This window comes from Pseudophryne corroboree, chromosome 1 (genome assembly GCF_028390025.1).
Source record: "Pseudophryne corroboree isolate aPseCor3 chromosome 1, aPseCor3.hap2, whole genome shotgun sequence".
In the NCBI taxonomy this organism is placed as follows: Eukaryota; Metazoa; Chordata; class Amphibia; order Anura; family Myobatrachidae; genus Pseudophryne; species Pseudophryne corroboree.
In genome coordinates, this window is record NC_086444.1 from 901,253,416 (window position 1) to 901,325,504 (window position 72,089).

Consider the following 72,089-nt stretch of genomic DNA (forward strand, 5'->3'; position numbering starts at 1 on the left):
GTACTATGACATTGGGCATCGGCCTTGGCAGACGACGTTGCTGGCATTTCATCATCTCGGCCATGACTAGTGGCAGCAGCTTCAGCACGAGGTGGAAGTGGATCTTGATCTTTCCCTAATTTTGGAACCTCAACATTTTTGTTCTCCATATTTTAATAGGCACAACTAAAAGGCACCTCAGGTAAACAATGGAGATGGATGGATACTAGTATACAATTATGGACGGACTGCCGAGTGCCGACACAGAGGTAGCCACAGCCGTGAACTACCGTACTGTACTGTGTCTGCTGCTAATATAGACTGGTTGATAAAGAGATGTCGTAGTATGTATGTATGAAGAAGAAAGAAAAAAAAACCACGGTTAGGTGGTATACAATTATGGACGGACTGCCGAGTGCCGACACAGAGGTAGCCACAGCCGTGAACTACCGTACTGTACTGTGTCTGCTGCTAACATAGACTGGTTGATAAAGAGATGTCGTAGTATGTATGTATGAAGAAGAAAGAAAAAAAAACCACGGGTAGGTGGTATACAATTATGGACGGACTGCCGAGTGCCGACACAGAGGTAGCCACAGCCGTGAACTACCGTACTGTACTGTGTCTGCTGCTAATATAGACTGGTTGATAAAGAGATGTCGTAGTATGTATGTATAAAGAAGAAAGAAAAAAAAACCACGGTTAGGTGGTATACAATTATGGACGGACTGCCGAGTGCCGACACAGAGGTAGCCACAGCCGTGAACTACCGTACTGTACTGTGTCTGCTGCTAATATAGACTGGTTGATAAAGAGATGTCGTAGTATGTATGTATAAAGAAGAAAGAAAAAAAAACCACGGTTAGGTGGTATACAATTATGGACGGACTGCCGAGTGCCGACACAGAGGTAGCCACAGCCGTGAACTACCGTACTGTACTGTGTCTGCTGCTAATATAGACTGGTTGATAAAGAGATGTCGTAGTATGTATGTATAAAGAAAAAAGAAAAAAAAACCACGGTTAGGTGGTATACAATTATGGACGGACTGCCGAGTGCCGACACAGAGGTAGCCACAGCCGTGAACTACCGTACTGTACTGTGTCTGCTGCTAATATAGACTGGTTGATAAAGAGATGTCGTAGTATGTATGTATAAAGAAGAAAGAAAAAAAAACCACGGTTAGGTGGTATACAATTATGGACGGACTGCCGAGTGCCGACACAGAGGTAGCCACAGCCGTGAACTACCGTACTGTACTGTGTCTGCTGCTAATATAGACTGGTTGATAAAGAGATGTAGTAGTATGTATGTATAAAGAAGAAAGAAAAAAAAAAACACGGGTAGGTGGTATACAATTATGGACGGACTGCCGAGTGCCGACACAGAGGTAGCCACAGCCGTGAACTACCGTACTGTACTGTGTCTGCTGCTAATATAGACTGGTTGATAAAGAGATGTCGTAGTATGTATGTATAAAGAAGAAAGAAAAAAAAACCACGGTTAGGTGGTATACAATTATGGACGGACTGCCGAGTGCCGACACAGAGGTAGCCACAGCCGTGAACTACCGTACTGTACTGTGTCTGCTGCTAATATAGACTGGTTGATAAAGAGATGTCGTAGTATGTATGTATGAAGAAGAAAGAAAAAAAAACCACGGTTAGGTGGTATACAATTATGGACGGACTGCCGAGTGCCGACACAGAGGTAGCCACAGCCGTGAACTACCGTACTGTACTGTGTCTGCTGCTAATATAGACTGGTTGATAAAGAGATGTCGTAGTATGTATGTATAAAGAAGAAAGAAAAAAAAACCACGGTTAGGTGGTATACAATTATGGACGGACTGCCGAGTGCCGACACAGAGGTAGCCACAGCCGTGAACTACCGTACTGTACTGTGTCTGCTGCTAATATAGACTGGTTGATAAAGAGATGTAGTAGTATGTATGTATAAAGAAGAAAGAAAAAAAAAACACGGGTAGGTGGTATACAATTATGGATGGACTGCCGAGTGCCGACACAGAGGTAGCTACAGCCGTGAACTACCGTACTGTGTCTGCTGCGACTGGATGATAAATAATGATATAAAAAATATATATATATCACTACTGCAGCCGGACAGGTATATATATTATATAATGACGGACCTGCTGGACACTGTCTGTCAGCAGAATGAGTTTTTTATAGAATAAAAAAAAAAACACTACACAAGTGAAGTCACACGACGAGTGTTTAACTTTTTCAGGCAATCACAATATAGTATACTACTAACTATACTGGTGGTCAGTGTGGTCAGGTCACTGGTCAGTCACACTGGCAGTGGCACTCCTGCAGCAAAAGTGTGCACTGTTTAATTTTAATATAATATGTACTCCTGGCTCCTGCTATAACCTATAACTGGCACTGCAGTGCTCCCCAGTCTCCCCCACAATTATAAGCTGTGTGAGCTGAGCACAGTCAGATATATAATATATACATAGATGATGCAGCACACTGGGCTGAGCAGTGCACACAGATATGGTATGTGACTGTCTTGTACTCCTGGCTCCTGCTATAACCTATAACTGGCACTGCAGTGCTCCCCAGTCTCCCCCACAATTATAAGCTGTGTGAGCTGAGCACAGTCAGATATATAATATATACATAGATGATGCAGGCATGCAGCACACTGGGCTGAGCAGTGCACACAGATATGGTATGTGACTGAGTCACTGTGTGTACCGTTTTTTTCAGGCAGAGAACGGATATATTAAATAAAACAACTGCACTGCTGGTGGTCACTGTGGTCAGTCACTAAACTCTGCACTCTCTTCTACAGTATCAGCCTCAGGTCAATCTCTCTCTCTCTCTCCTAATCTAAATGGAGAGGACGCCAGCCACGTCCTCTCCCTATCAATCTCAATGCACGTGTGAAAATGGCGGCGACGCGCGGCTCCTTATATAGAATCCGAGTCTCGCGAGAATCCGACAGCGTCATGATGACGTTCGGGCGCGCTCGGGTTAACCGAGCAAGGCGGGAAGATCCGAGTCGCTCGGACCCGTGAAAAAAAACATGAAGTTCGTGCGGGTTCGGATTCAGAGAAACCGAACCCGCTCATCTCTAGTGTTTTGGTATTCAGCTGCAATCTCTTTTACAGCACTGTAGTCAGAGTGGCCATGTTTTAACAAAGCTCCAAGGGAGACTGTGCAATGCAGGGGCTGCTCGAGGATTCGATGTTGTGACCGATGGTGTGTCGATAGTGGAATAATCAGAACCCTCAGCATAATTGAGCATTGCTTTCATATGCAAAGAGGGCGTTGCAGAGTTTACGAAGTCCGTCACATGGTTGCACACAAGAGGAATGCTTAATCTACCATTTGCATATTTTTGCACTTGAGAATAAGTGTGAAATTGCATTGTTTTAGGTAAGTGTGTGTGGAGAGGTGGAGGTGCACCAAATTCATGGCCTCATTCAGAGGTGCATAAAGATCATACCTCTGAATCAGGCCATGAATTTGGTGCACCTCCACCTCCCCACACACACTTACCTAAAACATTTATTCTTAAAGGGTAATAGAAAGGGTATACATCCCCATATGCCATCAGTCCTCACCACATGCCTCAAAGACTTTCCCACACCTTCCCAGATTTCCATTTAATTTCTCCAAATATCAAAATGTTCACAAAAATCATCAGCACAACTCTTACCACACTCTGTACAGATAACCTTTATTTTCATGTTTGCTCATGTTTCCTAATCCAGTGTGTAGGGAACTGCAGAACTGGGTACAAAAATAATTTGTAAATGACCATCATCCCCCACCCTACATATGCCACATTTCATGCCTCTCACATCTATCCACATGCCTTCAGTCTCCCCAGATGCCAGTCAGACCTCCTCACATGAAATTAGACATCTCCACATTCCCTGTACATGCCATCAGACATATCCATATGCCATATACATGCCCCTTACATATCTTTCAGACCCCCCACATGCATTAAACCTTCTCCACATACCATTAGTTCCCCTCACATAACATGACACCCCTCACCTACCATCAGAGCCCCTCTATGTACCATTTATTTACAATCTACAGCAGACCACCTCAAATGAGTTCACTCCCATTAGGCTGATAATCTGTAGGAGTCAGAGAAGCATGTGATGATGTCTTTAGAGTTCCACACAAGCTGCTCTGTCCCGTGCTCTCATAGGATTGACTCAGCAGTGTGTGAGAACTGTAGGGAGCTCCCAGGGTGTGTATCTATGATGCCTGCTAAAGCAAATTGGGTGCTGATGCAATGCAATGTTGCCAACATCCCCCCCACCCCACCCCACCCCCCACTTGCTGATGAAGCCAATATACCCTCCATTGCACTTATTTAGCAAATCAGCCTAGTAACTCACTAATCTACCCGGCAACAATGCTGGAGCTTTACCTCCTGTGTGGCACCTTGGACACATGCAAGACGTGTGTCCTCCCCCAACTCCTAGTATTGATGGAATGGCATTTATAGGAATATAATATCAGAGCAGTACAGTACTCTTGTTTATACAAAAGAATGTGGACAACTGTTCTAGCAGGGTTTATACTTTTTACTGTCAGTGCCATTAAACTAACAGAGTACTACAATGGATATTACAGGTGTGTGATGCATTCCTCCTGTTAACTATTCAAAAACAGTCCCATTAGTTATCTATGGTATGCATAAAATACCATTTATCAAGATCCAACATTCTACACAGTAAAGATGTGGTTGTGACTCTCTACACAGTAAAGATGTGGTTTGGGTCTCCCAGTGACTCTGGATCCTAATGCCCAGAGTGTTTACATAGGAGACACTGCCAGAGCTCATGTTAAACACTGCATCTACATTAGTTCTGCCGTGGCCCAACCTGGACCGAGAGTGATAGTGTGAGTGACCACTTTCTAGACCTTTAGACAGGACATTCTTTTTCTTGCAGAGTCCATGTCCTGTCTTCTTGGGTATGATACATTCTCTATATGTAATTTCTCTATTTGTGGGAGTGAAAAATTGTTATGAATAAGGTTTAGCATGATACATATGGTCTATGTACAGTGAACAATTAAGATTGCTGATTAATTTAATCAGCTGATGAAATATTTCTGACATACTGTACTATTTGTGACCTACAGTATATGTATTTATATTTTCCATAAAAAAAATTGCCATTAAGTGTCAAACTAAAAAGTATCATGTATCCTTTATGCAATAAAGCAGCTGAGCTTTTCTTGTTCTTTCACTTTGAAGATTTTTGCTTGATCATGAAAAAATACCACACTGTGTGATGTCTTTTATGTTTCAGATATGGTTAGTGTTCATCAATGTAACTATTAACGTATATTTTGTTATACAATTTTGCAGCATGGTGTTCTCAATTGAACTTTGTGTTCTGGAATTGCCCCAACCAATTGCTTTTAACTAAGAAAGTGTCAACATTGATAATACACACCCAACATTTTGCCTTCCAGAGACAAAATACCTTATTAACATATCTTTCCTGTCTTATGTTCTGTCTTATATCAAAAATCAAAGAACTTGTTTGGTTCAGCCTTCACGTTCGTTATGTTTCCATTGATTATAAAGTGCACCTTGACATAGAAACACGTGTCCTTTGTTCTCTTCCCCCGTCCTCCTGTGAAACGAAGACAGGTTGTATGGATTGGAAATGGTGGGACAGCTATGTTAAATCACATCAGTTTAACATTGGGGGTCATTCAGACGATCAGGTCAGAACTGCGCATGCATATGCACTACAATGCGCAGGCGCGTCATACGGGTGCAAAGCGGATTGTTGCTGAGCGATGGATTTATCGAAGAATCCATTCGCACAGCTGATCGCAAGGAGATTGACAGGAAGAGGGTGTTTATGGGTGTCAACTGACCATTTTCTGGGAGTGTTTGGAAAAACGCAGGCATGTCCAAGTGTTTGCGGGGCGGGTGTCTGACGTCAAATCTGGGCCACCACAGGCTGAAGTGATCGCAACGACTGAGTAAGTTCTGGCAAACTCAGGAACTGCACAAAACCTTTTTGTAGTGCTCGGCTGCACATGCGATCGCACACTTGCAAAGCAAAAATACACTCCCCTATTGGCGGCACCTATCTGAGCGCAGCGCTGCAAAAAATAGCTAGCGAGCAATCAGGTCTGAATTAGGCCCATAGTTTGGCATTTTGTGCTTGAACTTGAGCTGATTATAAAACATAATATATAATTTTGATATGTCTGTGGCTCATAAATTCAGACTGACTATTTAATGGGAACTGTACTAATCTAAAATCATTAACTCTTATGCTTTAATGAGTCAAGGCTAGTAGTTTTTACCCTTGCACATGAAGAACTACAATGATAATTTTGAAATCCAACATTGAACAAATTGTATTTTACTAGTGGCAAAATGTTATATGGGTGGTATATACATTCATTTAATTACCAACAATATATATATATATATATATATATATATATATATATATATAAAAAATAATATATATATATATATATATATATATATATATAGCATAACATATTACGTAGCACTTTACAGAGAATTAGGGGTCTATTAATGAAGTAGTGAAAAGAGTGGAGAAGTGAGCCTGTGGAGGAGTTGCCTATGGCAACCAATCAGCATTGAAGTAACATTTATAATTTGCATACTATACAATTGTACGGAGCAGCTGATTCTCCACAGGCTCACTTCTCCACTCTTTTCACTACTTCATGAATAGACCCCTTAATCCCTTCCCCAGTGGAGCTTGCAATCTGTATTCCCTAACCAGGGTTTATTACATGAGGAGGGGGCCCACGTAAAGTTTCTGTCTAGGCTCCCTAATCTCTAGCCGGTGGCACCAGTAAGTAGACTCTGACACTGTGCCCGAGTCTATTGCGCATGCACCAGTCTCCAAGAAAATAGTAGCTATTTTCCAGGTGATTTTTCTACTGTGCATGTTCAAACTGTTGGGAAAATGGACACCGTGCTATTTTCCTGGTGATTTCTGCAGCGCTGCCACTGATAATGTGGGACTGTGGAGAGGTACATATTAAAGCATGGGTGCAGGGTATGCACTGTGGGCCTCCATGGACCTAGGGGCCCATATGTGCCCTTTGAGGAGGAGCTCAAACAAATTATCCCTCCCAAGTTCTTCCATTGATCCATAAAGTGTACATGGACCATCCAGCATCCCAGAGTCATCCTGGGAGGCAGTGTCAAGGAGAGAGAGAGCAACAGTGTCAGGGAGAGAGAAGAGAGACAGTTTCAGGGAGGGGAAGAGAGACAGTGTCAGTGAGAGAGTAAGAGGGAGACAGAGACAGTGTCAGGGTGAGAGAGACAGTGTCAGGAAGCGAGCAAGACAGTGTCAGGGAGAGAAGCAGTGTGATGGAGAGAGAGGGAGAAAGAGACAGTGTAAGGGAGAGAGAGAGGTAGACAGTGTCAGGAAGAAAGAGTGTCAGGGAGAGAGAGTGAGAGAAACAGTGTCAAGGAAAGAGGTAGAGGGAGAGAGACAGCACCCATGCCATTTTCACAGCAACTGCCGCCCACCTCAACACACGCCGTGCCAAGTGTGGATTAGCTGGTGATGCCCTCAATGCTTTGTCTTGTCCACTACCCTTTCTGTGAATTCATTTTTCATCAAGATTCCCACTTCCCTCCAATTTCAGTGCCTGCCCTTGTGTTCTATTACGTCTCTTCCTTTGAAGAATGTCTCCCTCTTATATCTTGTTAAAACCCTTGATATATTTGAAAGCTTCTATCATGTCCCCCCTTTCCCTTCTCTGCTCCAAACTATATATGTTAAGATATTTTATTATTTCCAAGTATGTTTTTGGGATGTAGGCCTTGCACCATTTTAGTTGTCCTTCTTTGTACAGTTTCTAATGTATTAATATTCTTCTGAAGTCTCTAATGTATTAATATCCTCCTGAACTGAACACAATGGGGCAGCTGTATTAACCTGGAGAAGACATAAGGAAGTGATAAACCAGTGATAAGTGCAAGGTGATTAACGTACCAGCCAATCAGCACATAACTGTTAATTTACATATTGAAGCTGATTGGCTGGTGTGTTTATCACCTTACACTTATCACTGGTTTATCACTTCCTTATGCCTTCTTCAGGTTAATACATCTGCCCCAATATTCTAAATGTGGCCATAGCAATGATTTATGCAGTGGCATTATTACTTTATTTCTACTCTATGCAACCTAGCATCTTACTTGCTTTGTTAAATTTCTTACTTCCCATTAAGTCTCCCGAAATAGTGACTCCTAGATCCCTTTCCTTGTCAATAGTTTCTAATATAATGCCATTAATATTATATGTAGCTTTTGGATTTTTTAGACCCAAGGGCATGATTTTGCATTTTTTGGCTTTCAACATTAATTGCCACTCTTTTGACCATTCTTCTAGTCTACCTAGATCATCAATTTTACATTTACATTTTACCACTCCTGGTATGTCTACCCTGTTGCATACCTTTGAATCATCTGCAAAAAGGCATAATTTCCCTTCAATACCATATACAATGTCACCAAAAAGATATTAACAAACCCTGGTCCAAGTACAGATGAGGTACTCCACTGGTAACATTTCCCCCCTGTGAATGCATTTCATTTACTACAACTCTCTGTTTTCTATCCAGCAACCAAGATCTTATCCATTCAACAATCTTAGTATCCAATCCCATACTTTCAAATTTATCTAATGGGATTAAAGTCTAGATAAGCTATATGAACGCCGCCCCCCCCCCCCCCTATCTATTCCCTTAGTCACCCAGTCAAAAAAGTCAATAAGATTTGTTTGACATAATCTCCCTCCAGTAAATCCATTCTGTTTGGTATACTGAAAGTTGCTGCATTTGAGATAATCTAGAACTTTTTCTTTTAAGAGAGTTTCCATCAATTTCCCTACTACTGATATAAGGCTCACTAATCAGTACTTGCTTGCCTCTTCCTTGCTTCCACTTTTGTGCAGTGGGACTATGTTCACTCTTTTCCAGGTCACTGGAATTACTCCTGTAGCTAGTGACAGGTGTAGTTCCAGAGGACAGGAAAGGAACAGTACCACTGCACAAAAGTGGGACTTTTTCTAATATGAATTAGTCAGATAAAAGCTAATTACTTACTTCTGTTACAGTATTTGGTGAAAATGTGTACCTTAGAACATTGATATTAAATAACCTAAACTGCCCTTAATATGGATGAGGGGTTTAGCTGTCTCTAATGTTGTAGGAGAGCTGCAGTAGAACATCACAGGTACTTTGAGAAACATATTTTCCCTTTTATCTGAGATTTTTAAAATTTGAGTCTTTTCACCTGTACATTTGCATTTATTTTTTTTCTTCATGTGCAATATAACATATATATTTTATGTACAAATGTGTCTATTGGGGGGAATTCAATTAGGCATGATAATATTACAGTTATGAAGAAACTGGGTTTTTTTTCCGTGATTTTTTTTAACTCAATTTTTAAAATTAGAGCCTGTTTTTGCAGCCAGACAATTATCTATTTTAGGGCAAAAACACACAGAATTCATGAAAAGTTCATGGACCTATATGTTTTCACTGCCACAGTCCCGAAAAAAAATGCCTGATAATAGCTGCTGACAGCCACACTTTGGGGCTAATTGAATAGCCCTGGGGGATCAATTATCGTGGTTATCTGAATCCCCCTAAGTGTATAGCCAAGTATGTACAATGGGTGTATGTTGTATACACACAGACACTACTCTATTTTGTTTGAGTATGTCAAAATCCAAACATACTGTACAATATGTGAAAAAATGAGATAATTGAAAACTTGTATTTCTGTTTTAAATTGTTCCATTAGGTGTGATTAGTTTTCATCAGCTTTATGTGACAGGTACATGATGTTCTGGCACAATGCGTCAACACATAATAGTACTAGAGGAAAAAGCTATCAAATATACATTATCCATATATTTTCATGATTTCCATGTGAGTTTGAAGTCATTCACAACATAAAAAATAAATCAACTTTGTTGATTCTTTTGGACAATAAAACTGATGTCCATAAGTATTTTATTTAGTCACGGATACAATAGCTTTAAAAATATAGCATGACAGGAACAGAGTGATCAGATAAAGTACTTCTTAGTGGAAGGGAAGAATGGAAATATATGGATCTCTTCCAGATTTTCTTTTAGCCCCTGGCTTATACAAGACATTTGTTGGCATCTTAAACAAAAGCTAGACTTCACATGACATTTACATTACCAAATGACCCACTAGTAGAGGCCCAAAGGTCTGGAAGACTTCTGTAACCTTTACAACCTGATACAAGAAATACAATTAGACTTTTCTGTATGTTTCACTTTTGTAAAATATCTATATAAACCAGAGGTTCTCAAACGCGGTCCTCAAAGCACCCCAACAGTCCAGGATTTGGTATATCCATGGCTCAGCACAGATGGTTAAATCAAATTGACTTAGGTGCTAATTAAGTCACCTGTGGCCAAGCATGGATACATTTAAAACCTGGACCATTGGGGTGCCTTGATGACCAAGTTTGGGAACCTCTGATATAAACATATTTATCTTATAAACAACTGTGTCTTCATGTTGTTACCAACACAATTAATTTTATGGCTTACTGACATTAAAAGGGTCACTTTTGACAATAGTTATGCCTTCATTATACAACGCTGTATATTTGGAGGTGATAGAGATAGCCATCTGTGATATGAGATCCGTTAATGATCTCAGGTCAGTGTCAGTTTAGCCCATCGAGGTATCAGGTAAATACCTGGTGGGCCACACTGACTGAGAGTCCATACCCTATGCTAGGTGTACAAGGCCAAAACTGTTCATTGCTCCTTTCCCATAACCTGCAGACTGACCATAACAGTGGCACATGCCTGCAATGCTGTCAGCAGAGAGGAGCTGAGGTAGAGAGATGCTGTCAAGTAAGCAATAAGAGGCAGCAACTCTATAGATACTTGTTGTTTTGTGTGTGAGGGAGGTCTTGTCCTCTGGACTTGAACCTTACTGTTAGGGACCCACCAGATGAGGACACCTGGTCGCAGTTGGTGGGCTCATATATTTGGCCAACATTATGGTAAGTACCTCCGCGCACATCACTAGAATGCTTCAACACAGCACATGTTCCTATATAACGTTTCCTTCTCCCAAATGTTGTGTGATTTTTATCTATGATTATCATTTTTATTTTATTTTATTGTTTTTAAACCGATCCGAAATCAAAACACTTGAGGGTGGTTGTGCCAAAACCAAAACACGATGATGAATTAGAACCAAAGTCAGAACACTTAGCGGGGGAGCAGGAGCCTCCGTGCACACCACTAGAATACATCAACACAGCACATGTTCAGGTATAGTATCACCCATCCTTCTCCTGAATTTTGAAAAGGCTGGGGAGATTCCCTGGGCCCCAGTAATGGCATAACATGACACTACTAAAAGTACTATTGCTGTGGCAAAGAACTCCCATAGGAAATAATTAAAATGAATTTAATCAAGTTTTATTATGTGAGCTTGAGCTGTCATGTCACGTGTCAATGTGAGATTTTATTGCTTGGAACCACACCAGAGAAAATGGGGGACTTAAGTGAGATGTTGTGCAGTCAAACTGAAATAACGTTTTAGTCAAAAAGAACAAATAGTGTTTTATTCTGTGATACAGAGACAATTTATATGTTTTTAATGAAAAAATACAAACAGATATGCGATAGATTAGATATTGGTGTATTGGATTTTTTTTTTTCCAAAAAGTATAATATCTACAGATGTGTGTGGGAGAAATAGAATTGTCACTCTAGTGCAAACTGATTGGGTGCAGAATTCTAAAATCAGCAACAATCAAACCTTTTAGCCTAAGTTCTAACTCCTGCCATCTGTACCATGAAAACATGAAATATATTTTAAGAAGCATGTTTACAAACAGTCCCACTTTGATGTTCTCCTTAGCCTGTTTATTGTCTTTCCTTATGCCCTCCTGTTTATGATAGCAGCATCTGAATGCAATCATGATAACTTGCATCCCATGTAGGCTCCTTTGCCCACAAGCACATCTGCAAAGAATAGCAGTGATATAACTTAAAATGCCCCCAGGTTTCAGTTACTCTTCCTTGTCACATAGGAAGTAAAGATCGTTTTCATTTTGCTACAGGGAGTGAAAGTTTGTTCAACATAAATGTGTAGCTTCTTAAAATTAATTATAAATATATTTTCCAGATCTGCTCTAACACTACAATAGGCTGCAACGCATTCCATGTCATTTACGACATTAAGCCATTACATCCAGATTCCATGTAATATATTACCTCTGAAACCAATTAAAACAGTGTCCTCAGTTTTTCCATAGGCCTCATTATTCATCTTATAAATTATTGTGTTATTATAAAAAACAAAAAAAGAAACAAAAACAAAAAAAGAAACAGAATCCTGCTGAACTTTTCAACTAGGCAAAAAATAAATAATAAAATACACTAACGCAATATCATCCAGTAGCTATACAAAGTGCAAAGGTCGCTGCCTAATGCTGCTGACCTACACATCTGGATGCGCAGTGGTTGGAAATAAGCATGTTTCCATCAATATGGACCCAATAGTAGGTGTTGGGCAGATTCTGTTTCAGCATGTTTTGATTTGAAGGTTAGGTTAATTGCTAAGGTCATGCTGGCCAGATACTGACAGAGTAGCTGAAAGTTACAATAAGCCGGCTAAAGTCGGGCAGCTTTTCAATAAAAAAAAAAACCTAAACCTTTCTGGGACAGTTATTTTTCTTTGCATACTAAAATGATTAATGATAGATTATTTGTTTTTGAAATGGTTTACATTTTTAAAAGTCAGTAAGAAATAATGCATGTGTTTTCTTAGATGGCTTACATTTTGAATTGATTCTTTTACTTTGCGATTGGGATAACTAATAAAATAACACAAATAATTCAATCTACTGCATGGGCAATTGCTGTTGTAATTTACGGCAGCCTAATAAACTGGCATTATTTTCCTGCATTTAGGGTGTCATTCTGACCCGTTCGCTCGCTGCTTTTTATCGCAGCCGAGTGAACGGGTACCCACTGCGCATGCCAGATGGCCGAAGGCCGTAGTGAGGCTGCGATCGCCTCTGCCTGATTGAAAGGCAGCGGCGGTCGCTGGGCGGGAGAAGTCGGAATGGCGGCATCTGTCTGCCGTTTCGTGGGCATAGTCCGGCCAACGCAGGCATGGCCGTACTATGCGGGGAGTGGCCCGCAGCGGCTGCGTGACGTCATACGCAGCCGCTGCGGTCCGGGGAGCGACGAGTAGCTCCCAGCCAGCACGCTAAAGCTGCGCTGGTCGGGAGCTACTCTGGAAGTGCAAAGACATGGCAGCTGGGCGATGCCTATGCACTTCTGCGGTGGGGGGCGGTACTGATATGCGGGGCGGACTAGCCCTGTGCTGGGCGTCCCCCCCGCATGTTAGTGTGAATGATCGTAGCTGTGCTCAATTTAGCACAGCTACGATCATCTTGGAATGAGGGCCTTAGTGCGTTCTTTAAAAGATTACATTGATACCAATTGGTGCCTTCAGCAGACAGCTTCAAACATAGGCAAGCCGCCAACGCCAATGACAGGTAATGCAGTCAATTCTGATGCTTGTACTATTCAAGACAGTTTGAAATTTTATTAAGTCAGGTTTAGAAATATAAACGTTTGGCTAAACCAGTCATAGAAACATTAACATTTTTCTTTGATTTGACTGCTTTGTTGCATATTATATCACTGCTAAACTGATAACTCCACTTCAAAGTTTGCGTTTGCAGCGTGCAAATTAAAAATAGTAAAATAATCTCTAGAATGTATTTAGTGGGTTTCGACTATGTCTAGCTTATTCCAATTTAGAGTAAAAGGTATAATTTGATAGTAGTTTTTAAGTTTTTACTTTTTTACATTTAGTGTAAATTGTTGGGTCCATACTGTATTGGCAGTTTGAATTGTTTGAAGTTGCATTCCACATACAGTAAGAACACATTAAAAATACTACACTGTTAAGCTTGAACATGAGTGAGCTGGCTTAGTTTGAACTCTGCTGTACATTTTTAGTGTATCTGAAGTCTGGGAATTTCTGAGACATTTTGGAACCTTTGAAGGGTGTTAAATAGAGATGAGCGGGTTCGGTTCCTCGGAATCCGAACCCGCCCGAACTTCATGTTTTTTTTCACGGGTCCGAGCGACTCGGATCTTCCCGCCTTGCTCGGTTAACCCGAGCGCGCCCGAACGTCATCATGACGCTGTCGGATTCTCGCGAGGCTCGGATTCTATCGCGAGACTCGGATTCTATATAAGGAGCCGCGCGTCGCCGCCATTTTCACTCGTGCATTGAGATTGATAGGGAGAGGACGTGTCTGGCGTCCTCTCCATTAGAATAGAGATAGATTAGATAGAGAGAGAGAGATTGTGCAGAGTCGCAGACAGAGTTAGTTTACCACAGTCAGTGACCAGTGCAGTTGCTAGTTAACTTTTATTTAATATAATATATCCGTTCACTTCTCTCTGCTATATCCGTTCTCTGCCTGAAAAAAAAAACGATACACAGCACAGTCAGTCACACAGTGTGACTCAGTCTGTGTGCACTCAGCTCAGCCCAGTGTGCTGCACAGTCATCAATGTATAAATTAAAAGCTTATAATTAATTGTGGGGGAGACTGGGGAGCACTGCAGGTTGTTAGCAGGAGCCAGGAGTACAATTATATTAATTAACAGTGCACACTTTTGCTGCAGGAGTGGTGACCAGTGCCTGACCACCAGTATAGTATTGTTGTATACTACTAATATCTCTTTAAATATCAACCAGTCTATATTAGCAGCAGACACAGTACAGTGCGGTAGTTCACGGCTGTGGCTACCTCTGTGTCGGCACACGGCAGGCAGTCCGTCCGACCAGAATTGTATTATTTATTATTATATACCTACCACCTAACCGTGGTTTTTTTTTCATTCTTTATACCGTCATAGTGTCATCCTAATTGTTACGAGTATACTACTATCTCTTTATCAACCAGTGTACAGTGCGGTAGTTCACGGCTGTGGCTACCTCTGTGTCGGCACACGGCAGGCAGTCCGTCCGACCAGAATTGTATTATTTATTATTATATACCTACCACCTAACCGTGGTTTTTTTTTCATTCTTTATACCGTCATAGTGTCATCCTAATTGTTACGAGTATACTACTATCTCTTTATCAACCAGTGTACAGTGCGGTAGTTCACGGCTGTGGCTACCTCTGTGTCGGCACACGGCAGGCAGTCCGTCCGACCAGAATTGTATTATTTATTATTATATACCTACCACCTAACCGTGGTTTTTTTTTTCATTCTTTATACCGTCATAGTGTCATCCTAATTGTTACGAGTATACTACTATCTCTTTATCAACCAGTGTACAGTGCGGTAGTTCACGGCTGTGGCTACCTCTGTGTCGGCACACGGCAGGCAGTCCGTCCGACCAGAATTGTATTATTTATTATTATATACCTACCACCTAACCGTGGTTTTTTTTTTCATTCTTTATACCGTCATAGTGTCATCCTAATTGTTACGAGTATACTACTATCTCTTTATCAACCAGTGTACAGTGCGGTAGTTCACGGCTGTGGCTACCTCTGTGTCGGCACACGGCAGGCAGTCCGTCCGACCAGAATTGTATTATTTATTATTATATACCTACCACCTAACCGTGGTTTTTTTTTTCATTCTTTATACCGTCATAGTGTCATCCTAATTGTTACGAGTATACTACTATCTCTTTATCAACCAGTGTACAGTGCGGTAGTTCACGGCTGTGGCTACCTCTGTGTCGGCACACGGCAGGCAGTCCGTCCGACCAGAATTGTATTATTTATTATTATATACCTACCACCTAACCGTGGTTTTTTTTTCATTCTTTATACCGTCATAGTGTCATCCTAATTGTTACGAGTATACTACTATCTCTTTATCAACCAGTGTACAGTGCGGTAGTTCACGGCTGTGGCTACCTCTGTGTCGGCACACGGCAGGCAGTCCGTCCGACCAGAATTGTATTATTTATTATTATATACCTACCACCTAACCGTGGTTTTTTTTTCATTCTTTATACCGTCATAGTGTCATCCTAATTGTTACGAGTATACTACTATCTCTTTATCAACCAGTGTACAGTGCGGTAGTTCACGGCTGTGGCTACCTCTGTGTCGGCACACGGCAGGCAGTCCGTCCGACCAGAATTGTATTATTTATTATTATATACCTACCACCTAACCGTGGTTTTTTTTTTCATTCTTTATACCGTCATAGTGTCATCCTAATTGTTACGAGTATACTACTATCTCTTTATCAACCAGTGTACAGTGCGGTAGTTCACGGCTGTGGCTACCTCTGTGTCGGCACACGGCAGGCAGTCCGTCCGACCAGAATTGTATTATTTATTATTATATACCTACCACCTAACCGTGGTTTTTTTTTCATTCTTTATACCGTCATAGTGTCATCCTAATTGTTACGAGTATACTACTATCTCTTTATCAACCAGTGTACAGTGCGGTAGTTCACGGCTGTGGCTACCTCTGTGTCGGCAGTCGGCAGGCAGTCCGTCCATCCATAATTGTATTATTATTATAATATATACCACCTAACCGTGGTTTTTTTATACCACCTAACCGTGGCAGTCCGTCCATAATTGTATACTAGTATCCAATCCATCCATCTCCATTGTTTACCTGAGGTGCCTTTTAGTTCTGCCTATAAAATATGGAGAACAAAAAAGTTGAGGTTCCAAAATTAGGGAAAGATCAAGATCCACTTCCACCTCGTGCTGAAGCTGCTGCCACTAGTCATGGCCGAGACGATGAAATGCCAGCAACGTCGTCTGCCAAGGCCGATGCCCAATGTCATAGTACAGAGCATGTCAAATCCAAAACACCAAATATCAGAAAAAAAAGGACTCCAAAACCTAAAATAAAATTGTCGGAGGAGAAGCGTAAACTTGCCAATATGCCATTTACCACACGGAGTGGCAAGGAACGGCTGAGGCCCTGGCCTATGTTCATGGCTAGTGGTTCAGCTTCACATGAGGATGGAAGCACTCAGCCTCTCGCTAGAAAACTGAAAAGACTCAAGCTGGCAAAAGCACCGCAAAGAACTGTGCGTTCTTTGAAATCCCAAATCCACAAGGAGAGTCCAATTGTGTCGTTTGCGATGCCTGACCTTCCCAACACTGGACGTGAAGAGCATGCGCCTTCCACTATTTGCATGCCCCCTGCAAGTGCTGGAAGGAGCACCCGCAGTCCAGTTCCTGATAGTCAGATTGAAGATGTCAGTGTTGAAGTACACCAGGATGAGGAGGATATGGGTGTTGCTGGCGCTGGGGAGGAAATTGACCAGGAGGATTCTGATGGTGAGGTGGTTTGTTTAAGTCAGGCACCCGGGGAGACACCTGTTGTCCGTGGGAGGAATATGGCCGTTGACATGCCAGGTGAAAATACCAAAAAAATCAGCTCTTCGGTGTGGAGGTATTTCACCACAAATGCGGACAACAGGTGTCAAGCCGTGTGTTCCCTTTGTCAAGCTGTAATAAGTAGGGGTAAGGACGTTAACCACCTCGGAACATCCTCCCTTATACGTCACCTGCAGCGCATTCATAATAAGTCAGTGACAAGTTCAAAAACTTTGGGTGACAGCGGAAGCAGTCCACTGACCAGTAAATCCCTTCCTCTTGTAACCAAGCTCACGCAAACCACCCCACCAACTCCCTCAGTGTCAATTTCCTCCTTCCCCAGGAATGCCAATAGTCCTGCAGGCCATGTCACTGGCAAGTCTGACGAGTCCTCTCCTGCCTGGGATTCCTCCGATGCATCCTTGCGTGTAACGCCTACTGCTGCTGGCGCTGCTGTTGTTGCCGCTGGGAGTCGATGGTCATCCCAGAGGGGAAGTCGTAAGCCCACTTGTACTACTTCCAGTAAGCAATTGACTGTTCAACAGTCCTTTGCGAGGAAGATGAAATATCACAGCAGTCATCCTACTGCAAAGCGGATAACTGAGGCCTTGGCATCCTGGGTGGTGAGAAACGTGGTTCCGGTATCCATCATTACTGCAGAGCCAACTAGAGACTTGTTGGAGGTACTGTGTCCCCGGTACCAAATACCATCTAGGTTCCATTTCTCTAGGCAGGCGATACCGAAAATGTACACAGACCTCAGAAAAAGAGTCACCAGTGTCCTAAAAAATGCAGCTGTACCCAATGTCCACTTAACCACGGACATGTGGACAAGTGGAGCAGGGCAGGGTCAGGACTATATGACTGTGACAGCCCACTGGGTAGATGTATGGACTCCCGCCGCAAGAACAGCAGCGGCGGCACCAGTAGCAGCATCTCGCAAACGCCAACTCTTTCCTAGGCAGGCTACGCTTTGTATCACCGCTTTCCAGAATACGCACACAGCTGAAAACCTCTTACGGCAACTGAGGAAGATCATCGCGGAATGGCTTACCCCAATTGGACTCTCCTGTGGATTTGTGGCATCGGACAACGCCAGCAATATTGTGTGTGCATTAAATCTGGGCCAATTCCAGCACGTCCCATGTTTTGCACATACCTTGAATTTGGTGGTGCAGAATTTTTTAAAAAACGACAGGGCCGTGCAAGAGATGCTGTCGGTGGCCAGAAGAATTGCGGGACACTTTCGGCGTACAGGCACCACGTACAGAAAACTGGAGCACCACCAAAAACTACTGAACCTGCCCTGCCATCATCTGAAGCAAGAAGTGGTAACGAGGTGGAATTCAACCCTCTATATGCTTCAGAGGTTGGAGGAGCAGCAAAAGGCCATTCAAGCCTATACAATTGAGCACGATATAGTAGGTGGAATGCACCTGTCTCAAGTGCAGTGGAGAATGATTTCAACGTTGTGCAAGGTTCTGATGCCCTTTGAACTTGCCACACGTGAAGTCAGTTCAGACACTGCCAGCCTGAGTCAGGTCATTCCCCTCATCAGGCTTTTGCAGAAGAAGCTGGAGGCATTGAAGGAGGAGCTAACACGGAGCGATTCCGCTAGGCATGTGGGACTTGTGGATGCAGCCCTTAATTCGCTTAACAAGGATTCACGGGTGGTCAATCTGTTGAAATCAGAGCACTACATTTTGGCCACCGTGCTCGATCCTAGATTTAAAGCCTACCTTGGATCTCTCTTTCCGGCAGACACAGGTCTGCTGGGGTTGAAAGACCTGCTGGTGACAAAATTGTCAAGTCAAGCGGAACGCGACCTGTCAACATCTCCTCCTTCACATTCTCCCGCAACTGGGGGTGCGAGGAAAAGGCTCAGAATTCCGAGCCCACCCGCTGGCGGTGATGCAGGGCAGTCTGGAGCGACTGCTGATGCTGACATCTGGTCCGGACTGAAGGACCTGACAACGATTACGGACATGTCGTCTACTGTCACTGCATATGATTCTCTCAACATTGATAGAATGGTGGAGGATTATATGAGTGACCGCATCCAAGTAGGCACGTCACACAGTCCGTACTTATACTGGCAGGAAAAAGAGGCAATTTGGAGGCCCTTGCACAAACTGGCTTTATTCTACCTAAGTTGCCCTCCCACAAGTGTGTACTCCGAAAGAGTGTTTAGTGCCGCCGCTCACCTTGTCAGCAATCGGCGTACGAGGTTACATCCAGAAAATGTGGAGAAGATGATGTTCATTAAAATGAATTATAATCAATTCCTCCGCGGAGACATTGACCAGCAGCAATTGCCTCCACAAAGTACACAGGGAGCTGAGATGGTGGATTCCAGTGGGGACGAATTGATAATCTGTGAGGAGGGGGATGTACACGGTGATATATCGGAGGGTGAAGATGAGGTGGACATCTTGCCTCTGTAGAGCCAGTTTGTGCAAGGAGAGATTAATTGCTTCTTTTTTGGGGGGGGTCCAAACCAACCCGTCATATCAGTCACAGTCGTGTGGCAGACCCTGTCACTGAAATGATGGGTTGGTTAAAGTGTGCATGTCCTGTTTTGTTTATACAACATAAGGGTGGGTGGGAGGGCCCAAGGATAATTCCATCTTGCACCTCTTTTTTCTTTTCTTTTTCTTTGCATCATGTGCTGATTGGGGTGGGTTTTTTGGAAGGGACACCCTGCGTGACACTGCAGTGCCACTCCTAGATGGGCCCGGTGTTTGTGTCGGCCACTAGGGTCGCTAATCTTACTCACACAGCTACCTCATTGCGCCTCTTTTTTTCTTTGCGTCATGTGCTGTTTGGGGAGGGTTTTTTGGAAGGGACATCCTGCGTGACACTGCAGTGCCACTCCTAGATGTGCCCGGTGTTTGTGTCGGCCACTAGGGTCGCTAATCTTACTCACACAGTCAGCTACCTCATTGCGCCTCTTTTTTTCTTTGCGTCATGTGCTGTTTGGGGAGGGTTTTTTGGAAGGGCCATCCTGCGTGACACTGCAGTGCCACTCCTAGATGGGCCCGGTGTTTGTGTCGGCCACTAGGGTCGCTAATCTTACTCACACAGCTACCTCATTGCGCCTCTTTTTTTCTTTGCGTCATGTGCTGTTTGGGGAGGGTTTTTTGGAAGGGACATCCTGCGTGACACTGCAGTGCCACTCCTAGATGGGCCCGGTGTTTGTGTCGGCCACTAGGGTCGCTTATCTTACTCACACAGCGACCTCGGTGCAAATTTTAGGACTAAAAATAATATTGTGAGGTGTGAGGTATTCAGAATAGACTGAAAATGAGTGTAAATTATGGTTTTTGAGGTTAATAATACTTTGGGATCAAAATGACCCCCAAATTCTATGATTTAAGCTGTTTTTTAGTGTTTTTTGAAAAAAACACCCGAATCCAAAACACACCCGAATCCGACAAAAAAAATTCGGTGAGGTTTTGCCAAAACGCGTTCGAACCCAAAACACGGCCGCGGAACCGAACCCAAAACCAAAACACAAAACCCGAAAAATTTCAGGCGCTCATCTCTAGTGTTAAATAAACCAATTTGAGAAACAATTATAAGCATCTTCAACCTACAATAATAAATCACAATTTTGTAGTAGTATCTTTCTAATGGAATGATATAAAGACTCCTATCACAGTGAAGGTCGGTAATGGTTCTTCCAAGCTGTAGCAATCGGACACCTCTTCGATAAACATTTATATTTTTTATATTGTTCACCACTATAAACCCTGTTGACCATAATTAAATATTTTTATATTTATTAAAAAAACAGCAGAGGAAAAGTTGAGCACCTGACAGTGTATACAGCGGCTTTGGGGCTTATTCACACATTTGCGCAAATATGTGTGACGAAGATCTCTGAATTCTATTATTATGTGGAATTTATATCTGGTTACGGTTATCATTCAGGGTGCTGGGGGAAACAAATGCCTTTTTTTCTTGCTTAGAAATACCCCTCCCTTTCGAGCACCTGAATGATATCACTAAGCTAATTGAGCATCTACCAATATATATGAGTGTATACAGTACTCAGTCATATATTATACACAAACTTGGTGTGAAAAGGGTAAAAATTCAAAAAAATCTGCTTATCTTTCTGACTGTTTCTTCGGTCACATGACAAACCTTAAGAATTATCACAGAGAGGACAAAAAGAAATAAAACCGAGTGTGCACTGATAAAGCAACACTACATTAAGGGCCCGATTCAGACCTGATTGCTGTTGTGCAAAACTGCACAGTGGGCGATTATCGAATGACAGCGCATGCATATGCACCACAATGTGCAGGTGTGACGCCAAACAGAATGGTGAGAAAATTTCGATTGCAAGGCGTACACAAGGTGATTGACAGGAAGCGGATGTTTTTGGGTGGTAACTGGCCATTTTCTGGGAGTGTCAGGAAAAACGCAGGTGTTCCCAAGCGTTTTCTTGGAGGGTGTGATACCAGCTCCGGCCCTAAACAGCCTGATTCTATCGCACTGTAGGAGTAAGTCCTGGGCTGCGCACAGACTGCACAGACTGGAAAAATCAATTGATGGTGAGTGAGTTGCGAATGGATTTGTAGGTGTCCGCTGTCTGGCAAGGTTTTCGCATGGTGTACACATGCATTCGCACATTTGCACGGGGCGGGTTTTCCCTCTCCCCGGGCGGCGATTATCTGATCGCAGTCCTCTGCAAATTTGCAGAGGAGCGATCAGGTCTGAATTAGGCCATAAGAACCATTACAATCTCAAAACCACAATTAGGTATTTCTTACTCCCAATACGGTTATAAGGTTTAAAATTCAATATTTATTACTAAAAGTCACATACAAAAGTCATGTAAGTCACTAGGTCACGTACACGTACAAAAAACATAAAAATAAGCGCTTATCTGTCCATAAGATATTCTCAGGTACAGTTGTATATTCCTGGGGTGTTTCTTCTAGCAGAGAGACTACAGTACGTCTATTTATACATTTATATTTGCAACCTAAGATTTTCTTAATGACAATATATATAGCTCTGTTTCATTGGAGTTTAGGGACAAAATTTTATTTTGCTGATTAGTTGGTGCTTTTTCTCTCTCCACTTTATCTATTTCCAAGGCTTAGTGTATACCCTACCTATGTATGTAGCTACATATCATGAGATGTTTTAAATGAACCTTAGACCTTCTACTGTATGCAATGTCATAACGCAGTTTGCTATTTTGCTAAATCTTTCTGTAGCAAATTACTTTCCTACTTTGTGCTGTTAAACACATCAGCAAATGTGGGCACTACTTTGTAGGCCAACAACTACAAGGTCATTACTAACTTCAGATCCATCTGAGTATGTTAGACTAGTGTACTGGACCCAGCATTCACCATGTCCTGACCTGACCTCATCCCATCATTCTGTCCCCTGCAGTGTGGTAGCCATTGGGCAAGAGGGAGGTTGCGCCCACTCCCACTGCACATGCCAATCTCATAGCTGAGTATCATACAGGTACTGCATGGCTCTATGTACACATGTGGGAATGGCACTCACCACTCACACATGCGCGCAGTAGCGCAACCACTAGAAAATAAACGTAACGTGATCGCTAATGTGATCACTTTACTTTTACACACTGCAGGAATGGGCTCCAATCGGAGCACCCATCTATGCATGTGAACTATGGGAACTACGTACTTTCTTATTATCATTACATATCAGAAGGCTGATTCTGCATGCAGGCTATGATCCTACCATAATTGGCCCATAGAGATAGATAGATAGATAGATAGATAGATAGATAGATAGATAGATAGATAGATAGATAGATAGATAGATAGAGTCCATAAAACGGGCAGCACTCAGAGACTGGTCACTTGTTGAATGTCAAACCTCTCAGGGTGTGTTTAATGAGGTGACATTTCAGGGACTTGAAACGTCCTGAAGAAGGGGACTAGCCCCCGAAACGTCACCTTTTTAAACACACTCTGAGGGGTTTGATATTCAACAAGTGACCAGTCTCTTAATGCCGCCCGTTCTATGGAATATATATATATATATATATATATATATATAATTTGTAGACATTACACAATGCATTTGAAAGACACAGGACACATCTAAATCAGATGGAATTTGGAGCCTGCACAATGACACATGCATTTTCTCAGAGCAGAGATGATGGGAGTTACTGGAAGATGCTCTGGGTAGCTCCACAAGCTGCATGGGGACTACCCAGAGTTGGCTCTGCAGTAGCGCAACTGGCTGCAGGATTCTGCTCCAGTCACCCTACATACAGGTGCCGTGGGGCAGTGACGGTACCGCCCCGAGGGGTCTGTGCCCTGTGCAATGGAGTCTCTCCCAAACCCCTTTTTATGGCCCTGTGCTGCATGTCCAGCTGCAGAGCTAAAATCTCCTTTGGCGGGATGTGCCCAGATCAGCATCATCTAGGAGAGTAGAAACGATACAGCAGCAAGTTACTGACCAGTACACTTGCTTCCTGGCACTGTTAGTGTACACAACATCAATGTGTGAAGGCTGGGTGAAGCCACAATGACATCTGGCAGCCAGGAGGAGTACAGTACAGGTAGAACTATGGCATTTTCATATAGGGGCACGGTAAGGGCAGGACCGCAAGGCAGGATCACGAGCACAGAATTGCACAGTGCCATGTAAGGAAGGCCAGGTGGCAGGTCACAGCTACTATGGCAGCCAAGCCACCCCCACCCCCCCCCCATTCACAATGTGTTGACCTAATTTTTATCAGTTGTCTATAATAGACTAGCTGAATACCCGTGCTTCTTTATGGAGTTCCAAGTATAACCTCAAAGAGATTATGGTTCAGGAGATTTTGTGATGAGTCAGTGGTATTTGCCTTTTATATACAGTATATAGATTTGGAACTACCCTCCATCTTCTGTGCTTCAGCGAATTTCTCACTCATGTACTCCTTTTTCACCTAGAACTAGTATTTTCATATTATGACTGTCATGTGGGGCAGTACTGAAGCGCTTTTGCTAAATCCAAATACAATATCCATTGATTTTGAAAGAAACATCCCCCCTCCACAAAAACAAATACTGTCTTAGAAAATGACCAGTCCTTCATGAAACCATGCTGGTACTTTGTTATTAAACGCCATTTCCTCAATATATTACAGAATCACATCACTTAGGATCCCTTCACTTATTTTGCCCACTACAGAATTCAGACTCACATGTCTGTAATTTGCTTGCTCTGCTTATGTTCAAGCCAAGAGTTTTAGCTGTCTTATCCTTTAGCCATAATAACAGCAGCTACTCCTGGGTTATGCAAGTCACATTTAATGATGCACATACACTATTGCTATATGTCCATTTCCTATTACAGGTATTTCTTTACTTAACAAATACATTGGATTTTTTTTTTTTTAATCAGCTTTTGTTTTATATTGTACACATTTATTCACTGTGATCATATACTTGAATTTGTTATTGAGATTAGATTTGCAATCTTTTGGAATCCATTTTCAGTTTTTTCACATCTGAATTCTTTTATTACATATTTCACTACTATCCCTGTATTTTTATAATTAATGTTAGTTCCTTCTAGTTAATATTTTAAATGTTTTTTTCCTTTGTTACCTCCAAATGCTTTATTATTTAACCACTTTAATTGCCTTTTATTCCAACATAATGGGGCCGATTCAGACCTGATCGCAAGGCTGTGTTTTCGCACAGCCTGTGATCAGATCTGAGTGCGCATGCGTATGCACTGCAATGCCCAGGCGTGACGGACCACAGCAATGGGAATTGCCGGTCAGTGACGGGATGGGGCGAAAATTCCGAACGCACCGGCGATTGCTAGGAGATTGACAAGAAAAGGCCGTTTGTGAGTGGCAACTGACCGTTTTCAAAGAGTGTCCAGGAAAACGCGGGAGGGACCAGGCATTTGGAGGGAGGGCTTCTGGCGTCAGCTCCGGCCCCGATCATCGCAGCAGCTGAGTAATTCCTGGGCAGTGCAGAGACTGCATGAACTTATGTTTGTGCATTACTGCTACACATGCGATCGCACACCTGCACACACACCATACCCTCCCCCTGAAGGCTGCAACTACCTGATCGCAGGGATGCAAAAAACACACCCTAGCGACCGGGTCTGAATTACCCACAATGTTATTGTCTTAAAGGCCCCATACACTAGAACGATATGTCTGAGGCTGAAGTCGGAGGCGATTTACCTTGAACTCTCCCAGGAATTTCCCGGGGGTGGTTCTATATGATTACAAATGATTTGGTACATGTGTGACTTTTTTGCATGTGATATATCACCTGCGATATGTCGAGCGGCGACATATCGCAGGCGATTTATCGCAATGCATTCACATGTACCATAAGATATATCTGATGGGCTGGATTAGGGTGCTAGGGGGGCTGGCCCAAAGGCATATTATAACTAGCAGCAACCATTAGCCCTGTGGACACTGATTGGCTGGATTGGTGCTAGGGGGGTGGGCCAAATAGGCATATAAATAGCAGCAGCCATTTTAGCCATGTGCACACTGCTGCTCTGTGATTAGTGAGGCTGGTTTATACCTTCCGAGCATTCCACATTGCTGGTGTGCTTTGCTTTGTTTGGTTTTTCTGAACAAAGTGCTCTTTATCCTGTTCTGTGATGGGTTTCCTCCAGGTATCAACTGCTGTTAGCCTATGGCTATCTGAAGCTGAAACGTGACAGGGATCTGAAACAGAAAAGGCAGAGATCTGTTTGGCGCAAGGAGTGGCTGTTGAAGAGGGGGACTCTCTCTCACATTTCGCTCCTGACTGAGATTAGGGAGAACAACCTGAGGACTATCGGAACTACCTGCGAATGGATGACGCTACCTTCCAGGAGTTGCTGGGCCTTGTGACTCCCTACATCGAGAGGCAGGACACCAAGATGCAGAGGGCCATCACTGCTGAGGAAAGGCTAACTGCTACGCTGAGGTTCCTGGCTACAGGGTGGTCGTTGGAGGACATGAAGTTCGGGACCCTCAACTCCCCCCAGGCTTTGGATCGGATAATCCCTGACACCTGCAAGGACATTGTGAAGGTGCTGCAGGACCAGTATTTAAAGGTAAATAAAATACACATCTCAAATGTTTAGTTACTTTTAAACTGTTTATAGAAAAAAAAATATATGTATATATATATATATATATATATATTAAAGATGAGCGGGTTCGGTTCGTCGAGATCCGAACCCCCCCGAACTTCACGTGTTTTACACGGGTCCGAGGCAGCCTCGGATCTTCCTGCCTTGCTCGGTTAACCCAAACGAGGCCGAACGTCATCATCCCGCTGTCGGATTCTCGCGAGATTCGTATTCCATATAAAGAACCGCGCGTTGCCGCCATTTTCACTCGTGCATTGTAGATTGAGCGGAGAGGACGTGGCTACGTTCTCTGCCTGAAAAGCTCAATATCTGTGCTCAGTGTGCTGCATTGTGGTGACCACCAGTATATTATAGTAGCACAGTACAGTAGGCCATTAGTGTATCTTGCTGCTCCGTGTCAGACTCAGTACTAGTATCCTGATCAGTGCTCAATATCTGCTGCATTGTTGTGTGACCAGTATATACTGTACTATATAGTAGTACAGTGCAGCATTTTGGTGACCACCAGTATATAGTAGTACAACACAGTAGGCCATTGCTGTATCTTGCAGCTCTGTGTCACTTCAAGTATCCATATCTTTGCTGCATTGTTGTGAGCAGTATATAGTAGTACAGTACAGTAGGCCATAGCGTTATCTTGCTGCACCGTGTCACTTCTAGTATCCTGATCAGTGCTTAATATCTGTGCTCAGTGTCAGTGCTGCATTGTGGTGACCAGTATACTACAGTACAATAGTCCAGTGCTGTTCTCGCTGCTCAGTGTCAGTTCTCTGTAGTATCATCGGTGATCAGTATAATCAGTTCTCAGTATAATCAGTGCGCTGTTAGACGTGTGCCCATTTTCCGCCATTAGTGCATTGGGATTTAGACAATTGATGAAGTTATTGTGTCCCCGGTTCAAAATCCCATCTAGATTCCACTTCACTAGGCAGGCTATAGCGAGATTTTACCAATTAATATCAGTGATTTATCATTATTAATTACAGTGATCTTGCCAAATAATTCCAGTGATTTTGTCATTTTCTTCCAGTGATTTGGACCAATAATACCATTGAATAATTCCTGTGATATTGAGGTGTTTGTGTCACTTAGCTTAGCCATCCAGCGACCACAGTGCACCTCTTTTTCTCTTTTCTTTGCATCGTGTGCTGTTTGGGGACTATTTTTTTAAGTGCCATCCTGTCTGACACTGCAGTGCCACTCCTAGATGGGCCAGGTGTTTGTGCCGGCCACTTGGGTCGCTTAGCTTAGTCATCCAGCGACCTCGGTGCAAATTTTAGGACTAAAAATAATATTGTGAGGTGTGAGGTGTTCAGAATAGACTGGAAATGAGTGGAAATTGTGGTTATTGAGGTTAATAATACTATAGGATCAAAATTACCCCAAACTTCTATGATTTAAGCTGTTCTTGAGGGGTTTTTGAAAAAAAACACCCAAATTCAAAACACACCCGATTCCGACAAAAAATTTTAAGGGAGGTTTTGCCAAAACGCGTCCAAATCCAAAACACCGCCGCGGAACCGAATCCAAAACCAATACACAAAACCCGAGAAATTTCCAGTGCACATCTCATATATATATATATATATATATATATATATATATATGCATACATATATAAAATTAAATAATTAAAGGGATTAAATAATAGTTTATTTTACTTTTCATTCCCAATAAATATGGGGCGGTACTTTCACTCCTAAAATGGAGGGCTATATGGTGTTTTGGGCACAGATTGGATTGGGAGAATATACACATGCTGTAAAGTGCAGAATGAATGGTCCCCATTATTATGCACCTACAGTATGCGTGTTTCCTCCCCAAAAATCTGGGCCCAAAACACCATATAGCCTATACCGTACCATATTTATTGGGAATTAATAACTTTAAAACAACACCCTTAACAATGTTCAAATTCCCAATAAATATTGTCCGGTACTTTGGGCACACACAAACACATGGTACAGCATTGGGGTACAGTGGCGGTGAAAACACATGGCCATTTGGGGGTTAAAATCACTTTGGGCACACAGAAACACATGGTGCAGCATTGGGGTACAGTGGCGGTGAAAACCATGGCCATTTGGGGGTTAAAATCACTTTGGGCACACAGAAACACATGATGCAGCATGGGGGTACAGTGGCGGTGAAAACTCATGGCTTTAGGGGGTAAAAATTACTCTGGGCACACACAAATAAATAAAATGTGAACAATAATTTATAATACATTGGTGGTCAGTGTGATTACATTGGTGTTCAGTGTGATTACATTGGTGGTCAGTGTGATTAGTTACATTGATGGTCAGTGTGATTACATTGGTGGACAGTGTAAAAGGTGGACAGTGATATTGGTAGTCAGTGTGGAAATACATACTTTGGCCAAAAAAATATCCAATTTAATTGGATTTATCTGATGAGCTCTCCTGCTGCGTCGCTGCTGCTGCTGCTGATGGGAGTGTCCTGAGAATGCCAGTCAAACTTCCTACAATATACAGTATTGCAGGCAATATATTGCTGGCACAAAAAAAACACACCTTTTTCCATACGATTCCAGGTGATCACGATATATCATGAGTGCAGCACTAGCAACCTAGGGGAGCCAATCCGACCCTCACAGGAATGCACATCGGATCTGATCGGATCGGAAACACCTCCAAAATGCCCGATTTCACCCGATAGATATTGGCCCGAATGCCCTAAATTGGCTGAAATCGGTCATTAGCGTTCTAGTGTATGGGGCCCTTTACAGCATGTACTTGCAATAGTATTTGGTTCAATTTTTCTTTTATTATATTCCATTTAATCATTGTGTTTTTATTTCAGAGTAAACTCTTCAATGCCCCTCTGAGATGATAAAACCTTCACTTCTTTCATAGTTTTATTGAAACATTGTGTTGTAATCATTATTCCTCTAATATCCACTTGACTGAACAAAGACACTATTTGCTGTAGTAATAGGTAGTACCATTACTATTACTTCTGAAAGCTGACAAAAATCCCATTTCCTTGCCATAACCACCAGTTTCGTTGCCCGTGAGTATTTGGCAACTACAGTACTCTGTCTGGTTAGTAGCATTTAGTTAATAATATCCTAAACTAAGTGTACAGAAAAGCATTTAGACCCAACGGATGAGACCTGTTTTAATAACAAAGATGTACACTAAACAGAAACGTATTTCTATGTTTAAATTGAGAATACCATATGGTGACCTTATTAATTGGAAATGAGACTATTTACAAATTTGATGCATCTGCACTTCCTGTTCAGTACGCAGACATTTAATTCCTTCTCATTTCCAGTGGCTAAGATGTGAGGCCATGGTTCATAGGTTGTTTTTAATTTGTGCAATGACATGTCAAAGAGTTAAGTACTTTTGCAAAAGCCACATGGGACTCATTGCAGCAGCTTATTTTGCAGTTAGCTACAAACATTTATCAATCTCTTTATACTGTATATGAATAAAAGCTTTATTATATGTATAAATAAATTGCAATAATTAATTAAAGTTTTGTTATAGATCGCACACACTACTCTAATCATTCTATACATGTACACCGTGCTACATATCTTGCATGACTGTCTATCGAAAGCAAATTACACTTGTTTTTAAAACATATACAATTTTACATATTGCGTAAAACAGTTGAAATTTGAATTGAATTTGAATATTTTTTACATTTGTTTTTTAAATAGACACAAGAAAACAAAAATACAATTTTCACTCACATCATACAGACATGCTAAATGAGAGCAATAAATAATTGTTTTAAGAATATACAATAGTGTGTTGAATATCAGCACAAAGTAAGTAATGGGATAGATATTTATTTGCAAATATTTTTTAACTAGCAGGATGAGGGTTAATTAGAAATTGTGTATAAGTTGGCATTATATCAAGTTATATGCAGTGGGTTTTATCATTTTTATTACAGGTTGAGTCTCCCTTATCCAAAATGCTTGGGACCAGAGGTATTTTGGATATCGGATTTTTCCGTATTTTGGAATAATTAGATACCATAATGAGATATCATGGTGTTGGGACCTAAATCTAAGCACAGAATGCATTTATGTTACATATACACCTTATACACACAGCCTGAAGGTCATTTTAGACAATATTTTTTGTAACTTTGTGCATTAAACAAAGTGTGTGTATATTCACACAATTCATTTATGTTTCATATACACCTTATATACACAGCCTGAAGGTCATTTAATACAATATTTTTAATAACTTTGTGTATTAAACAAAGTTTGTGTACACTGAGCCATCAAAAAACAAAGATTTCACTAACTCACTCTCACTCAAAAAAGTCCGTATTTCGGAATATTCCGTATTTCGGAATATTTGGATATGGGATACTCAACCTGTATTAACATTTACTTAGAGCACCAGCAAATGAATAGCATTTTACAATAAGGAACAAAACAGTAATAAATAAAATCTAGGTAATAACAGGCAGTCAAAAGGGTAAGAGGGCCTTGATCGCAAACTCACAATCTATAGCTATCTTTTATCTAGATTGTTCTTCTCAACTGAATTCAAACAAACAAGTTGTGGGTGAACATGAAAAAATGGGTTCAGTATGGTATGCCGGCGGTCGGGCTCCCGGCGACCAGCATACCGGCGCCGTGAGCCTGACCACCGGCTTACTGACAGTGTGGCGTGCGCAAATGAGCCTCTTGCGGGCTTGCTGCGCTCGCCACGCTACAGGCACGGTGGCACGCTAAGCGCACCACGCTATTTTATTCCCCCTCCAGGGGGGTCGTGGACCCCCACGAGGGAGAATAAGTGTCGGTATGCCAGCTGTCGGAATTCCGGCGCCGGTATACTGTGCGCCAGGATCCCGTCAGTCGGCATACTGAAGACCACCCTGAAAAAATAGCTGGGAGAGATAAATATCCATCAGTAAGCTCCATGCTTATTATATTTTACATTGAAAGCACACAAATCATCTTTCAGCCCACACCAATACTACTGTTCAGCCTGAGAGTCGAGCATGAGGATTGTTGCTCAATCTCACCACTCAAATAGCACATTATGCCAAATCAGTGCAAATCTGGCCTCTTGTCTCCCTGGTCACATGATCCTTATCTGCTATAATTGTTGGGGTATTCGTGTGACACCCCACAGTCTCAAGGTATCATTTTTGTCTGGGTGCTGCACTGCTACAGGAGACTACAGCCCCCACAATCCTCTGGGGTACAAAGACCTGACAGAGGGAAAGAGGACAGATGACAAGGGGCAATAACTGGCTACAGGTTGATGGGAATCTCCCTGATCCTGAGGCAGCAGGTGCCTGAAGCGGCAGTTAAAAACCAGAGGAAACCATGAAATGTAGTGCCAGGGGGAGGGTGACATCTTGAAAGCAGAAAATATACAGAGGTTTCAGGCTGAGACATATCACTTGTGACTGCAGCCATAACATGTGAACCGTATACCAAAGGTGAGTTAATATTGAATCCACCTTGTACCTTTATTTTAGACAGTGCTGCTACTGTGCTTGTTAGTATTCAGTACTTTAGGTGTTATTCTCTTAGGCTAGCTACTGGGCACCAACTGTACTCTAAGGCTTATGCTAGGCTATTTCTTGCATAATTGCTAAATTTACTATTTTTTGTGTAAGACTTCATTGTCATTTAATTGACACAGTGTAAGATATAACTTTGATTATTTATATTGTGATTGGATTAGGTCCTATGCCAGAATGCTTATTGCAGTGTCCGTGCTCATCTTCGTCTTGATAGAAGGTTAGGAATAAGACAAAAACTTGTCCCTGAACAGATTATCCCTAGGCCAGATCACTTGGGTACTTTAATTGACAGAGCCAGAACATTCACTTTCCACAGTTTTGGAGAACACTGACACTGAAAAAATTGTGCAAACTGATTTTATAGAGTTACTTAAGTTACAGTAATCCATTTCTACAATGAGGACAATCCTTGAGATCTGTCATTAAATGAATGATCTCTTTGGTAGAATGAAACAGTCCGAATCTTATAAAATGATGAGGAACAGTTCATAAATGAGTACCATTTTGGAAAACAAAAAATAGGTTACAACTTCTATAAACTTGATTTTGTTCAATAATACGTGGAAGAACCATTAGAGCAATTCTCCACAGGTGAATGAGAAGGTAAGGAAGCGGTGAATAAAAACAGCAATACACACAATTGGGAAGTATCTCTGGGGATATCAGTTTCTGGGCTCCAGCAACGCCTGCAGAATTTACTCATTATAGAACATAAGTAAATAGGGAAACGAGCAAGTACATAACCATATGTAACACAGTAACATATTAAACATTTCTAAGCTGTTCCACAGTTCTACCAAGGTGTGATCCATTCCAAAACAATACCTAGCATTACAACATATTATTTACACCATTATCAATGTGTACCAGTTACCTGACTATGTGTACATTCATTCATTCATTCATTCATTCATTCATTCATTCATTCATTCATTCATTCATTCATTCATGGGTTAGCTGTCAAAGTTGTCTGCAGCATAAATAAGTCAATAACTAGCCTGAGAGGGATCATTAGATGGGGATGCAGTCAATTTACCTACAATTAAAATCCCGATGGTCAAAATACCAACAACCATTGACCGATGGTCAAAATACCGACAAGGATAAAATACAGACATTGTCGAAATACAGACATTAAAAAGGCCGACATGGTCAAAATACAGACATTTAAAATTTTGACAGGTCCTAAAATCGGCATGACTTTTTCTGGATTTTTTTCAATGAAACCGGCTTGTTTATACCTTACCATCCCAGTGAATATGGAGGGGGAATATAATAGTGTGCCGAGCACAGCGAGGCACCGTGCCTGAAGCATGGTGAGCACAGTGAGCCATGCGAAGGTATGTGGTACATTTATACAGTGTTCATGTCGACCTATGTTGACATACACACCCAAAAAAGTTGAAAACCCACGTCGACTTTTTGACCTGTCGACATTTTACATGTCTGTATTTTGACCATGTTGGTATTTTGACATTATCAGTATTTTGCACATCGGTCAATTGTCGAAATTTTGACTGTTGGGATTTTGATTGTAGGTAAATCATACTGATCCCATTAGATGTACATGATGAGTTGGAAGCACCCAACAATAGACAGACCTACACAGTTCAGGCTCTTAGCTAATGATGTTAGATTTATTTTTCTATAAATAATACATATTAGTAAGATACTAAAAAGAGTTTGACATTTCAAAGAGTGTTACAAATAAAAGCCATTGTGTATGTAAGCTAGCATAAGTGGACAGGCAAACAGTACTGCAAAAGGGAGCCCCACGCACAGCGCCCTGGGCACTTCTTGACCTTCCAGCCCTCATACTAGAATTAGACAGTGCAATAGATGCTCTATAAATCACAACTTCCTTTGCATGCTGAAAGGATACCATTGATTAGTGCAGCATAGCAGCATATGGGGGTGCGCTTGGCATCATTAGCATTGTCATAAATTCAAACTGGAAACATTTTGCAAATGTTAAAAGATGTTTGGGGTTCCATAACCTTTGTAATAACTTATTATAGATATAATGAGAAGAGTGAGGTAGAATGAACTTTGCAAGAGGTAGGAAAGCCAGAAAAATGAGAAAGGGAGCATTTAAATAGGAATTTATGGGATGTATTGTTTAACTTGCATAAACTATGTCTTCCCTTCAAATACCACATACAGGTACAGTTTTTGAACCATGTTATAATGCAGTTCATTATGCTGACCTTTTACAGTTACAGTAGTTTACATTATGAGTACATGTGGGTAACAGACATTTGGAAACATTTTATTTGATCTTTTCTGTGCCCTCTTGTTTTGCCATAAAATCTCACTTCTTCGATGTTTTGATAAGGTTGGGTAAAGTGTATGTATTCTACAAATTAGAACAATGGAAATATTTTGGGTGCAATCGTCAACTGCAGCCAATGATTAATTAAAGGGTCACAGTTTGGCATGTTTTGTGAAAACAGACCCAATATACAGTAGTTCCTCTACATACTTTCACAAAAGTTTCCAGTCCATGTAGTTTGCATAAAGCTAGACATTATATACTGTTTTAAACAGTGCATTTTTATAGTTATGCAGCATTGTAAAATAGGCTCAGCAATAATATCAGAATCACTTCAACATCACTCCTGAAATCTTACCCCAGAATGCTGTGCAAACTGCTCTCCGGGGCACATGCACCACTGACGTGCGGTGGGATGAGGCAGGTGAGGCAGAGTCTTTACTGTCATACTAACGTTTGCACCAGAGTTTTGACTGTATAGAGTATATAAAAAATACAAAGAATATATTAGAAATATTTTCTTTGCATTATTCTAATAATTTTATAGCCAAAACTCTGGAGTAAAAATTCTATGGCAGGGGAGGCAGTGCCCCACCTGCCTATCTTTTTCGTACATCTCTGTTCAAAACTCACCAAATTTCCAGGAGTTTATACTGATGCACCTGTATAATGCCCAGATGTACGCTTTGGCTCATTAATTGCATGTAAATCTGGCTCTGGGGCTAGCCAGTGCCTCCTGAGCTATTTAGCTCACCGCACGTCCCTGACATGCACCAGAATCAAAAGTGAGATGAGGGGAGCTTAGTTACTCCCTGAGGAGAGGAAAACTTAGTTTCCCCTCGGAGCACTCTCTGGTGATTTCTGCATGTGCAGATACTGTATCAGCTGCAACAGTGCAACTGATGCTCAGTCCCCTCCTAAATCACTGTATGCTGTGCTCTACAGGATGGATGTCTTCTGTATGTGTTCGGGCACATACAACGCACATGTACAGATACAGAAAACATCCAGCTGGCTAAGTTGTTTGGATACCACCATATTTTTTTAATACATCAGTGGCTCATTACTGGTTGAGTTGGATACTAATGAACAGAGTCTAAGTAGGATATATTGTACAACTCTATATAGTTATACCCCTGATAAAGTCTCTTTATGGGACGAAATGCTCATGGTGATGGTCCTGCACTGACCACAACGTAAGGCTCCCTCTCTCGTGAGCTCACACTCAGTTTTCTAGGTGAGACAGGAATTTGAATAAGATCAGCCTAAAGTGTGGTCAACCTAGCAGCGTCTGTTAGGAATATTATGTAGCATAGCTCTGTATTAATGAGTGAGAATTTTTTGTTTTAATAAATCTTTTAAACATTTATTAATAATTAGCCATGTCCTTTTTCTCATGTGTCATTTTGTTCTGGTGTGAAGGTCTCATTATAGGACCCAAATAATTAATTCATATACTTTGGAATTTCACTGGAAGGGTTTCTAAAGAGGACTGTGCTTAAGAATTGGTTGTGCAAGACCTAAAAAACTCACAAAAGGACTCCATCAGATGGTATAGACCTCCTCTACTGAGTTTATATGCTGACATTTTATGAACAATACTTGAAATTGGTTTAAATGCTAAGTGTGAGCCTTTAATACCTGCCACCTCAGTATTTGTTTTATATATATATATATATATATATATTTGAAAACGAGGCAAAATTTTATTTTTCTGAGTATCTCTGCTATTGCGTGTTTTGAATCGCCTATAAAAATTGTCCCTGAAAACTGATGTTTTGCCTCATTTTCAGATCCAAACTTGCAGAGTTAAAACCAAACTGCACATCTCTAATACATAGTGACACATGGGTGGATTACAAACAGGATGGGTACTTTCAGATGATGGTGCGTGGGAGCACTCTGCCATCGGAGATGTATTACCACCAAGGGGTGGGGAAAATGCCACTGGGGATCTATTGCCCCTAGGAGATCTGTTAACCTTTAGGAGATGGGGGGTACAAGAAACCCCCAGAAATATTTTAATTTAAATAATATCTTTACATATTTAAAATACATTCTAAATCTGATTTAAAAAATATATATATATAATTTCTGAACGGTTTTAGGGATAAATGTAGCCAGTTAAGTGGTTGAAATAGGTGATTATTCCACAAAATTGTCCATACTGTATGTTACCACTGTAGCATTACCCTTCTCCCCCTGTGTATATGGTGGCCACTATAGTATTTTCCCCACCCTCAGTATCATATGACTGCATTTTCATTTTACCCTCACCTTCATGAGCAATAAATGCCTCAGTGGCAATAAATCTCACCTAACTCCCCTAGTTGCAGCAGATGCCTACCAGGGGCATATTCCTTGTCTGAAGCCATTATCCAATGCCTTCCCCCTAATGCAGAGTTCAGCAGAGCATGTCTCAGCCTAATAGTGCTACGAGTACCGATCCTGCTCTGTAGAATGCCTTGCAAACAGTAATCTGGAGCACATGCGTCGGTAACAAAGTGCTTATTATGAGAGACCTTAAACTATCAGATTATCGCATAGCGCAATAACATTACATAGTAATACAAGGACACTTGCCTATTTTCAAAGAATTACAGTGAGATAATTCTCCCAGCTCCCATGAGAGTAGACATCCATCCCCCAACCACCCCACATTTATTCAGTGAAGTGGGGATGGAAGGGGCAGGATGATGCGATTTACTGTTGCACATCCAGGGGCACTGAGGGGGAGAGGGGTGGGTAACTGATTACCATAGCATGAGCTTATTGGAGATCTGAAAATGAATACAGCAAATAAAGAATAATTTAATATAGTGTCTAAACAGTCAAGTATGTCATGTTTCCAGAACTGTGTCAAAATTGTGATAAATGAGACAAAAATATTGAATGATTGTGTTAAATTAACAATGCAGGAATGCATTCCAAGACAACTGTATATTTAGTAAGTGATGTGAATACATATGGGGGCTAACACCTCAGTCTTACTGATCTGTTTGGGATGTTTAGGGTTGCATGATGTGTTAGAAGAATAAAAGAGGAAATACAAGTCACATGTTACATGACATTTTCCCAGAAAACATGAGTTATTTTGTGAATATATACCTGGATCAGTTCCATTATAGAATATAATGTTTCTAGCAAGCAACAGCAATGAACGTTCATGAAAGGGATACTACACATAACAATAAATACTATACAGACTACAACATGCTAGCATGCAGTAGGTGATGAACAGTGCTAAAAGTGATAACTCTGTGGACTGGAATAGACTTTCACAAACAGATGGACAGAGCTGCTGCTGCTGTTATATATTGTAGGTGGGGGTAAGTCAGAATATATAGGCAATGATCAGAAGTTATTTCCAGGTACATAATGCAGCTGTCTTGTGTGCATCTATGAATCAGGCCCTCTCAATTTAAAAGTGTGATATATAAAATAAAGGCAGCACTAATGTACTCTTATTCTTACAATGTGTTTACTGTTAGATATAAACTAGACTCATATGAACAGTTTTCAATTAAAAACTGTAATAAACTGATAAGTAACAGTAACTGGATGTGACATCATGAGAACCTGTACAAAAATATATAAATGTAAGTATATCGTAAAAGGGATGTGCAGTGAGGTAAAAGGCTCAGGAGGCACTGACTAGTACCAGAGCCATATTTACACACAATATACAGTATGAGCCCAAGGGTGCATGAGGACATTATACACAGGTGCAGCAGTATAAACGCCTGGAAATTTGGTGAGTTTTGATCAGAGATGTGTGGAAAAGATAGGCAGGGGAGGCACTGCCTCACATGCCATAGACTTTTTACTTCAGAGTTTTGGCTATAAAAATGATTAGAGTAATACAAAGAATATATTTCTAACATATTCTTTGTATTTTTCATATACTTTATACAGTCAAAACTCTGGCACAAACGTTAGTATGACAGGTAAGGCTCTGCCTCACCTGCCTCACCCCACTGCACGTCACTAGTACCATGCCATAACAACACTAATGGCTAATAGTAGTGGTGTCACTGGGATTGGTGTCACCCAGTGCTCCAAATAGATTCACAGGAAAGGGGCATGGCCTCAAAGAAATGGGCATGGCATTGCAGCATGCCACCATTTTCATTACTCTGTTGATGTGTCCAGCAGTTCCAGAGACACTGGGCTGCCCCCAGAGACTATCCACGCATTGCCTGCTTCTCCTTAGTGACCAGGAGCCAGGTGCTGCATAATGTCATCACAGTGCAGAGCCTGCCTACCAGTCACTGAGCAGGAGCTGGTATTTTGGTGTCATCCCCTCAGGTGGTGACACCTAGTGATTCCACTGGCTAATAAGACAATAACAAATACTCTCTTCTGAAGTCATTTCTTGAATAAAATACAGTAGTACACTATACATGGGTCTGCTATACATGGGAAGAAAGATATATAACTAGATATTATTACAGCTAATAAAAATCTAGGGCACGAGCAGGCAGTGTGAATGGATGTAGGGGCTCTGTTGTGTTATAATAGTTAAAAGCCCGTCAGATGATGGACACCAAGTTAATGAAAGGGGGGTGGGGGGTGGTCGCTGTTTACACAGGAGCTGCCAGGGTTCTGGAAGCTTCTGGTAAGGAAACTGTAACATCTCCCTGCAGTATCACTTTCACTTTCAGCTGAGAGTCATTTGGTCCATGTAGCAGCCTCTAGTGGCTGCCGTCACACATGACAGAGGTGAGAAGCAGCCTTAGCCTTTTATTACATAGGATGGTGCATTTACAATGCATGGCTTAGGACAGTGACAGACAACAGATGGTTCTCATTTTAGAAAAAAAAAGTATCATTGTGGACAGACAGGTATACAGTGAGAAGAGGGAGAGAGCAGTGAGCGAAGTAAGAGAGACTAGGAATTGTGTGTTAGTAAATATACTGCTTTTACTTAGAACTAAGGTTAAGGGTAATGTGTGGCCATTTCAAAAGTTAGAGAGACACCATGCAGCCTTTAAAGTTTATCAGGTGGCCAAATTCAGGCGTAGGACCACTAATCTCTTTAGAAGCAAGATAAATGGCAATAAATACAAGATAATTCTAAATTATCCCTTTTATCCCGTGGTGAAACATTTATTTGCGGATGGGAGAGGAATGTTGTAGAATCACAGAGGACACTGGCTAAACAAACAGGAAAACAATGTAAAGTATGTGCCACAGCATTTGAGTCAGAGAACAACATTTATGGGTATTGTTTATGCATGTAATACTTTGGCATGATACATGTACAACATTTCTGTTTTAGCCATGCCCACATTCAACATTACAAAATTATATCTCACACAACCATGCTCTAAGTTATTTATGCTGGATATTCCGTTTTTAGAAATGTGTAATAGCGTTTTATATACCAATAAATATCAACGAATGGAATTTTTCATGACAGAATTTGTCTCAACAATCCCTTCAACCAGAGGTGCAAGTAGACTGAAACTCTTCCTGTCCACCTACTGTATCTGATGCACTGACTTCTGCACCTCAACTCTAAATAATCTTTACTTTCTTGTTACATTCCCTTTATAATATCCACAAAAGCCATCTCAATACTACAGAGAAACTTTAACATATTGGATTTCTCATCTACCCTTGGAAAGAATAATAGGTACCGCTATTGGTTGGCACTTGCCCCAATGCATAACCAAAGATTTATTTTTCTACACACAATTTACAATTTTGAAGATATCACTTAGCGGGCTACTGTATTTACTAAGCATTGGAGAGAGATTAAGTATACAGAGATAAGCTACCAGCAAACCAGATCCTTACAGTCATTTTTCTAGCACAGCCTGTAACATGGCAGTTAGGAGCTGAGTGCCTTGTACTTTATCTCACGCCCATTTATCTCTCTCCAAGGCTTAGTAAATAGGCCCCCAAGTTGACTACTCATCCCATGTTTACTTAAAATTGAGTTAATAAATGCCACAGGGTTAGATAGTGGAGAGAGATAAAGTACCAACCAATCAGTTTCTAACTGTCATGTCAGGCTGTGCCAGAAAAATGTCAGAAGCTGATTGGCTGGTACTTTATCTCTCTCCAAGATTTGTACATCTTCCCCACAATGAGATAAGCATAAGCATTAGAGAAATGGAAAGGGAAATTAGAATAGGGAAAGCAGCTTAGGCAACAGAGACACAGAGAGACTTTGCCTACAGTCTCAACAAGATGAAGAGGAAGCCTAAACTGCTGAACAGCCCATTTGCAGAGATAGCGCATCTGCATCCTGAAACCAGGGAACATCCAAGGAATTCAACTAAGTCATTACTGCATTAACACATACATGATAAAATCTAAAGACCAGGGTTGAGATTTATCAAATCTTGAAAACTGATAAAATGGAGAAGTTGCCCAAACCAATCAATCATCTTCTAACTGTCTTTTTACAGGTCATGCTAGAAAAATTACAGAAGCTTATTGGTTGCTATGGGCAACTTCTCCACTTTCTCTCTCACCAAGATTTGATAAATATCTCAACACTATGTATGTATGTATGTATGTATGTATGTATGTATGTATCAGTCCTAGCAGGTGAATTATCTATAAACAGCACCCAGAAATACCTCCCACATTGAAGTGGATAGAGAAGGTTCAGAAATATAATTAAAAACAGAGATTAAAGTTTTATAGTGAGACTATTAAAGAGACACTGTCTATAGGGTACTTCTGGACTACAATGGGCATGGTGAATGGTTTTGCATTGAGATAATTAGATCCCTGGAATTGCTTCATGATGATTTCACCTATAATAAACTGCCTGTCCTGTAAATTCTACTAAATACTCCCAGGTCTCCAAGCCACAGATAGTACTTGGAACACTGAGAGACAGACTGATAATTTAGTAGCTCAGTGAGGCTAAACCAGGCTTTGGACTCAGACAGTGTACGCGGCCTGCAGGGCAGAGCCGTCTTAACAGCAGTGTAGGCCCCTGGGCACAGCAATGCACTGGGCCCCCTGCCCACCCATCAGCGGTAGGAGTGGGGTGTTCTATCAGCGGCAGCTTTGATGTCCCGCGGGCAGAAGGGGGGGTTCTATCTTTCGCTCAGCATGTAGGACCTGGAGAAATAATTTCTGCTAATTACTCCTTTGCCGCACAGATGGGGCAGGAAGGAGAACCCTAAACAGTAGAAGGGGACATTGGACTGAATGAAGGGGCCAGGGTACGTGATTTCCAGGGTGGTAGGGGGTGTTTAATACACAGGGGAGGGGTCAATAGTGGAGTTGGCTTAATATTCATAATTTTCTGGTGGGAGGGCAGCTTGCTTTACTGCAGATATCTCCTGTTCCTGGAATTAGATTTCCTAGCTTTAATTGGATAAAAAAAAACTAGAGCGTTCCCACCTTTCAGGAGGTACTGGGGACTTGGGGATCAGAGTTCAGGAGCCAGAGCAATCCACTAACGAAAATATAAAACTGCATATTAGGCATGTGGAGATGGAGCAGGGAGCAGCTGCTGGAAGGCTGATATCTCTGGTTTTGAGCATAGTAGAGACAAGATTCCAGTGTTCACCAGAAGAGGAGAGTCCCAGCTTTTTTAGTACACCCTCAGAAAAACTTTAAGTCAGACAGAACTCGAGATATCTGGCTGGGAAGAGCAATTAACAGGCTTGGATGGAGACCACTGCTTTGAAGTCTGATATCTCTGGTTCCTCAGGGCCGATTTTCAAAAATCTGGTACCCCTGGAAAGAGGGGACCCTCAGCTATCAGCCTAGGGCCATTTTACTCCTGGGGCTCTTGGGCAAGAGCCCATTGAGCCCATATGAAAAGACGGCCCTTCTGCAGGGCTACAGAGCAAAGTCAATTGACAAGCTAAAGTCTGGGCAATCAGTTGGTAAGTTGGCAGGCAGCAGGCTGAAGTGAGGGCAGTCAGTGAGCAAGAGAAAGTCCAGGTAAAAGGCCAAGGTTAGGGCAGGGGATAGGGACCGGATCCAAATACAATATGGGTCACAATAAGAAGTACTCACAGATGCAGCGTCTATGAAAAGTGCTGCTTAATAAATTTACCTCCTAGTGACTTTCTGGAGGAAATAGTGGCTTTGGTGTGAATTTGCACTGTAGAGCCTGGGCCATTTCTAGGGCCGGGAGAGCTATGTGATTGCACGGGGCGCAATGACCACTGACTGCAGCTGTATTACATGTAGACTGGCTGTCTGCAAGTAATACAGCTGAAAATTTCTCTGACAAAATGACCGCCACCTCAGAGGAGGTTCTACTGGACCTAAAGTAACAGGATAATGATGCAGTAGCTCATAGTGCTACCCAGAGGTGCCGCGACCTCGCTGACATACCGGCTGCAGGGAGAAAGAAAGGTGGGGATGCTGGCTGCAATCCCTGACAACAAGCTTGGAGAATTGGGGAAGACGTGGGCACCAACCCCTGACAACAAGCAGTCACTTTAAAAGTAAGTAGCCTCACCGTGTATTCCATCATTTGTCAGGGGCATTACTGTGTGGGGCATATTATGGTGTCAGGGGTATAACTGTGTGCTATAATGTGTAAGGTGCATTACTGTGTGGGGCATAATATAGTGTCAGGGGCATAACTGGGGTGTACGGTAGTCTTTTCCTGCAAGGACAAGTAACACATCATAACCATTCCCATGAGACTAAGGAGTTGCAATGTCCATTCACATCAATGTATATGCATTAAACGATTCGAGCACAAGCCCTTTAGCAGTGGAAACACACCAGCATTCAAGCACCAATCTAATACTAGACAAGTTTTTCAATATTGTTACAAATAAATCTATAAACGGATGTGTGAACAGTTTAAAAAAAATGGATGCTGTCATTGGTCCATTTCATTGTTCTCTATGGATGAATTACAGCTACAATAACAACATGAAAGGGAGAGCTGTATTCTAGCTTCCACTGATTATTATCTATGAGCAGACATATGATAAACATAACCTTAGAAAGAAAGAAAAAAGAAATGGTGACAGTGTTCCATGCTAAAAAGCAAGCAATGTAAAACAGAAAGATATCATTATATCCACAACAAAGGGACTCGGTTATGGGAGAATGATGTTCCTAAATGTGTTTGCCTGAATATGAGGTTGCGCAAGGTACAGTGGGGGATATTCAATTGTTTGAAAAGTCAGTTGGGTGTCTGTTTTTTGCTATCTAATAGACAGGAAAAAATAGACATCCAACTGACTTTTCAAACATATGAATTCCCCCCTGTATGTCTATGTCATTTCCTTATATTACTTGTTACATTGTCCCAGGGGAACTGTATAATTTTGGAGGAACTATAAAGTGGTGTGCTAAAAATAGAAATAAATAAACTCCATATTTTATTATAAAATACTGATAATTGCACTTTTCATAACTATGGATCCTGTCCGTTAGTGTTCAACGTGGAATTCCCTGATCATTTTTTCTTTGTTCCATACATACTAAATGGTATAATGAATTAACATTCATGGTCCCACCTGTAAGTATAATTGATAAATTCTGAGTAATGCAAATGTACAAATACTAGAGATGTGCACCGGAAATTTTTCGGGTTTTGTGTGTTGGTTTTGGATTCGGTTCCGCGGCCGTGTTTTGGATTCGGACGCATTTTGGCAAAACCTCCCTGAAAATTTTTTGTCGGATTCGGGTGTGTTTTGGATTCGGGTGGGTTTTTTTTCAACAAACCCTCAAAAACAGCTTAAATCATAGAAGTTGGGGGTAATTTTGATCCTATAGTATTATTAACCTCAATAATCATAATTTCCAGTCTATTCTGAACACCTCACACTTCACAATATTATTTTTAGTCCTAAAATTTGCACCAAGGTCGCTGGATGACTAAGCTAAGCGACCCAAGTGGGTGGCACAAACACCTGGCCCATCTAGGAGTGGCACTGCAGTGTCAGACAGGATGGCACTTAAAAAAATTGGCCCCAAACATCACATGATGCAAAGATAAATAAATAAATAAAAGAGGTTCAAGTTGGAATTGTCCTTGGGCCCTCCCACCCACCCTAATGTTGTATAAACAGGACGTGCACACTTTAACAAACCTATCATTTCAGAGACAGGGTTTGCCACACGACTGTGGCTGAAATGACTGGTTGGTTTGGGCCCCCACCAAAAAAAGAAGCAATCAATCTCTCCTTGCTCAAACTGGCTCTACAGAGGCAAGATGTAGACCTCATCATCATCCTCCGATTCCTCACCCCTTTCACTGTGTATATTCCCCTCCTCACAGAGTATTAATTCTTCCCCACTGGAATCCACCATCTCAGGTCCATGTGTACTTTCTGGAGGCAATTGCTGGTGAATGTCTCCACAGAGGAATTGATTATAATTCATTTTGGTGAACATCATCTTCTCCACATTTTGTGGAAGTAACCTTGTACGCCGATCGCTGACAAGGTGACCGGCTGCACTAAATACTCTTTCGGAGTACACACTGGAGGGGAGGGGGGGGGGGGGGAAACTTAAGAAAAATAAAGCCAGTTTGTGCAAGGGCCTCCAAATTGCCTCTTTTTCCTGCCAGTATACGTACGGACTTTCTGATGTGCCTACTTGGATGCTGTCACTCATATAATCCTCCCCCATTATTTCAATGGTGACAGAATCATATGCAGTGACATTAGACGACAGGTTAGTAATCGTTGGAAGGTCCTTCAGTCCGGACCAGATGTCAACTTTCGATCCCGACTGCCCTGCATCACCACCAGCGGGTGGTTTTGGAAATCTGATCCTTTTACTGGCAGCTCCAGTGGTGGGAGAAAATGAAGGAGGAGCTGTTGGCGGGTCACGTTCCGCTTGACTTGACAAATGTGTCTCACCAGCAGGTCTTTGAACATGTGCAGACTTGTGTCTGCCGGAAAGAGAGATACAATGTAGGCTTTAAACCTAGGATCGAGCACGGTGGCCAAAATGTAGTGCTCTGATTTCAACAGATTGACCACCCGTGAATCCTTGTAAAGCGAATGAAGGGCTCCATCCACAAGTCCCACATGCCTAGCGGAATCGCTCTGTATTAGCTCCTCCTTCAATCTCTCCAGCTGCTTCTGCAAAAGCCTGATGAGAGGAATGACCTGACTCAGCCTGGCAGTGTCTGAACTGACTTCACGTGTGGCAAGTTCAATGGGTTGCAGAACCTTGCACAATGTTGAAATCATTCTCCACTGCGCTTGAGTCAGGTGCATTCCCCCTCCTTTGCCTATAACGTAGGCAGATGTATAAGCTTCAATGGCCTTTTTGCTGCTCCTCCATCCTCTGAAGCATATAGAGGGTTGAATTCCACCTCGTTACCACCTCTTGCTTCAGATGACGGCTGGGCAGGTTCAGGAGTGTTTGCTGGTGCTCCAGTCTTCGGCACACGGTGGCTGAATGCCGAAAGTGGCCCGCAATTCTTCGGGCCACCGACAGCATCTCTTGCATGCCCCTGTCGTTTTTAAAAAAATTCTGCACCACCAAATTCAATGTATGTGCAAAACATGGGACGTGCTGGAATTTGCCCACATGTAATGCACGCACAATATCGGTGGCATTGTCCGATGTCACAAATCCCCAGGAGAGTCCAATTGGGGTAAGCCATTCTGCGATGATGTTCCTCAGTTTCCGTAAGAGGTTGTCAGCTGTGTGCCTCTTATGGAAAGCGGTGATACAAAGAGTAGCCTGCCTAGGAACGAGTTGGCGTTTGCGAGATGCTGCTACTGGTGCCGCCGCTGCTGTTCTTTCTGCGGGAGGCAATTCATCTACCCAGTGGGCTGTCACAGTCATATAGTCCTTAGTCTGCCCTGGTCCACTTGTCCACATGTCCGTGGTTAAGTGGACATTGGGTACAACTGCATTTTTTAGGACACTGGGGACTCTTTTTCTGACGTCTGTGTACATTCTCGGTATCCCCTGCCTAGAGAAGTGGAACCTAGATGGTATTTGGTACCGGGGACACACTACCTCAAGAAATTCTCTAAGTCCCTGTGATACCTGACGCACGTCTAACACCAACACAGCTGCCAAGGCCTGAGTTATCCGCTTTGCAACAGGATGTCTGCTGTGATATTTCATCTTCCTCGCAAAGGACTGTTGGACAGTCAATTGCTTACTGGAAGTAGTACAAGTGGTCTTCCGACTTCCCCTCTGGGATGATGATCGACTCCCAGCAGCAACAACAGCAGCGCCAGCAGCAGTAGATGTTACACTCAAGGATCCATTGGATGAATTCCAGTCAGGAGAGGACTCGTCAGACTTGCCAGTGACATGGCCTGCAGGACTATTGGCTTTCCTGTCTAAGGAGGAAATTGACACTGAGGGAGTTGGTGGTGTGGTTTGCAGGAGCTAGTGTACAAGAGGAAGGGATTTAGTTGTCAGTGGACTGCTTCCGCTGTCACCCAACGTTTTTGAACTTGTCAATTACTTCTGATGAATGCGCTCCAGGTGACGTATAAGGGAGGATGCGCCTAGGTGGTTAACGTCCTTACCCCTACTTATTACAGCTTGACAAAGGCAACACATGGCTTGACACCTGTTGTCCGATTTCTGTTAAAATAATTCCACACTGAAGAGGTGATTTTTTTTTGTAATTTGACCAGGCATGTCAAATGCCATATTCATCCCACGGACAACAGGTGTCTCCCCAGGTGCCTGACTTAAACAAACCACCTCACCATCAGAATCCTCCTTGTCAATTTCCTCCTCAGCGCCAGCAACATCCATATCCTCATCCTGGTGTACTTCAACAGTGACATCTTCAATTTGACTATCAGAAACTGGACTGTGGGTGCTCCTTCCAGCACGTGCAGGGGGCGTGCAAATGGTGGAAGGAGCCAACTCTTCCCATCCAGTGTTGGGAAGGTCAGGCATCGCAAACACCGACACAATTAGACTCTCCTTGGGGATTTGTGATTTAGAAGAACGCACAGTTCTTTGCTGTGCTTTTGCCATCTTAACTCTTTTCAGTTTTCTAGCGGGAGGATGAGTGCTTCCATCCTCATGTGAAGCTGAACCACTAGCCATGAACATAGGCCAGGGCCGCAGCCATTTCTTGCCACTCTGTGTCGTACGTGGCATATTGGCAAGTTTACGCTTCTCCTCAGACACTTTTAATTTAGATTTTTGGGTCATTTTACTGAACTTTAGTTTTTTGGATTTTACATGCTCTCTACTATGACATTGGGCATCGGCCTAGGCAGACGACGTTGATGGCATTGAATCGTCTCTGCCATGACTAGTGGCAGCAGCTTCAGCACTAGGTGGAAGTGGATCTTGATCTTTCCCTATTTCACCCTCCACATTTTTGTTCTCCATTTTTTAATGTGTGGAATTATATGTCAGTAATATTATTATATAAATAGCAATGGCCTACTGTACTGTGCTGTACTGTACAACTATATACTGTTGGTCACCAAAATGCTGCACTGTACTACTATATATACTGCTCACAAAAATGCAGCACAGATATGGAATGGATACTTGCAGGGGCACAGAGCTGCAAGATACAGCAATGGCCTACTGTACTGTACAACTATATACTGTTGGTCACCAAAATGCTGCACTGTACTACTATATATACTGCTCACAAAAATGCAGCACAGATATGGAATGGATACTTGCAGTGACACGGAGCTGCAAGATACAGCAATGGCCTACTGTACTGTACAACTATATACTGTTGGTCACCAAAATGCTGCACTGTACTACTATATATACTGCTCACAAAAATGCAGCACAGATATGGAATGGATACTTGCAGTGACACAGAGCTGCAAGATACAGCAATGGCCTACTGTACTGTACAACTATATACTGTTGGTCACCAAAATGCTGCACTGTACTACTATATATACTGCTCACAAAAATGCAGCACAGATATGGAATGGATACTTGCATTGACACAGAGCTGCAAGATACAGCAATGGCCTACTGTACTGCACAACTATATACTGTTGGTCACCAAAATGCAGCACACTGAACACAGATATTTGCAGCACACTGAGCACAGATATGGAGCTTTTCAGGCAGAGAACGTAGATATTTGCAGCACACTGAGCACAGATATTTGCAGCACACTGAGCAGAGATTATTTTCAGCACACTGAGCACAGATATGGAGCTTTTCAGGGAGAGAACATAGCCACGTCCTCTCTGTTCAATCTCCAATGCACGAGTGAAAATGGCGGCGACGCGCGGCTCTTTATATAGGATACGAATCTTGCGAGAATCCGACAGCGGGATGATGACATTCGGCCGCATTCGGGTAAACCGAGCAAGGCGGGAAGATCCGAGGCTGCCTCGGACCTGTGTAAAATAGCTGAAGTTCGGGGGGGTTCGGATCTCGACGAACCGAACCCGCTCATCTCTAACAAATACAATGCAAAACTGACCCTTCCTCTTCTAAAATGGGTGTTCCATTGCAAGTTTTCATTTGCGCAAAGTCCCTTTAAATTTGAAATTAGAAAAAAAAGTGGTACTATATTTTACATAGAAAATATAATTCATTTAATATCAATATAAACAATGTGTCTTCACTTTTATACAGTGCTTAAAGTGGCCCTAGAGAGGTGGTGGAACTCAACCCCCCTCCCCACGGTGCACATGTAATAAAGGTATTGCGCGCAAAGGGCGTGGTCTCAAAAGGAAAGGGGCGTGGTCACACAATAGTAATAATGCCCACAGTAGTAGCACCTCGTAGTACACATAATGCCCACCGCAGTAGCGCTTCTTATACAATGCCCACAGTAGTAGTGCTCCTTATGCAATGTCCACTGTACTCGTAGTGCCCACAGTGGTAGTGTCCCTTATATAGACCCCATAGTAGTGGTGCCCTTTATACAATGCCCGCAATAGTAGTACCCCTTATGTCCCCAGGAGTGATGCCCCTTATGAATTGCCCCCTTTACAATGCCCTCATTAGTAGGGCCCCCAGTAGTAATGCCCTTAAGGGTAATGCCCCTGTGTAGTATTGCCCCCAGTAGTAATGTTGCCTGTAGTAATGCCCCCAGTCGTTTAGCCTCCTGTAGTTTAGCCCTAGTAGTTATGCCCCCAGTGGTAATGCCCCTGCAGTTATGACCCCAGTCATTTATCCCCCACTTTGGTTTAGCTTCCCAGTCGTAATGCCCCCAGTAGTTTAGCCCTCATGTAGTTTGACCCATGTAGTTTGCCCCAGTAGCTTGCCCCTTTGTAGTTTGCCCCCTTGTAGCTTGCCCCCTTGTAGTAGGCCCCCAGTAATAATGTTCCCCAGTAGTTTGCCCCCAGTAGTAATGCCCCCAGTAGATATGCGCCCCAGGAGTTTGCCCCCAGTAGATGCCCCTTAGTAGTAATGCCCTCCAGTAGTAATGCCCCCCAGTAGTTTGCCCCCAGTAGATGCCCCCCAGTAGTAATGCCCCCAGTAGATGACCCCCAGTAGTAATGCCCCCAGTAGATGCCCCTTAGTAGTAATGCCCCCAGTAGATGCGCCGCTACAAAGGAAAATAAAACAGACAAAACACAGACCATACTCACCAAGCCCCGCTCTGTGTCTGGCAGCTGCAGTCCTCTGGGCGCCCGCTCCTTGGCACTATGGGAGAGACGTCATGACAGCGCACAGTGACAGCGCCGGAAGCCGGAGCTTGGTACTGAGCTCCTGCCTCCGGCTGCCGCTGTAGTGAGGGGATGGGCACCTGCTGGTAACACAATCTCAGCGGGCGCCCTTCATCTCCCTGCAGCAATGGGGACACATCGCCGAGTGAGGTGAGCCGGAGGAGGCGGAACTGCGTTCCGTCTCCAAGTGGAACTGACGGAACGTAGTTCCACCCCATTCCGGCTCACTTTAACCCCTACTTTTGTAGAACTTTCACCATAGAAATGAAAGTGATAGTGTGTCATAGTATGGTCAGGAACATTATTATTATATTATAATTGTTATTATAACATGTTTACGCCTCTCTGCTGGCCATGCAAATAAGCAATACTGTAGGGACTGTCGCCTTACAAAAGTACCTTTTTACATTTTAAATCAATATTTAGCTCACTCAGCATGGGTGCCACTAGGGTGACATCCTCATTAAAAGGGGAAAAAAGGTCATGATGCTTTTTAACTATTATTATTATTAGAGATGAGCGGGTTTGGATCTCTGAGAACTGAACCCCACCATACATCACGTTCTAAGCACGGATCCGAGCCCGGCTCAGGACTTCCCGCCAGACTCGGAAACCATAACGAGGCTAAACGTCATCATCCTGCTGTCGGATTCTCGCGGGCTTTGGATTCCATATAAGGAGTTGCGTGTCACCGCTAATTTCACTAATTGGAGAGTGTAGAGAGAGGATGTGTCTCCGTCCTCACTCGGTGTCTGTGTGGGAAAGCGGGGTGGCAATTCCAGTGCTGTCTTGTGCTGCTCAGTCCAGTGTAGTGTCTTATGCTGCATCAGTCCAGTCACAGTGGGGGTGTCCTCTGCTGCATCAGTCCAGTCACAGTGGTGGTGTACAGCTACACTTATACAGTGTAGCTGTATAAGTCCAGTGCAGTGGTGCTGTGTTGTCCTGCATCAGTACAATGGTAGTGGTTGTGCTGCATCAGTCCAGTCACAGTGGTGGTGTTTTCTGCTGCGATATGTCCAGTGCTGTTATATAAGTCCAGTCCATTGCAGTGGTGATGTGTTGTCCTGCATCAGTCCAGTGGTGGTGTCCCTGTGCTGCTGTATAAATCCAGTGGTACTGCTGTAATAGTCCAGTGGTACTGCCGTATATGTCCAGTGATACTGCCGTATATATGTCCAGTAATACTGCCGTATAAATCCAGTCCAGTGATACTGCCATATAAATCCAGTGATACTGTTGTATATGTCCAGTAGTACTGCCATATAATTCCAGTGATACTGCCTTATATGTCCAGTGGTACTGCGGTATAAATCCAGTGGTACTGCAATATAAATCCATTCCAGTGATACTGCTGTAAAAGTCCAGTGGTACTACCATATAAATCCAGTTCAGTGAAACTGCCGTAAATGTCCAATGGTACTGCCGTAAATGTCCAATGATAGTGCCGTGTATGTCCAGTGCTACTGCTGTATAAATCCAGTTCAGTGATACTGCCGTATATGTCCAGTGATACTGCCGCATATGTCCAGTGGTACTGCTGTATAAATCCAGTGATACTGCCGTATATGTCCAGTGGTAATGCCATATAATTCCAGCAATACAGCCGTATATGTCCAGTGGGACTGCCTTATAAATCCAGTGATACTGCCGTCATGGCCGGTTCGAGCCCTTTTTGTGCCCCGGCAGGAAATAGGGGCGTGGCTTCATACAGAGGGTGTGGTCAGTTATGCCCCCTGTACAGTAGAGTAGCGCTACTGAAATGCTGTGTGGTGCGCGATGACGTCATCGCGCACCACACAGCAAAGGTCCTCTCCACGAAGGGAAACTAGACGCTACGCGTCTAGTTCCCTTCGTGGAGAGGACATTTGCTGTGCGGTGCACGATGACGTCATCGTGCACCGCACAGTAAAGGTCCTCTCCACGAAGGGAAACTAGACGCTACGTGTCTAGTTCCCTTCACAGCGGGCAGCGGGACGCAGCGGGGGGCACAGCAGTAACGGATCTTGCCATGGTGTGGCGCCCTCCAGATGGCGCTGGCGCCCTCCGGAAGGCGGCGCCCCGGGCAAAAGTCCTGCTTGCCCGTGGCAAGATCCGCTACTGACTGCCGTATATGTCCAGTGGAACTGCCGTATAAATCCAGTGATACTGCCGCATATGTCCAGTGGTACTGCTGTATAAATCCAGTGATACTGCCGTATATGTCCAGTGGTAATGCCATATAATTCCAGCAATACAGCCGTATATGTCCAGTGGGACTGCCTTATAAATCCAGTGATACTGCCGTCATGGCCGGTTCGAGCCCTTTTTGTGCCCCGGCAGGAAATAGGGGCGTGGCTTCATACAGAGGGTGTGGTCAGTTATGCCCCCTGTACAGTAGAGTAGCGCTACTGAAATGCTGTGTGGTGCGCGATGACGTCATCGCGCACCACACAGCAAAGGTCCTCTCCACGAAGGGAAACTAGACGCTACGCGTCTAGTTCCCTTCGTGGAGAGGACATTTGCTGTGCGGTGCACGATGACGTCATCGTGCACCGCACAGTAAAGGTCCTCTCCACGAAGGGAAACTAGACGCTACGTGTCTAGTTCCCTTCACAGCGGGCAGCGGGACGCAGCGGGGGGCACAGCAGTAACGGATCTTGCCATGGTGTGGCGCCCTCCAGATGGCGCTGGCGCCCTCCGGAAGGCGGCGCCCCGGGCAAAAGTCCTGCTTGCCCGTGGCAAGATCCGCTACTGACTGCCGTATATGTCCAGTGGAACTGCCGTATAAATCCAGTGATACTGCCGTATAAGTCCAGTCCAGTAGTACTGCTGTGTAAGTCCAGTGGTACTGCTATATAATTCCAGTGATACTGCCATATAAATCCAATGATACTGCCGTATATGTCCAGTGGTACTGCCGTATAAGTCCAGTGATACTGGCGTATAAGTCCAGTCCAGTATTGTGCTGCTCAGTCCAGTGTAGTGTCTTATGCTGCATCAGTCCAGTCACAGTGGTGGTGTCCTGTGCTGCTGTATAAGTCTAGTGGTACTGCTGTATAAGTCCAGTGGTACTGCCGTATATGTCCAGTGATACTGCCGTATAAATCCAGTCCAGTGGTACTGCCATATAAATCCAGTAATACTGTTGTATATGTCCAGTAGTACTGCCATATAATTCCAGTGATACTGCTGTATATGTCCAGTGGTACTGCCGTATAAATCCAGTGATACTGCCATATATGTCCAGTGGTACTGCCATATAAATCCAGTGGTACTGCCGTACAAATCCAGTCCAGTGATACTGCCGTATAAGTCCAGTGATACTGCCGTATAAATCCAGTGGTACTGCCGTATATGTCCAGTGATACTGCCATATATGTCTAGTGATACTGCCATATCTGTCCAGTGGTACTGCCATATAATTCCAATGACACTGCCGTATAAGTCCAGTGATACTGCCGCATAAGTCCAGTGGTACTGCCATATAAATCCAGTGATACTGCCGTATTTGTATTTGAGGTGTTAAGAACAGACTGGAAATGAGTGGAAATGAATGTTATTGAGGTTAATAATACCGTAGGATCAAAATTACCACTAAATTCCGTGATTTTTGCTATTTTTATATTGTTTTCAAAATCATCCAGATCCAAAACCAAAACTAAAACCCGAAAGGGTGGTTTTGGCAAAACCAATTCAGATCCAAAACACGAGCGAGGATCCAGATTCAAAACCAAAACACAAAGCACAAAAAGTGCCCGCCGCACATCTCTATTATTATTATTATTATTATTATTATTATTTATTGCCAGTATATAGCGCACACATATTCCGCAGCATTTTACAGAGAATATTTGGCCAATCACATCAGTGTCTACCAGTGGAGCTTACAATCTATATTCCCTACCACATGTACACGCACACACAGTCATGCTAGAGTTAATTTTATTGGGAGCCAATTCACCAACTAGTTTATTTTTCAATTGTGGGAGGAAGCCGTAGTACCCAGACGAAACAAACGCAAGTTGGGGAGAATATACAAACTCCCCCGAACCCATGACCTCACTGTAAGGTAGTAATGCTAACCATTACACCATACGTGCTACCCTATCATTAAAGACTACGTGAAAAAAGCATCTCAGCTGCAAAAATAGTTACAACTAAGGAATTTCAATTTATTTTAAATGACAACTTCTTGCATTGGTTGTCCACCTTCAGACCAGTAATGTGCAGTCAGGTAAGGCAAGTTAGCAGAGCCTCTCCTGCACACTTCAGAGATTTGACTATAAAAAAATAAGAAAAATACAAATTATAAATATTTTCTTTGTATTATACTAATCAATTTTATACTCGAAATTCTGGAGTATACTGTAGTATGACAGGTGAAGCTCTGCTCACCTGCCTACTTTGTCCATACATCACTGATCAGAACTCACCAAATTTCCAGCAGGTTGTATATATGTAATATTCACATTTGGGTACCCCTGCTGCATATCACGGCAGCCCTGAATGACAGCCAAAGCTGCCTGCGAGACAGTTAATTGGACCTGCAAGGGTTAAGGTTAATTCCTCCCTTACCTGGTTGCCTAGCAATGGCCCATAGAGGGAGACGAGCTATGGAGTATTAGGACCCAGGGCTACCCTGTCGATCTGGAGGGAGCGAGAAACCCTGGAGTCACGGTGATTGGAGGAGGGCGTGCGGGAGAGAGGAAGAGGAAGAGAGGAGTGGCGCGGACGTGTGTGTGCTGAGGCGAGTGTGAAGGAGATGGGGAGCGCCGTGCAGGACCAAGCGCCAGCCGCAGTCTGAAGCCGGGACCCGCCAGCAGTGACCCGCCCGCCCGCCTGTAGAAGAAGTGAGCTCGGCAGTGAGTGGAGAAGCCGGGAAGCACGTCCCGCCGCTGCATTAACAGGGGGGATGGAGAGCCGCAAAGGAGAAGGGGACAATGCTGCCGCTGAAGAGGAGGAGATCCACGGCTGACACCAGCGTGGTAACCACCCCCGTCGCCGCACCTGGGGACAAGGAGATCGGACCTCTCCACCAGCAGTACAGAGGGGAGAGACATCGCTGCAAGACAAGCAGCCAGCACTGAGGGGAGTTCGCATTTGCAGCCACAGACGAGGAGACAAACAGCAGGAGCATCCACTCCTGCAGCAGGTACTCTGACATCCCTTCCACTCTAGCAAGCTTGCACCACACAGTGGGGCCTGACAATAGCTGAATTCCCTGGGTGAGAAGGGGGACGCCCCTGCCCAGAAAAATACCCCAGCAGGGGCGGATAGGGAACAAAAAGTGGCCCTGGAAAAATTTGTTCTAGTGGCCCACATGGGTAAGGTCTAGCCATGGGCCATGGCAGCAGCACCATCCCCCCAAGACTTCCCAGATAGTGGGCATGTCCAGCATCAAGGGGGAAGTTAAAAATAAATAAAATTAAATGTTATGAGCACATTATACGAAACACCTTCAGAATTTAGGACACTATATAATTCTTTAGAAAGATATATTTTCTTGCTTATTTCACCAACCGTATCCCAATCACTATTCACTCAATCTTATATGTCAGCCAAGCAGGCAGACAGAGCATGCACTAGATCATCTGCAATCACAGGCTAAGTGGCAAAGTCATTTTCATATATGCAAATTATTTTGCATCTTATTCATTATGTCTATATAAAGGACCACATGTCCACAAACAAAACAGGCCCCACGGGTGCGTCAGCCCACCGGGAATCTTCACTGTGAACCCTATGGCCTATCCTCCTCTGTACCCCAGTGACAATTTACCTCCATCAGGGAGTGGCTTACCTAAGTCCCAGGCTGAGCCACCCCTGCCCAAACATACCCCTTATACCGAAGAGTGCCTTACCTAAGTCCCATGCTGTGACAACCCCACGTGGACTCCATTCATACCGTGTGTCACCGTACCTGGAGTAGCTTTAATTTCTCTGACTTACTTTTCCGTGCATACCAATATTCTTAGGAATATAAAGGCGTATAGATTTACTTCTTATGACTTACCTTTTCGTGGATACAAATACCTCTAACATCGTTAGTCTGTGAGGTTGTGTTACTCTTTAGCTTACCCACCCTGCAAGCCCTCCTGCAAATACTTACCTGGTGTCCGCTGACACTATCTCAGGAAATCACCATTGCCGTGCAGGCTTTAAAGGAAACCGAGGCACTGATATTACACGGAAACCACTGTGTAGAAACTGAATGTTATGACTTGCAGGAGTTGCGGGAGGGGTCACTGGTAGAAGAGGATGATGATCAGGTAGCCAGCTGGGTCACAGTTAGAAGGAAGAAAAAGAGGGGGAGGCTCGACATCTCTGAACTATCAAACCCGAACAAATTTGCCCGACTGGACGAGGAATCGGAGGATGATAGTGAAGAAATGACGGTGCCGAAGGAGACTGCTCCCTCTAGCATCCAGAGGAGCGGTCCTTCTGGCGCGGTTGGGATAAAAGATAGTGAGGTACCTAGTCAGATGGTGGTGGTAGGGGATTCTATCATCAGGAAGGCAGATAGGGCAATCTGCTACCGGGACCGTGATCGCCGTACAGTCTGTTGTCTCCCGGGTGCTCGGGTACGGCACATCGCAGACCGGGTAGATAGATTGTTGGGAGGGGCTGGGAAATACCCGGCGGTCTTGGTGCACGTTGGCACCAATGACAAAGTTAGCGGAAGGTGGGATGTCCTTAAGAAAGACTATAGGGACTTAGGAAAGAAACTGAAGGCAAGGACATCTAAGGTAATATTCTCGGAATTATTACCCGTGCCACGCACTAATCCAGGGAGGCAGAGGGAGGTTAGGGAGGTAAATGTGTGGCTTAGGGATTGGTGCAGGAAAGAGGGGTTTGTGTTCCTGGAACACTGGGCGGACTTCTCAGTCAGGCGCCATCTCTTTTGTCGTGACGGATTGCACCTGACTGAGGAGGGGGCAGCGGTGCTGGGGGGAAGGATGGTTAGAAGGCTGGAGGAGATTTTAAACTAGGAGCCTGGGGGGAGGGTTTAGCTAGAAACTATGGGTCATGCAGTGAGAATAGTGGGGATGGCGGTAGTAAACGAAATGGGGGAGAAGTTGGGGGGAGGGTAAGAGCAGTAACATGGGTACTAAAAGAGATTTTACCAAAGCACTAACCAATGACGATTACAGGTCATCATTGCTACATAAGGTGAAAGATATCCCTAACGCAAGGGAAAATACTTATCTTAGTTGTATGTATGTAAACGCCAGAAGCATTACTGGTAAAAAGGGTGAACTAGAAATACTTGCAGCAAGCAAACAGTATGATATTTTAGGCATTACTGAAACTTGGTGGGACGAATCTCATGATTGGACAGTCAATCTAGAGGGCTATACACTGTTTAGGAGAGACAGACTAAATAAAAAGGGTGGAGGGGTGTGTCTTTACATAAAGCCGTTTTTAAAACCTGATATATGGGAAGATATTCAGGAGGGGACTGTAGACACTGTCGAGACATTATGGGTAGAAATTGCATGTGGGGAAAAAGGAATAAAAAAGTTAGTATTGGGTGTATGCTATAGGCCGCCTGGTATCAACGCATCTGATGAGGAATTGTTACTAAAGCAAATTGAAAGAGCAGCAGGAGTAGGAGACATAGTAGTGATGGGAGATTTTAACTATCCAGAGATAAACTGGAAAAACGATTCATGTGATACTGCTAGGGGCAATATGTTTTTAAACACACTTAATGATAACTACTTAGTTCAACTAAATGAGGAACCAACTAGGTACAATGCAATCTTAGACCTGGTATTAACAAACAGTGGGGATTTGGTATCAGGTATTATAGTAGGAGAACCCATAGGAAACAGCGACCACAATATGGTCACATTCAATATCAGTTTCCATAAACAGCCCTACACTGGCTCAACTAGGACTCTAAACTTTAGCAAAGCAAATTTTGATAAGATGAGGGTATTTTTCAGGGATATTGAATGGGAAGGTTTGTTTTTAGGAAAAAATACTACGGAGAAATGGGAGGTACTAAAATTCCTGCTAGCTAAAAATACACTCAAATTTATTCCTACGAGCAGCAAAAAAAGGAATAAAAATCATAAACCGATGTGGCTTAACAAAAAGATTAAGGAACTTATGGGCAAGAAAAGGTGAGCATTTAAAAAATACAAATCTGACGGGGAAGCAGAGTCATTTCAGCACTATAAGGAATGTAACAAAATATGCAAAAAGGAAATAAGAGCGGCTAAAGTAGAAACTGAAAAACTAGTAGCAAAGGAAAGCAAAGCAAATCCCAAAAAATTCTTTAAATACATTAATAGCAAGAGATTAAAGAAGGAGAGTATAGGCCCTTTAAAAGACAAGTTGGGAGTCTTAAGCAAAAATAATAATGACATAGCGGTGTCAAAGTCGAAAAATATTGTAATGCATACACCATGTACTAACCCCATACACATGCCCGCTGCGCATGCACTTATTCCGCTATGCGTGCACATATCCGCAATTTGCGTAGGATCGCTCCTGCGATCATGCACGTGGTATGGGTATTTACGGCGGAGTTTGTGAGCGCATAGAGGGTTATCAGAACATTACATATTTAACCCAAATAGTGCACATTGTACACATAGCCCCCTGCACCACATCAGAAAGAAATAGCTGTTTAAAATGGTAACAGAACAAAGGGATTCACCTTTACAGGATAGGAGGGGACAGAACAAGGTTACAAGGTGGTGTTTGGTATCCAGCTGTAGGGTATTTTAAGGGAAACATTCTGGTGTTAGTTTGAGGAAGATCGCATGTTCCTGAGGATAGTTAGATGCAGAAGCAGAATATAGGTTTAAACTGTATTTACTGTATATTATGTATGCGGGGGAATCCAGAGGAGACCACCCACAAGAGCAGTTGAGAAAGACATAGCCCACCTTTTCAAATCAACCTATGACCTCTCCTGTAATGAAAAGATACATCTCTGTGTCCAATAGACAAAGGGATTACAGTGACCATTGTATTGTTTTGGATGAAGTGAATAAAGAGAGCTTGCAGCAGGCTTGGTCACACAAGACTCTGAACGCTTTCTACCTGACAAGCGGAGGATCGGCCGGGTTGCGCAAGCGAACATTCTCACGTATGTACATTGACTGTAGCCATTACTCTGTTTTAGATTTATCTTGTTAGCCTGTAGTGTATGATTTGTACTGGTTTACCTTTTGAAATAATCCACTGTGGCCTAGAACCCAGCGGTCAACTACATATCGGTGTTGTGTCCTCATTTCCCTGCTAGGGTTTAAAGTGTATTTAACTGCTTAAAGATTAAGAGTGTATTGATAAGGTGTACGCACTGTGGGTACTTTATACCGTCAGCGCTGCTTAAGGTTTAAGGTATAACATCACTGCAGTGCTTTGCTGCATTAAGGTTTAAAGTATAATCATATCATTGCATTGTATTACTGATAAGGTTTAAAGTTTATCAATTGAGTGTGTACGCGCTGTGTGTACTTTGTACCCCCAGCGCGTCGTGTGTACGTTAAGTCCGTACACCTTACGGGACTCTGTACGCAAATAGCGTACATAGTACGTAGCGTGTGTATTAAGTCTAGCGGCCGTAGCGGCTCATGGTAAAAGTGTGTTTAAAGGTATAGCTTTAATGGTTTAAGATAATATCGACATTATCAGCGGACACACTAAATGAGTTTTTTTCAACAGTATTTACTAGAGAGGACCCAATTCAGGGACTAACATATAATCTCAATAATGAGAATATCCCACTGATAGGTACTTATTTAAGCGAGCAAGTAGTCTGTGACCGATTAAAACATTTAAAGATTAATAAGTCACCAGGTCCCGATGGTATTCACCCAAGGGTTCTAATGAAGCTTCATTCTGAACTTGCAAAGCCGCTATTTTTGATCTTTAAGGATTCAGTAATATCAGGTATGGTTCCCAAAGACTGGCGTATAGCGGAAGTAGTGCCTATATTCAAAAAGGGAAGTAAAGCTGAACCAGGTAATTATAGACCAGTTAGTCTTACATTTATAGTGGGGAAAGTATTGGAAGGTATTCTAAGAGATAGTATTCAGAAGTTCCTTGAAGTCAATAAGGTCATTAAAAGGAATCAACATGGGTTTATGAAGGACAGATCCTGTCAAACCAACTAACTTGGCTTTTATGAAACAGTAAGCGCAAACCTAGATCAGGGTAAAGAGGTGGATGTAATCTTTTTAGATTTTGCCAAAGCGTTCGATACTGTACCACACATGAGACTTATCTACAAGCTACAAGAATCAGGGCTAGGAAGCACAATATGCACTTGGGTCAAAAACTGGTTAGATAATAGGGAGCAGCGCGTTGTGGTTAATGGATCTTTTTCAACTTGGACTGAAGTGCTAAGTGGTGTGCCGCAAGGCTCAGTATTAGGACCGCTATTGTTCAATATTTTCATTAACGACCTAACAGAAGGTCTAGAGAGCATGGTGTCAATCTTTGCAGATGATACCAAATTGTGTAAAGTTATAAATGCGGAGGGGGATGCTGAGTCGCTTCAGAATGACTTAGTTAAATTAGAAGCTTGGGCAGCGAAATGGAGAATGCGCTTCAATACAGACAAGTGTAAGGTAATGCACTGTGGTAACAAGAACAAAAATTACACCTACCTACTAAATGGGGTAAAATTAGGGGATTCTGTACTGGAAAAGGACTTAGGTGTCCTCATAAATAGCAAACTAAGCAGTAGTACCCAAAGTAGGACTGCAGCAAAGAAGGCTAATAAGATATTAGCATGTATAAAACGGGGAATTGATGCTAGGGACGAGAGTATTATACTCCCATTATATAAATCACTTGTGAGGCCACACCTTGAATACTGTGTACAATTCTGGGCACCTTACTACAAAAAGGATATCCTGGAGCTAGAAAAGGTCCAAAGGCGGGCGACCAAACTAATTAAGGGTATGGAGACGCTGGAATACGAGGAAAGGCTTGCAAGACTAGGCATGTTTACACTGGAAAAGAGGAGATTAAGAGGGGACATGATCAACATTTACAAATATATAAGGGGACAATATACAGATCTTGCGCACGGCCTGTTTTTGGTTAGATCAACACAGAGAACTCGTGGACACTCGCTCAGGTTAGAGGAGAGGAGATTCCACACAATACGGCGTAAAGGCTTTTTTACGCTAAGGACGATACGTGTTTGGAATTCCCTGCCTGAGGGCGTTGTAATGGCCAACTCAGTCAACACCTTTAAGAATGGGTTAGATAAATTCCTAATGGATAAGGATATCCAGGGTTACGGGGCATAGTCACGCACTATGGTTATTATAAAAAAGAGGGGTTAATCGGAACGGCAGTCAGCAACTTCAGTCAAAATTTGATACAAAATAATCGTGCATAGGAGACCACAAATAGGTTGAACACGATAGACAATTGTCTTTTTTCAACCTTAGATACTATGTTACTATGTTACTATGACTTGGCGCACAGCGCCATCCTGTTGACAGTCTAGACGATTGTGTAAATTTAGGGCAGGAACATTACTTGCCTTACATTCCTCAAAGTCGGTAATTGTACCCTAGTGTTTGACGTTGTATGTGATTAACTTGCTGAACTATCTCTGTGCCTTTTAAGTTCGCAAATTGTGATTGATGTTTGCCGTTATCAGATGACTTAGGGGTAAGATTGGTTATGTTGATACACAGTGTATGTGTTACATTCTAACCACAACTGACCGTACAATGGTGACTAATCGCCTCCTTCCAAATAAAAGTATTGTCACCAGCAATTTGTATTATTCTTTATCTGCGGGTCCTCTTTGGAGTGTCCATTCTTCTGCCACAGGCTCCTACGGAAGAAGTCGTGAGAGGTCAGAAAGCAGCAAGCGTCATCTGGAGAAAGCAGGTACGCCTCCACTCCCACACAGGGGTACTATTACAACTACAGATTCAGTATGATATCCTGGCTAATGGGATGCTGGTGGTCAGAGTACCGACGCCAGCATCTCGATAGTGTAAATCCTGACATACGCAAAAGCGTTCGCAGCCTTGCTATGCAAAAATACACTCCCCCATAGGCGGTGTCTAGTTGATCGCACGGGCAGCGAAAAGATGCTACGTGCGATCAACTCGGAATGACCCCCTATATCTGTTAATATTTGTTTATTTCTATATGGGCCTATGAACAAATCTAAAAAAACGAATACAAAAAAAAGTATAAGCTCTAGCTTATAAAAAGGCAATTGTGAGTAGACTAAGACTTACTCTCAGTTTACATGTCAAAGAACATGAAAATTAATGTTTTATATGTTTACCCAATAATATATTTTGGAGTTTTAATGAATATAAATGAGAAACATATGTAAACATATGTTTACCCAATAATATATTTTGGAGTTTTAATGAATATAAATGAGAAACATTTGCTTTTAAACAGTTTATTCAAAAAATGTATATCCATTTTTTTTGCAAAAGGACAATAGGTTTATACATTATGACAAAAAAAAATCAGAAAATTCTATCATATGCTGATTGCATATAAAAAATTCTACTTCTAGAACAGTATAAACACAGCAGCAGGATAAGGATTAAAAAAACAGACAATACAATAGTACAGTAGGTTAATCAAGGAAATTACAGTGTTCACGTGAATCTAGGAAAGCGATTACCGTAACACTGAATTCACTGATGAACACTATACATACATGTAACATGCCAGTAAACAGCTTTGATATAACCAAAGACAACCTTTTTCTTTTATATGTATAGTAATAAAATAAAATATACTACCATGTGGTGCAGACTGCCGGGAAAAAATACTACTTTTATTAATGATGCAAAGTATTTATAGACACAGCGTGCTTATGCTCAATGCAGTTCAGGGAAACTTAAGTGGTCTCTTTTGTTTTTAGGATTTTTCCCTAGGTTCACAATCGCTGGTTTCTTTTTCTTAAATGAACTGCAATGGAAGTTTTCGTGACTGTTTTACAGGAAACACATCTAGAACCTCCTCTGGGGCTAATTCAATATTGTTATGTATATTTAGAATGGCCAAACCATTGAGTCTTTCCTGACCCATTGTTGATCTTAAGTATGTTTTAATTCTTTTCAATGAGCTAAAAGATCGTTCAGCTGTTGCAGTGGTAACAGGTATCACACACAGAATCATCAATAGGGTCCTGATGTTAGGAAACATAGATGCAAATTTATAAGCTTCCATTGGTGTATCAACTTTTACAGACTTCATTGCCCAAAACTCCCTCCATAATTTCAGTTCTCCTTCAAGTACCTGTACAGTGGATGATAAATCAGAATCATATTTTCTGGCTGCCTCCAGTATGTCTGCATCAGAGCCGGATTAAGGGGGGGTCACAGGGGGTCAGTACCCCGGGCCCTCTAATCTCAGGGGGCCCCCAGCTGGAGCTGTTCTGATACAGCCGGCCTCTGCTGCCTGCACACTGCAGTCACGCTGAGTGGCTGCACGAAGGGTTACACTGCTACAGTACAGCAGCAGCAGACCACGCCTCCTCCCAGCGTCTCTGAGGAGAGACAGACCAAGCGGACTAAAGAAAGCCAGCCAGAGAATGGACAGACCTCTGACTGAAGCTGATAAAAAGTGGCAAAGGTCAAGGTACAGTAGTCTGGAGTTTGGAGAGGTGAGCACCAACCCCACACAGTGACACACCAGTAGCATGTATTTCTGTGTGCAGCAGTGTGCTGTGGGGGAGGGGGGAGCATATCATGAAGGCTGTGTCCTCTTCTGTGTGAATGTATGTCATGAAGTGTGTCAGACCCTCCAACATGACCCACCCCACTAGGTACAAAATGCTCTGTTTCTGGACTTCCCTCTTAATTAATGATTTCCATCACCTGTGTTGAACTAGTTAAATGATAAGAAAGCTGTTTCTTCACAGGTGATGGCAATAATAAATTAAGAGTTAAGTCCAGAAACAGAGCATTTTGTACCTAGTGGGGCGGGTCATGTTGGAGGGTATGGTGTGTATGTCAGTAAATGTGTTTGTGTCAGTGTGTGTATAGGTGTCAGTAAGTGTGTTTGTGTGTGTCAGTAAGGGGTATATAGGTCAATAGGTGGTGTCTGTGTCAGACTGTCAGTAAGTCATATCTGTGTAAATAAGTGTTTTTTTTGCATTGTGTGTGTGTGTCAGTGATTGGTATCTGTGTTAGTAAGTTTTATTTCTGTCAGTAAGGTGTGTCTGTAAGTATGTATGATAATGTGCCAATAAATACTGTCAGTAAGTGTTTGTGTCAGTAAATGTTGGTATCATTAACTTGTATCTGTATCAGTAAGAGGTGGCTGTCAGTATGTATGTGCCAAAATGTGGTGTATGTGTCAGTAAGGCATATCTGTCAGTAAGGGTGTCTGTCAGTAAGTGTGTTTGTGTCAGTAAGAGGTGTCTGTGTCGTTAAGTGTGTGTCAGTAAGCGGTGTCTGTGTCATTAAGTGTGTGTGTCAGTGTTTCTATCTAAGATATGTCTGTGTCAGTGAGGCAGATGTAAGAATGTGTGCTATGTGGCTTTGTGCACATAGCACACGCTAAGTACTGCTTTCTCTGCTTCTACCTCATGTAAGAACTGGCTGTCAGTGTAGTTTTAACGAATGCACACAGCGCACAGGACTGTAACGTATCCCGCACTGTGTGCATAGGAAGGCGAACCATACCGAATGTATGAAGGGGGGCACTGCGCTTTTTGCCACGTTATGCCTCCCTGCACTCTTCGCCTCCCCCGTTATTGTATGTGCACTGCCTGGCCAGACACATCGTCCTTCCCCGGCATCTTTCCCTGTCAAGCGCGCATGTGCAGAAACACAGGCGCGGGGACCACTGGGAAAGAAGCACACTGCACATGCTCCACAGTAGTACGAACGGCGAAGAGAGAGATGTGACTGCATCGCCTCCCCTGCCACATAACAAATCCTTTTACCGGCCAGAGGAGCGTTCATACATTTCAGTGAAGGATGAGTACAAAACAGCGCGCTAATGTGGAGAAGTGACAGCCTGCACATAACAAACTTTTCTGAAGGGATAAAACATCTGCCCCATTAAGTGGTATCTGTCAGTAAGAGGTATCGTTTCCGTGTCAGTAAGGCAGTGTGTGTGTGTGTGTGTGTGTGTGTGCAGCTATGGGGGCAGTGTGTGTGTGTGTGTGTGTGTGTCTATAGGGGGCAGCATGTGTGTATTGCTATGGGGGCAGTGTGTGTGTGTGTGTGTGTGTGTGTGTGTGTGTGTGTGTGTGTGTGGCTATAGGGGGCAGCATGTGTGTATTGCTATGGGGGCAGTGTGTGTGTGTGTGTGTGTGTGTGTGTGTGTGTGTGTGTGTGTGTGTGTGTGTGGCTATAGGGGGCAGCATGTGTGTATTGCTATGGGGGCAGTGTGTGTGTGTGTGTGTGTGTGTGTGTGTGTGTGTGTGTGTGTGTGTGTGTGTGTGTGTGTGTGTGTGTGTGAAACTGCATGCAGTTGAAGGAGGGGGGACCCAAACTGATGGTCTAAATCTGGCTCTGGGTGTGGATACAGGGAATTGCTGTTGCGGGAGGAGGAGACACACACACACACACACACACAAACATATAACCAGGAAGGGTGGTCCTGACAAGAGGGCCCCGCTACCTTAAGTACCCCAGGCCCCCCGAAGGCTTAATCCGGCCCTAGTCTGCATCTGATGTGTCTCACTCAAAATAATATTTTGGAATAATTTTTTGGAGTTTTGCCATATGTGAGGTGTTATCTTGTGAAAATCTGGATTCTAACTCAGAAATCAGATAGTCCAGATAAGGCAAGAATGTGTTAACATGAAAATAGTCTTCCATTTCTGTCAAATTAGCTCGGTGTTGGTGCACATTTCTGACTTTTGGAAGTTTAAATTCATCCTCTGAATGTTGCCTTATTCTACGTAATGCAGATTTCACAAATTCAACCATTTCAACAAACTTTCCAAAGTCTACAGTCACAGTTTGCAGTTGGACAGAAAGTGGTAGTGTTATGGCTAAAATTTTAGTCAACATTTTTAAGCTTACCAAAAACTCAAATTTGCAAATTACTGCCAACAGTGACTGGGCATTGCTTGCTGCGTTTGTACTTGTACGGTTATTGTTACCGATATCTTCCAGTACACCAACAACTGCAGGTAGTATTTCTAAAAAATGTTAAATACCATCATGCCTCTCAACCCAGCCAGTTTCACAAAGCTTCTTGGCCTTTACAGCTTTCTGAGAAGGCAACAATTCAGTAATTTTGTCACTCAACAGATGCGTTCTAGATAGTGATGAGCGGGTTCGGTTCCTCGGAAACTGAACCCCCCCGAACTTCACCCATTTTACACGGGTCCGAGGCATACTCGGATTCTCCCGTATGGCTCGGTTAATCCGAGCGCGCCCGAACGTCATCATCCCGCTGTCGGATTCTCGCGAGATTCGGATTCTATATAAGGAGCCGCGCGTCGCCGACATTTTCACTCGTGCATTGGAAATGCTAGGGAGAGGACGTGGCTGGCGTCCTCTCCGTTTATTAATAAAATATGTGCTTATTGCTTAATTGTGGGGACTGGGGAGCAGTTGTATTATATAGGAGGAGTACAGTGCAGAGTTTTGCTGACAGTGACCACCAGTATACGTTGTCTGCCTGAAAAACACTCCATATCTGTGCTCAGTGTGCTGCATATATCTGTGCTCACACTGCTTAATTGTGGGGACTGGGGAGCAGCTGTATTATATAGGAGGAGTACAGTGCAGAGTTTTGCTGACAGTGACCACTAGTATACGTTGTCTGCCTGAAAAACACTCCATATCTGTGCTCAGTGTGCTGCATATATCTGTGCTCACACTGCTTTATTGTGGGCACTGGGGACCACCAGTATATTATATAGGAGGAGTACAGTGCAGAGTTTTGCTGACCAGTGACCACCAGTATACATTGTCTGCCTGAAAAACACTCCATATCTGTGCTCAGTGTGCTGCATATATCTGTGCTCACACTGCTTAATTGTGGGGACTGGGGAGCAGCTGTATTATATAGGAGGAGTACAGTGCAGAGTTTTGCTGACAGTGACCACCAGTATACGTTGTCTGCCTGAAAAACACTCCATATCTGTGCTCAGTGTGCTTCATATATCTGTGCTCACACTGCTTTATTGTGGGCACTGGGGACCGCCAGTATATTATATAGGAGGAGTACAGTGCAGAATTTTGCTGACCAGTGACCACCAGTATACGTTGTCTGCCTGAAAAACACTCCATATTTGTGCTCAGTATGCTGCATATATCTGTGCTCACACTGCTTAATTGTGGGGACTGGGGAGCAGCTGTATTATATAGGAGGAGTACAGTGCAGAGTTTTCTGACAGTGACAACCAGTATATATAGCAGTACGGTACGGAAGGCCACTGCTTTACCTACCTCTGTGTCGTCAAGTATACTATCCATCCATACCTGTGGTGCATTTCAGTTGTGCGCAGTATATATAGTAGTAGGCCATTGCTATTGATACTGGCATATAATTCCACACATTAAAAAATGGAGAACAAAAATGTGGAGGTTAAAATAGGGAAAGATCAAGATCCACTTCCACCTCATGCTGAAGCTGCTGCCACTAGTCATGGCCGAGACAATGAAATGCCATCAACGTCGTCTGCCAAGGCCGATGCCCAATGTCATAGTAGAGAGCATGTAAAATCCAAAAAACAAAAGTTCAGTAAAATTACCCAAAAATCATAATTGAAAGCGTCTGATGAGAAGCGTAAACTTGCCAATATGCCATTTACGGCACGGAGTGGCAAGGAACGGCTGAGGCCCTGGCCTATGTTCATGGCGAGTGGTTCAGATTCACATGAGGATGGAAGCACTCATCCTCTCGCTAGAAAACTGCAGTGCCACTCCTAGATGGGCCAGGTGTTTGTGTCGGCCACTTGGGTCGCTTAGCTTAGTCACACAGCGACCTTGGTGCGCCTCTTTTTTTCTTTGCATCATGTGCTGTTTGGGGACAATTTTTTTGAAGTGCCATCCTGCCTGACACTGCAGTGCCACTCCTAGATGGGCCAGGTGTTTGTGTCGGCCACTTGTGTCACTTAGCTTAGTCACACAGCGACCTTGGTGCGCCTCTTTTTTTCTTTGCATCATGTGCTGTTTGGGGACAATTTTTTTGAAGTGCCATCCTGCCTGACACTGCAGTGCCACTCCTAGATGGGCCAGGTGTTTGTGTCGGCCACTTGTGTCGCTTAGCTTAGTCACACAGCGACCTTGGTGCGCCTCTTATTTTCTTTGCATCATGTGCTGTTTGGGGACAATTTTTTTGAAGTGCCATCCTGCCTGACACTGCAGTGCCACTCCTAGATGGGCCAGGTGTTTGTGTCAGCCACTTGTGTCGCTTAGCTTAGTCACACAGCGACCTTGGTGCGCATCTTTTTTTCTTTGCATCATGTGCTGTTTGGGGACAATTTTTTTGAAGTGCCATCCTGTCTGACACTGCAGTGCCACTCCTAGATGGGCCAGGTGTTTGTGTCGGCCACTTGTGTTGCTTAGCTTAGTCACACAGCGACCTTGGTGCACCTCTTTTTTTCTTTGCATCATGTGCTGTTTGGGGACAATTTTTTTGAAGTGCCATCCTGTCTGACACTGCAGTGCCACTCCTAGATGGGCCAGGTGTTTGTGTCGGCCACTTGTGTCGCTTAGCTTAGCCATCCAGCGACCTCGGTGCAAATTTTAGGACTAAAAATAATATTGTGAGGTGTGAGGTGTTCAGAATAGACTGAAAATGAGTGGAAATTATGGTTATTGAGGTTAATAATACTATGGGATCAAAAATGACCCCCAAATTCTATGATTTAAGCTGTTTTTGAGGGTTTTTTGTAAAAAAAAAACGAATCCAAAACACACCCGAATCCGACAAAAAATTTTCAGGGAGGTTTTGCCAAAACGCGTCCCAATCCAAAACACGGCCGCGGAACCGAATCCAAAACCATAACACAAAACCCGAAAAATTTCCGGTGCACATCACTAGATGCAGATTCTCGTAAAAAATTGTTAATGTTTGCTATAAGGCCAACAGTATTGCGAATACTTGTAACAGTACTTGCTTTTTTTAAAGCTAAATTTAATCTGTGATTAGCACAATGAGTGTAAATAGCAAGAGGCTGCATTCTCAAAATTCATGCTTGTACTCCTTTCAGCACTCCACTCATGTTTGCACCACCATCGTAGCCTTGTCCATGGAGGTATGCAATATCCAGATTTGCACTTTTCAAAAACTCAATGATAGTGTCATTCAAAGCTTCACTAGTCATATTTATTTACTACTTGGTAAAACCAAGAAATCTTTCTTCTACTCTGCAGTTACCTGTGTCAAGGTACCGAACACAGAATGAAAGCTGTTCTGAAATGCTAATATCTGTTGTTTCATCAGCTAATATACTGTAGAATTTTACATTACATTTACATTTTAATTTTGTCAACAATTTTAGTTTGCAAAATTTCACCACAGCATGTGATTAAATAGTATAGTTTTAATGATTGGAATTAATTTTTGTCTATTGCTTTTGATTCTACGTCTGATCGCACTGTCAGCTACAGACTCAATACTTGATCTTTTACCATCCATGATGTCAATAAAATTCTGAAATCTCAACAAGTTGTTCTAATGATATTCATTTTTCTCATGAACTCTGAAATCATTCTTGGCATCTTTATAGGAACATAAAGGTTCTAATACCAGCTTTCCTAGCTTCACATGACTACGACCTCCTTCCTCTCCTCCAAATAAGACACATATTCTGCAAAAAATCCATTAAATTTATAACTGTAAGACAGCCAAGGAAACGCCTTTATCCAGTGCAATTTAAAAGATCTATTTTTTTTATCCTGTGCAACAGAAGGAAATAAGTAATTTTCTTCTGGACACCAAGGATCACACAATACTTTATAACGTTGTTCATTAACTATTGTCTGTGTACAACTAACAAAGCAGCCAATGGCCCTCATTCCGAGTTGTTCGCTCGGTAATTTTCTTCGTATCGCAGCGATTTTCCCCTAATTGCGCATGCGCAATGTTCGCACTGCGACTGCGCCCAGTAATTTTGCTAAGAAGTTTGGTATTTTACTCACGGCATTACGAGGTTTTTTCTTCGTTCTGGTGATCGGAGTGTGATTGACAGGAAGTGGGTGTTTGTGGGTGGAAACTGGCCGTTTTATGGGAGTGTGTGAAAAAACGCTGCCGTTTCTGGGAAAAACGCGGGAGTGGCTGAAGAAACGGGGGGGAGTGTCTGGGCGAACGCTGGGTGTGTTTGTGACGTCAAACCAGAAACGACAAGCACTGAACTGATCGCACTGGAAGAGTAAGTCTCGAGCTACTCAGAAACTGCACAGAAAAATCTTTTCGCAATATTGCGAATACTTCGTTTGCAATTCTGCTAAGCTAAGATACACTCCCAGAGGGCGGCGGCTTAGCGTGTGTACTGCTGCGAAAAGCGATTAGCGAGCGAACAATTCGGAATGAGGGCCAATGTCTCTAGAATACAGAAAAACATTTGAAGGTGAACTTTCTTCTATAGTGTTTGGTGTCGAAGCACATGCTGTATTTTCCAGATCATCACACGTGCTTTAATTTTCAGTGCTTTTGTCGGTGCTCTCATTACTTTAAAGTTTCTTAAAAAACTTCATGAGAGTAGGCTGTTTGTCTGGTCATCTTTTGTCCATAACTGCCTATCTGTAATGTTAAAAATAATTCTTTTTACTTTACTCTAAAATATAGCAGTTGGACATCCCTCTGATTTACTTGCAAATAAATAATGCACACAAAAGATTAAAAAAAAGAAAAAACTTTCATATTGTAAAACAGCATATTTGAAAGGGAGGCAGACATTTTTGGCATATACGCAATTCTCATGGCCTGGTCAACAAGATACCCAGCAGCATGTCCACGGATTGTCAATCAAACCCACTGAGCAATGAACAGACATGGCAGCCATTATGGGTGCACTACATAGACTACAGTGGGTTTGATAAGCAATACGTGGAGAAGTGATCTATAAGGTTAAAATAACAAAAGCAACAACAACAACAAAAACAATAAAAACAAATCATAATCTCTGAACCAACATATTCCTATAAATGATTCTGCCATCTGAGGTGCACAACAAATTACAGAAAATGAAACTAGCAACACACTTTTGACATATACACAATTCTCAATACATGGCCTGGTCAACAAGCTACCCAGCAGCATGTCCACGGATTGTCAAGCAAACCCACTGAACAATGAACAGACATGGCAGCCATCATGGGTGCACTACATAAACTACAGTGGGTTTGATAAGCAATACGTGAAGAAGTATACATACTAGTTCCTCCTTCCCACAAATCCATACAGCAGCGAGACACAAAAAAAAAAAGACATAAAACATACAAGAACAGGTACATCAAATAAACATGTCGAAATCCAATTATGTCCTACCTTATTTTGGTGTCTTGCCAACTTGCTGCAGCTTGTCTTCTATGCAGTGCCGTAACTAGACAATTTAGCACTGTGTGCAAGAAACGGCACCGACGCCTCCCCTTAATGTAAACTGGCGGCAGTGTGCGCCATAGGCGTGCGCAAAAATTATAGGGGTGTGGCTTCACGGGAAAAGGGTGTGGCCACAAAATAATACCAATTCATATAATGGTGCACAGTAGTCTCCATTATTCAAATTGCGCCGCACAGTAGCGCCACCACACCAGGTAGAGCACCTTTTACACATTACGGCAGACAGCATCCCCTTTTCTCTATCGTCCTAAGTGGATGCTGGGGTTCCTGAAAGGACCATGGGGAATAGCGGCTCCGCAGGAGACAGGGCACAAAAAAGTAAAGCTTTACTAGGTCAGGTGGTGTGCACTGGCTCCTCCCCCTATGACCCTCCTCCAGACTCCAGTTAGATTTTGTGCCCGAACGAGAAGGGTGCAATCTAGGTGGCTCTCCTAAAGAGCTGCTTAGAGAAAGTTTAGTTTAGGTTTTTTTCTTTACAGTGAGTCCTGCTGGCAACAGGATCACTGCAACGTGGGACTTAGGGGGAAAGTAGTAAACTCACCTGCATGCAGAGTGGATTTGCTGCTTGGCTACTGGACACCATTAGCTCCAGAGGGATCGAACACAGGCCCAGCCGTGGAGTCCGGTCCCGGAGCCGCGCCGCCGACCCCCTTGCAGATGCTGAAGCGTGAAGAGGTCCGGAAACCGGCGGCTGAAGACTCCTCAGTCTTCATAAGGTAGCGC